Here is a 72089-nt window from a genome sequence, read left to right as displayed (position 1 = left end):
GTCGATGGCATACAAAGTCAAATAGTGTTTCCAATATTTCATATTTGCCGTCAGTGTCAATCTGTAAACAAATTAATTGGACCTTATCCACATGTCATCTGACTGTTTGAACAGAACTGACAAACAAATATATATTTTCACTGATTTCCTTACGAATTTTTATTATCGTCATAAAAAAAAACTCTTCAATACAAGCTTGCCAATATTTTATGCCATTTCCCATACTTTTAAAGGCTGCAATACACCCATGACGCGTTTTCAAAGTGGATTTTCGGAAACTTAAAAAAGTCACAGGGAGTCAAACATGACACACACGGTGGCTGGGCGCTGGCTCTTGATTCGTGTTTGTTGAGAAAGTCAGCCTTAATCGTGCCACAGTATGGCGCTTTCAAGTCTTTTAGTATGAGACTAGCATTAACACGCAGCATACCCAAAACAATAACCAAAATGAGCCGGGGCGATCTATTAGAGATGTTGAGATGCTTTGCTATCTCTCTGATGCCTACACGACAAGTTTCAGGCTCATTTAGCGATTCATTTTGCGCGCGCCGTTGGACCAGTCCGCGTAAAATTTGCTTAGAAACTACTATGAAACTCTGACTACCCACACGCTAGCTTAAATTATTACCTAGTTTTGATTGTTGTTGTTTTGAGAGCTATTAAATTATCAGAATGAGAAGTATTTCCTGAATAGGTCCAATCTATTTTAAAGGCTTGGACATCCATTTATCATTATGTATGTACATTCTCTTGGTAAATTTACGTGAAACTCCGTTTTCAAGTCTAAACCACATTAAATATATACTAATCTGGATTTCTCCTTACCAAAAATATACCGCCCTTTAGAATTTCAATTTTCGATGACTCGTTCGAGAATTTCGATGGGTCTGATGTTTTGCTCCAAGGCCTGAATCGAAGCGGTATTGTTCACATAGACTTCAGACTTTACATATGCCCACTTTACATATGCACAGGAAAAAGTCAACGGGTTGATGTAACAAGATTTTGGTGACCAATTGACTGGCCAAACAAGTGAAATTATATGCTCAAGGAAGTGTTCTCTTAATAAATCCATCGATTGATGCGAAATGTGAGAAGTGTCGCTGTTTTGTTGAAACAAAATGTCGCCGAGATCACGAACTTCAATTTCAGGCATCAAATAGTCCATTATCATAGCGCGATAACGGTCGCCATTGAAGGTTATGTTCTCACTGACACCATTTTTGAAAAAATATGGACCGATGATTCCACCGGCCCACAAACTACACCAAACCGTTGCTTTTTTTGAATGAAATGGCAGCTCTTGAATTTCTTCAGGATGCTTTTTGTACCAAATACCCCAATTTTGCTTATTTATATACCAAATGAGCCATAAATCGGTCTCTTCGTTGAGCAAAATTTGGTTCGAAAACTTCGGATCTTCTTGGAACATTTCAAGAGCCCATGGAGCGAATCGTTGTCGCTTGGGAAGGTCGAGCGGCTTCAGTTCTTGCACCGGCTGTATTTATGCTTTCAAGTTGAGATCTCGACGTAAAATGCGCTAAGTCGTTAGATCTGTCAGACCGAATTGCTTCGAACGGCGCCGAATCGGCTCTCCACGGACTTCGTGTACGCTCCCAGTTACGGCTGTTATATTTTTTTTCGTGGAGGAGGTGGTCCATTCTGTCGAATATTACACAATAATACACAGATACCTTCTCAGTAGATTGCGATATTGTTTACAACTAAAACAGGTTTAGCGGTTTCACGGTTGATTAGCAGAACGCTTCATATACAAAGGAGCGAGCCTTCCACACAAAGAGAATATTCAAGGAATATGCCAAATTGCCACTATTAATCAAGTATTGACTAACAACTTTTGCAATTTCGCATTAAGTACAAAAGCATTACCGTCAAAGTCACTAACGGTATGTTAGTGTATCTGCGCAATGCATCGCTAATTTAGAATTCCACTTTTAATTAATTGAAAACGATTGAAAGGGATAACATAACATTGTAACGGGTGCTCATGATTAGCGTTATTTACATATTTCCATCTAACAACAAACATTACACACACATACACACGCACACATCTAACGCTCATTTGAGCAGCTCGTGTCTTCTTACGCCATTAAGCAAGTATTCGCGAGCGATAAGACACACACATATGCGCGAATGCGCGGACTTGCAAGTGAATCACTGTGCCGCCGCGTCGTCATCAACATTCCAAAGCCACACTGAATAAATACGAGTACCGGCCGACGCTTACAAGTGTGTTTATGCGCAAGCGCAGACAAACAAACAAACAAACATATGCTCAACGTCAATTGGCCAATTGACAGGCTGGCATCCCGCCTCATGCTTGGCTCTAACGCTAACAAGAAGACACACACACACCTACATATATACGTGCAAAGACGGCGACTGATGCCACTGATTGTAGGCTTTCAATTCGGATGCCAACGCAAAATGTCAATTTGAATTTTACATGTTGGATCTTTAGTTATGAACTTCCGGGATGATAAATGCAACACAAATAATACTTACAATAATGTGCATATATTTGTATGTATGTGTTTGTGTGCATGCAAGTGTAGTTAATGGTTGGCGGGGAGTTTTTTTATATTCTTCATAATTTTGATTTAATATTGCAGACAAGCAATGTTCGAAAAAGAAAAATATGTTCGAAGCCAAAGGATCTTCTAGAAAGTTCTAATTTTAGTTCAAGAATATTTTGGAAGGCTTAAAATCTTTTTTTTTTTTGATACATATTCGATCTAAAATTGGATCCTTATTTTAAAAAGTCTCTTTGGAAATCCATTTTACGCCTACTGGCCTAAAGCTTAAGAGCAGGTACGAACAAGTCAAACAAGTGAAAAGAGTTTAGGCCTATAAGCTTAACTTCCTTCCTGCTGATATGCTAGGAAAACTATTGGACACGCAATTTAGTGCCGCAGCGGCTCTTAGAAGCTTGTTCAAGGCAGATCAGTAGAAACTGCACGCCATACACTGATATTTAATATCGAAAGGGGTTTTGAATATAACGAATACACTCTTGGAAAATCCCTGACATTTCAGCAGCTTTCAATAACGTCTCTCTCTCAATACAGTCCGAAACTGGGTATCGCAAGCGGGTCAGGAGTTCAACCTGGAGAAAACGGAACTGCTTGTGCTCACAAGAAAGCACAAATTTCCTGTTTGGAGGCTCCCTTCTATAAATGAGACACAACTCTTTCTCAAGCACCGCACCAAGTACCTTGGGGTAGACTTGGACAGCAAACTGGAAGAAAGAGTGAGGAAAGTCAGCTGCTCGGCACATGTGGACAGGCACACAGAAATCCACCCACCGGAAGCCGATGGAAAGAGTTCAGAGGGCGATATAAGAAAAACTCCAATAGCGGCTCTTGAACTGGTACTAAACTTGCCAGCTAAAGAGCTCTTCGCTAAACACTGTGAAGCATAATCGGCGGGACGACTACTGGCTGCAGGAGGATTTGCATATAGAAGAGTGCATAGCTCGGTCGGTAATGGTGGTTGGGCAAACACCGACTACCGTAAAGGTATGTTAGCTACGCGCAACACTCTTAACATCTGTACGGATGGATCGAAAATAGACGATGGAGTTGGTGTGCATACTGTCCAAAATTCCGCATAAGGCAAGCTGTTCAGTTGCCTGACCACTGCAATATATTTCCAGCTGAGGTCTTTGCTAATGCTAAAGCCGCGGAGTTGGCCTGTAATGCACCTGCAGGCAATTCCAGAGTCACGATCTATGTAGACAGCCAAGTAGCAAACAAGGCAGTAACCTCGTGTCGCATATCGGCCAGAAGTATCTTGGGAAGCAGGGCAGCAGTGGACAGTGTTGCCAGAAGTAAGCAACTTCACTTCTACTGGGCATCGAGTGCTTTTCAATTACAACCTTCTAAAGTTTAGCAGCCCAGTTCTATAAGCTTCATAATTTTATCATTAGAAGATCGCGCGTAGATCGAAAAATATTTAGATTATTCAAATGCATTCTTAAAATTGTATAAATGTCGCTAAGATATTGTACTTTTTTCAAGTTCTCGAAAATAATCTTTCTTAGGCTATAACACTTAGTACGCCACTTAAGCTGAAAGACCCTTTGCAAAAAAAAAAAAAAAAAAAAAAAAATATGAAAGATTTACTAGATAAAAAAAATTAACGAAACTCCAATGAAGACTGACAATTCTCCCAAAATTTCCACATTTAGAGCAGCGCTCCTAAGAAAAAATTAATTCTACAATCCCCAGCTCTTGAAACACATCAAGTAATACAACAACTGCTAGAACACTCAGCAAGTGCGAGTGTGTTGTGAAATATTTAAAGTTGTGAATAATGCTACTAAAAAATTATTTTTGATAAAAATATAGACAAAACACATTCAACTGAACTTAAATTATTAATTGTAAGCAAATTCACAAAAAATGTGTGGAAAAGAAGCTTTAAAAAAATTATTCTCTGCTGAAGGAACCCTTAACGAAAAACAATCATGTTATTGCGGTCTTAAAATCATAATAGATAGTTTTTTGCTGCCATGCTTCGTGCTTAAAATAATTCTTTAAAAAAAAAATTAAAACTTCAAAAGTTGACACACTACAGCCCAAACACACAAGTAATATTGGCATGCAACGCATAATTTACACATCTATTTTCATATTTGTTCTCCTTATTTTTTTACACCTAATTCACAACATAGCTCACATATATGTTAAGCTTTTTTAACTAATCAAATAAAATAATATACTCAGACTGTCTATCAGAAGCTGAAGTATTATTTTTTTAATATGCCTAACCTAGTATTTTTAATAGTAGTTTAAGTAACCTCAAAAGCCTTTAGAACACACCTCTTCTTACTTTTCACAAACTATGACCTCTAAGCATGTATTCGCTTGATCGTTATTACTAAACGGTTACTTATCCGTATACCAGTTAGTTCACCCACGCCGCAGAACCGCAGAATGCTCATATGACAAAGTACATCTAAAACTATATACGTAGATATCTCTATAAATCATAAGCCAATGCGGTAACAAATATATATCCTCACATATGAATGTATATATATATGCATAAATGACACTAGTTTACAGTATATTTGCGGTTGTGATGTTAGAGACTGTTTCTTGCTAACTTTGGGTTGTTGAAATGATAGTATTTTTTTGTTATAGTCAAGTTGTGTGGTGGTCAATCCATCTCCATTTAATAAATTGAAAAAGTAGCTGTACGTGATGGAAAATTTTTGAACTCAAATTCGTAATCAGGACACCTCAAACACCCTACGGACCTCTTAACACCTCAGTCGCAAGTTTTTCCTTCAGATTTGTTGAGTGGTGTATGTAATTGTTACAACGACCACAGTTGGGCATAGTTTGTTGTCAACAAGAAATTACAATGATTAACCTTTCAACTATAAAAACACTCGTGGTTGGGTTTGTTAGATTCTATGGTAGGCGAAAAGTAAGCCATTTAAAATAAAGCATATATGATGGTATACTAGGGTTGTACTGGTTTCATAAAGTATTAACTCTAAAGTAAAATTTTCAACAACAAAATAAAACTAAAAGTCATAAAAAAGAGTATATAAACAAAATATAAAATGTAAAAAAGTATATAAATTTTTTTTATATTTTTGTAATAAAATCCCAAATTAATTTACTTTGAGCATATTTTTTCCTTGGCGCCAAAATGAAGGCAACAATCTTTGTATATTTGCTGTTTAAGTAAACGCATTGGTTTAGGTAAAAAATACTTTACGCTAGCTTTCATTGAAGCTTGGAATAAGTAATAATGCTATGCTGTATGTATATATTGATGAGTAAATATGCTGACCTAAATATAATTGTAAGTATAGCTACGGAGTTTGCCAACGACTGCTAAACCTTGCAAGTTAATATTAAACACCCGCTGTTTTTTAGATCTTCAATAGCTCAGCATAATTTTCATATTACTTTTTATTTATATAATATATTATAAAAATGCAGAGTTTAGATTTGCTTATAGCTTTTGTATATGGTGGTAGTGTCTGCGCTGTTGTCATTCCTTTACGCTCCAAAATGTATGCTACGATTGTAGGGAAAATGACGAGCAAAATTTGTTCGAGCTTATTAAGTGCAAGAAAGTAAGCATACATATTTCAAAAGTTAAAAAAAAGAATTCTTCATTATTTAAGTATAACAAAAACATCATAAAAAGAATCACCCTAATCTGCTTATATATATTTATTTATTAATAAGTATATTGTCTAAGCATAGCAGTGAGTAAACGGCATTTTATGCTTGGCTGCACAAAGCGCTTCACCCTTCATTAGAGCGATCAAATAAATTTAAATTACTAGCATTAAATGGCAAATTAGTATGAATTAAAAATTTGAAATTGAATGAAGGGCGTGTTTAATATTCTAAAGAGAAAGGTTATGTTTGTATAAAGTTAAATGCAAGCATATGAAAGAAACTGGAAATAGTAAGACTTTATCGGCACCTAAAATGCAAAATAACGTAACATCACTTTTCATGAGTTTATAGGCGAATGAAAAACGTTGTAGTAGAAACCAGTCATAGTGAAAAAAAATTTGAGTTTTGGTTATAAAATGGTTATATATTGGTGATATGTTGGTTATAATTGGTTATATGTTGGTTATATTTTGGTTATATCTGACATGAATATAGAATGTAAGTAAATCGTAAGCTATAAGAAACATTTGCAGCTAATTTAATAAATACTTATATCATGGAAATATGATTTATCAACAAGGAACCTAAAAATAGTTATGTAACCCTTGCGTATTTCTAGCCATATAGCATTTCATTGATTAATGACAGAGTACTACAAAAGATAGACTCGAGTTGTACTTTACATATGCACATTAAAATCCATCGATATACATACATATTAACATACATAGCGTCTTCAACTTACCGCTTTTTCTGTGTGTCAATATCAATTAGCTTCGCTGTATGTGTGTCTATTTTTCAATAAAATCTTTCATTTTCCGGCAGTCATTCCGATAAAGCTAAGCACATCTGTCTCGGCAATCGCTGTTATTAATCAATGAATGCATTAGTCTTTGGTCACCGCTTAGCGTCTATGTTTGCGCATTCTTTTACTTGCACTATGCTGCTGGGTCAATGATATTTACAGTTAGAGTTACGTAAGAGAGCGATACAATGTAGAGAGTCAAACGCATAACTGCCGCTGGAAGGTTGTAAGTCAATAAAAAGAAATTAATTTGATCTTATGAGCAATCGTTAGCAGGCTAATATCCAATTCGTTAGGAAAAATGTTTTTCATAACCTGAACAGTTAAAGTTTTTTGGATTTTGTATGTTACAAAGAAGAAGACGTCGGAAACCATGTAGGCTTTTTATATACAAATAAATGATCAGCGTGATTAGCTGGGTCGAACAAGCCTTGTACGTATACCCGCCAACTATGCCCTCAGTGCTTTAGATATCGTTTTGAAATTTTGTTCACGTCCTATTTGGGGAGCAGAATCTCGGGGCTGCCCATTTGTCGGTATCCTTGAGGTCGATTGGCATATATCTACCATTCAAACTGAATGGTCAAAATCAAGTTCTTGTGTAGACATTTTTTTTATTGGTACGTAGGTTGGCTTTTAAATTTCGAGATTTGGCGACCCTAGTGTTGCAATCTGACAATGCGACATTATCGTACAGTACGACATTTGTGATGTTATACATACTCAGAATGCTTGGACATACGAGCGCATATATGTTGTTTAAAGTAACTTAAAATATAATTTCGAATTTTTCCCGGAACTATTTTTACAACTTTCCACATAGATTAACTCAGCAATAGTGCAACGAGAACTCAACCGAAATCATTTGTTGCTCTGAAAACTATTGATGCTGTGTGAAAACTGATATTGCAAGATCGTCATGTGATCTATTGTGAGATTGACAATATTATATTCATTAGTGTGACCAGCAAATGTGAAACAAATTCTTCTAGAGAAAAGCTAAAAAATACGATAGAGTTGCATCGAAACACGTCTTGGACATCGCGATAGGTGACGAAACGTGATTTAGGCCTATGAGTTCCAAAGTAAACAGCAGTCGAATGAATGGATGTCTCCAGGTGAGCCAATCCAGCAAACGTTGTTCACGTTCGAAAAACTTCTAAACAAATGTAGAACTGCAATACTGAAACTTTATTGAAAGGTAATAATACTAAAAGAGCCCTTGGTTGCAATTTAGGAAATGGATTTGATGCTATAGAACTTCAACTGCTGCGTGCTTCTCTAAGTATACTCTCTGGCTATTGCAATGATAAATCACTGAAAATCGCTTTGGAAGATCATTTTAGCCTAAGAAAAGTGAAAACAAGATTGATTGGAAAATCTTACTAGTTTTTGCTCATAGTAATCTATAATATAAAAATGAATGGCAAAATGTGTTGGTAAGCGCATAACTCAACAGCACCTGCACCAATTTGACCAATTCTTTTTTTTTAAATGTTTGTTGAAGTTCGAAGATGGCTTTTGCGGCAAGAAAACCGCATATACCGCTATACATAGTTCAAATTCAATGATATCTATCAAAACAGTGTGCGTTAGAGCACAGAATTTATCGTTGGAGGATTTAATGTCTGAAATATGCTGCAGTGGTTGGGCAACTCGAAAGTCTGTCGTAGGCTTAACTTAGGAAGGTGCAACAATACTCAATCTGTCATATTTCATTTTTCCTAATAAATATTTAATGCCCTTGCGCCAACCATCTTTTTCTGTGTTTATTCTGAATCTTCTTTCCTAATTGAATAGTAGGAATATGTAGTCTGTGCCTGCCAAACCACCATTACAGTAGTTATCCCGTCGATTTTGCCGCTCAGTTTTCCGCGAAGAGGTCTATTGGGGCAGGTGTGGTACTAGTTCAAGAGCAGACATTGGATATATCCTTAGAGCTGTCATTATGCACAGCGCAGCATTATGAATAACCCTTTCCATTGGCTTCTAGTAGGTAGAATTCTGAATAGATTTGGACTAATTAGACTAGAACTTTATTTAGAAGTTTCTTGAATAAACTTTTCGTTCACAAATAATACAATTTTATTGGAGCGTTTCATAGGTCAAAACGAGGTCAAATTCTAATGAAAAAATGTTTATACCCAAAAAAGCGTATATTAGCTTTACCACGAAGCTTGTAACACCCAGAAGGAAGCGTCGGAAACCACAAAAATATATATACGCATGACGAGCTGAGTCGATATAGCCATGTACGTGAGTATACGTGAATTAGTCACTCAGTTTTTGAGATATCAGTCTAAAGTTTAGCATAAGTCCCTTAATCCCCAAGAAACAGCTTCTTTGTTGGAGACGCCGATATCAAACGATTATAGCATATAGCAGTCATACAGGTTACGTTAGATGGCTGATCGACGTCAGCACGTGGACTGCTATATTTAGTCCTTTGTGAAGTCATAGAAAAAAAGAACTCCTATGTTCGGATTTATAAATTAGACAAACGCTTGGTAGCCACTACAAATTTAGATAAAATAGGCAACCAGGCAATATCCGAAGAAATCGTACAGATCGAGTAAATATAGCATAAAGCAGTCGTATTATAATTTGAGTGCAGTATTTTCTTGTTTTTGGTAGAGATCGCTACTCTGTGGGCAATTTCAAGTTGCTGCTATGGAAGACCTGCTATTACTCTACTTTCCTATATTCCAGATATTTGTATTTAAATATATGTGGACCTTTTTGCAAGTTAGTTCATCTCAAAACTCAAAACCCTTATCCGTTTCATTCCGATACAAAATCACTTAGCTTTATACACAATTAATTTAAATTAGTATTTTTTATTAAAAGAAATGCCTCCTAACTACTTAGTATACATATGTATGTACAAAAAGTAAGCTTCAGTGTCGCCTATCACATTTACTTTCCGGTTTGATGCATTGAAGCGTTGCCACTGATTACTTTTAATTTCACATTGTAAAACACTTAACATTCCAACACTGTGTCATAACTGATTAATGACACTTCGCGTCAACATGTTTGCGTATGTGTGTGTGCGCTTGCGTGCATGTGGGCTGGGCAAATCTGTCAATTCACTGACAAATGCAGTTGATGGAAATATAATACCAGCGCTGACTGAATGCTGCTCGCTTTTCTAAGTTTTCCATACTCTCACTGTCCATGCCAGCGGCACAAGTGTTCTGCCTTTCCCACTGCACTGCACTTCCTACTTTCCTTCTTACGCCTATTGAGCTTGGCGAACCGTTAGCTGCGCGTTGAGGCGAATGGACTTGTTTGCCCAGCAGATTTCGCTTTTTCTATGCAATTGTTGTTGTTGTTTTTTTTTTGTTGTTTCTACTCACTAACTACGGCGTTTTTACAGCTTCTTGCCGGAGAATGCCACACAATTATTATGTTGCATGAGTCGGCAACAGCTGCCACATTGCACTTGGCGCAATGAGTTGGTGTTTTGGGCGACAGCCAAGGCCAATTGCAGAACGGTGACCAAGGTGTTGCAGTGGCACTTGCAGCGGTTGTTGTTGCTATTCGTGCTGTTGTATTGAATTTGTTGTTGTTGTTGTAGTTAAAGCTTGTATAGTTTTAGTTTTAGTTGTTGTTGTTGTGTTCATAGTCTTAGTTGTTGTTGTTGTTGCTTTTGTAGTTTTTGTTGTTGTTTTTTGGGTATTTTTTGTTGTTATTGTAGTTGCTGCTTTTGTAGTTTTTGTATTGTTATTATTGTTGGTGGTGTTTGTTGTTGTTGTTGTATTTAGCACCGTACAGTGCTTCAGATGGCTGACAATGCTCAAGTGACGCTCACTTGCAACATTGCGCTACTGGCTGCACACACACATACATACTCACATATATTTATAGCATTGAAATGACAGTGGAAGTGTCATGCTTGCGGTCAGTTTCCTGCAACAGCATCGCATATTGCATTGTCATCGCCACCATCAGCGTCACCAGCAACACCATCACCGTCATCAGCAATATTATCAGCAGCAGCAGCAGCAATGGCTGGAGCGTCAAGTGCTGCGCGGTGGACAGTGGCATCAAAGTATGTGCAACAATTCCACACGTGTTGCATGCTTTACATGGGCGACATCTTGCACCTTGCCACAACGACGGCGGCAGTGCAACGACAATTGCTGCAACTCAATTAAATTCTTTTACGGTAAATTCTCTAAGCATGCAATTGCTATGGCGGCGCGCTGGCAGTACCACTACACGCACGCACACACACACGCGCGCAGGCAAGAAAGCGCACTAACTACTGCAGTAATTTGCATAAATACCCACACACACACACACGAACGCGAACGTGTTGCTAATGATTCAACGCGCGTTGTAAGGCAAAATATTTGCGACGGAATTTAATTGCCGTGATGTTGGTGTTGCATGCAACAATGCAATTTCCATTCAATTCAGTCGCTTTTCTGTTTGTTTTTTTTTTTTGTTTTTGTTTGTTGCAAGTGCGACTTGCACTCGTATCCGCAATAAATCGATTTGGCTTCACCTTTTATTGCCAGCGAAATCCAGTTCATATTTACTGTTGCGGTTTTATGTTTTTTGCGATCGCACACACACACACACACGCATATATGTGTGTATGTGCATGCATCCTCTTAACCTCATATAACTATTTGCCTCATCATCGTCCAGTTTTCGCCAATTTGCACCAATTTCACTGCGCTTGCCACTGTGCGGCCGCTGCTCCGTTAACGAGCGCGCTCATATTTAGAACGCAATAAAAATACAGTTATTTTCGGCATTTGTTGACACAGAAATATTTCGATTAATTCGCCTCTTAATCTCATTTATGGCAGGGGCCTCGTAAAATATTTGTTTCTTTTGACTGCCATTTAATAACGCTCCGTTGAGGCGGCGTCTCTGTGTCTCCAAATTTGATTTAACGCACAAAAATTAATTTGGTTTAAAATAAACGAGTATGGTTTGAAGAGCATTGACAACTCTTTTTAAAGAAAAAATTTAGTTAAACGTATAAAAGGAAAATTGCAACGGATATCATCAGAAGTGCTATTGATTCAAAATTGTAAGCTGGACGTTAATTTAAACATTAAACAACATTTAAACAACACAGAGGAAAACTATAAGAGTCTAAAATAGATCTTTTTTAGGGGGTTTCCTCGGATAAAAAACAACCTTTTTTCAGCAATTTTTTTCTCGTATAAAAAATGGAATATCATTATAGTTAGAATTTTTTATTGTTGCAAGCATACAAGCATGCAAAGAAATTCTGCAATTTCAGTAACCTCTCGGAAAAACGATGCGCCTCCCGCCCTGGCAGGATAACTCCTTAGAGCATTATCTAAAGTGAAATATACTGATTTTAGTTGAAACCGTAACTTTAAACTTGAACAAAGGAAAAAACAACTGAAAACAGGATTTTTCGCAGATATGTTTACAAGAAAATGAAAATAACAGTGAAAATGTCGCGACATTTTTTTTTTAATATTTTAAATCGAAAAAAAATCTATCGTTCAAGTCTTTAAGAATTGTGTCTCAAAGACCTGTGTAAAATTTCATGAAGATCGGTTGAACAGTTCGCGAGGAATCTTGCCAACTTTCCTTTTAACAGTTACAAACATCGTGGCAAACTAAATATAGCCTGTTTACAGTATAATGAACTTGGTAGGGTTAAAATTTTGGTGATACAAAATTTCCGGAAAGTTTTTAGAACATTATATTTGAACGTAATAAATATCAATATAATTTGAGGGATCATCAAAAGATTGACGCAGTTTTTTCGGCATCGGCTCACCTTTGCCACGATATTCGGCCGATCGATCGTCTGTTTCCGGGTCGTAAGCATAGATGCAAGACTCATCGCCAGTAATAATATGTTGCATGACATCCTCGTAGTCGGAAAGCATTGTTTCACGGACGTTAACGCGACGCTGTTTTTCGAAAAAATTTAGTGTTTTTGGTTTCAATCATGCTTTCACTTCTCTTAGGTCAAAATGATCTTTAAAAATTATTTTCACTGATTCTTCGATATTCCAACGATACCAATAACATTTCTGTCTGTTAATCGTCGATTCGCAAGTACAAATTCCTTTATCCAATTGTCGTGTGGATTATCAGTTGATGTTGATGCCCGTCCTGAACGTGGTTCGTCGTCAACGCGTTCTCGACCCTTTTTCAATAATTTGAACCAATCAAAAACATTTACTCACGACAAAAAATTATCACTGAAGACCTTTTCCACCAAACTTCTTTGTTGAATAATTTCACTCGTCGTAAAAAACGCCGTATGCACTTTATGTACTTCAGGGAGACAAACGTAAACGAAACATTAATGATAATTTTGATGAGACAGATGTCGCTGACAGTCATACCAACCTAGAAGAAAATATTTCAAGGAATGTGTTTTCGCGCGAAGTTTAAATTAGACTATGTTTGGCACACAGCAGTAGTACAAGTTATAGATTCCAAGTAATATCGATGTCCTATTTGCAAAGTGGAAACCGGCCCTCTTAAGCAATATTATCGTGATGAGACAATTAAAGTCTCAGTTGTCTCAATTAATTGAACTATTTTTACTGAGTATGACTAATCATTATAAGTTTATTATACATATATTGGAGTAACCTAAGGTTAGGAGGAGGAGCAGTTTATATTTGAAAGAATTTTGTTTAGATTAAAATATTTACAGTAAATAATAATATTAAGACCCGAATTTATCCATAGTATTTTGACGAATCGATAAGTTTTTTTTTTTTTTAATTGTTACAACACTTTTTATGTTCGGGTGAAGCTTGATATTTGGCGGTTTTTACCATGAAAAAATCAGAGCTTAAACAATGAGTTTGCTTTTCAGCTTCCAATGGAGTTACGCATACGGAGTCTTTCAGAATGTTGCATAAGTGCTTTGGGGAGTCTACATTAGCGCGAAAGCAAGTATTTGAGTGGCACAAAGCATTCACTGATTGTTAATGGCGATAACATTGAAAAGGTTAAAGTAGGAGAGGTTGAAAATCATCGTGTTGTTAAGAGAGAGACAACATATGATCTCAACATATAGATCGATTCAATACATTTCGGTTAATGTTTTGGGTATAAAGCGTGTCAAGGCAAACTTAAACCAAAAGAAATTAAACTTCTGCTAAACGACGTCGAGTAGAGGTCGCAAAAGAGACGCCTGACAAAGTTGCTGAGAAATCTACATTCATTAAACGTGTCATTATTGGTGGCGAGACATTGGTTTATGAATATGACGCCCAAAGTAAATTCTCCAAATATCGAAAGATGAGCCGAAAGCTAATTACCAAAATTCGCTGAATGCCCTAAGGATGATCTGAGCCGAGACTTATAATAAGTTTATGTAAAACAAGGTTAGTCATTGTGTAAGGCATGATTGCATTGACTCAGGAGGCTATTTTGAAGGCAATGATAAATGTTTGTATGAATATTTTACTTTTTTTGTCGGTTTGGGTCAAATTCAGATCCGATGATAGCTGGTTAATCTGCGATACTAAAAAATGTTTATGATTGCAGTTGTTTCAAAAAAGCCTTGAAAATTGAGAGATAAATAGATACTTACTTGGTCGTTAATTGAGACTAGTTTCTTTCCAAAATATAGATAAATAAAATTGCTGTCTTTTATAAGTATATTAATCGATTTTTATTTATCGAATTCATTTACATTTTTCACTTAATCGACTAAATTAAAATATATGTATGTATATGTAGGCTTAATAAATAATTCCCTCTAAGTAGTTAAAAATATGATCAAGTTTTCTACTAAATGGACATAAATTGATTCAAATAAAATAAATGCAATAAAATGTTGCTTAATTGTCCTCATTTGAGACAATCATACTAATAGGCATTTCAGACAAGCCACTAATTTCAACAATTAGCGCGTCATTAACGCTAACAGCATTTACGGAAAACTGCTAATTGACTTGTTTAAGCGGCTGTCCGAAATGCTTATTAATATGTCGATTTGTGGTCATTAATTAAGTCAATTAAGAAGTCATGGCATTTATAATAAAGAGTAAAATTAAAATGAATGTGAGTTTCGATTAAATATTAAATACAATTTTAAACTATTGTTTTCCTTCTAACTGCTGCTTAACGCTCGCTCTAAATTCGCTGTATGATTTTTTTTGCTTTTCATCATGACTTTCTTCAGAAGTAATTATTCACCACTTAGTCCATTCTGCAAAATTTTTGTTTTTTCATTGAAGAAATATCTCAAATGCAATTAAAATTGCCTGCCGTGTCGTCCGTCGAAAGATCGGTCGTAAACTTTGCATAGCGACTCTGTCCGCGTGCTTGTAGAGCTTTTGCTCATTGCTGTTGAGCTTTTTGTAGAGTTGCCACCACGTGTGGCATATGCTTTCGAACTGCTAGGTCTTTCTCTAACGGCAGGCTTTCGTCGTCGCTGACGCAAGTAGGTCCAGACAGCGATTATAGCCAATTGAGCCAGCAGAAAAACGGTGAGAGCCAATATGAGACCTGAGGAAGAGAGTTAGTGGTTTTGAAGAAAAATTATTATAATACTTTGAATAGCGATTTCTAAAAAAAAATAATACATAATTTATTTCTGGTTAGAAACTTTTAGAATCTCTAATTATGAAATCTACTTTCAATAAAATAGATGTAGGACATGCTTCGTGTTGTAACTCAAGAGCTCATGCTGATTAGTAAGCTTTTTTCCAGCTTTATACTCAGCTGAAGCTCTCTCGAGTATACCACTATGAGCTTAAAGCTCATTGAGTGACGCTAAAGGCTCATTAATTGGTTTTACGCAGCTTCCTTCGTAATCGCCTCTAATGCCTCTCTATGTTAAGTAAAACTAAGCTGATTTACACACTCGTAAAATAGAATTGCCTTACCGATCGCATTAACGCAATATCCTAACTCAGCATTGCCGCCGATGAGCGTCTTCTCATTGTCATCACTCGACAAGGTTTTGGTATGCTTCTGTTGGCGCTGCTTATCGAAGCCGAATTTGTCTGTGATCTGTATTGATTGCACCAACAACATATCCTCTTGACTAGGTTGGCTGGTCGAGGTGGAGGCAACTGCGGCACGTTTACTACGCAGGCGTAAAAGTCGTTGACGGCTTATGAGTTGTTGATGTTGTTGTTCCAGTAATTGTTGTTGTAGTTCGTGGCTTGTATATACAGCGCCCTCAAATGCTGATCGAATGAATCGAAAGGACAAAATAATGCGAAAAATAAGTAATTAAGGAAAATAAACAAAATGAAATTAGCTCTCTTTCGAGAAGAAGAAGGAATGAAGAAATCGCGAACTCGTTTTTCAACCCATATACAACAATTAACTCTCCAAATTCATTCAATTAGCGCTTACCTGTCCCATTTAGCGCACGTCGTCTGCGTCCGTACGAACTCATTGACTTCAATTCGCCGCCGATATCCGCTTGATTGCATTGCACCGGCTCACAAGTCGGCATGCAGGGTGTGACCAAGGCGCGGAATTGTACCAACTCAGACGTTGGAAATTTGAAGGCATCAAAATGTGCGAGCAAGACTTTCCCCGAAGCCGCACTCTTGTAAATCGGACCCATTATAAATTGATCGGTGGGACAACCGTTGGAATCGATCAGCGTAATCTCGGCATTATCGCTACCATCCATGGCAACGAGCTCACGCACGAATATCTCGTAAGGACTTTGCGCATCCAATATTTCGAACTTCAGTGCCAACGGATCACCGACTTCCGCTGTGCGCAGCACATCACTGCCATCACGTGACGTGATCTTCATTAACACATTCGGCGAATCGACGATCACCTCTTCGCTCAAGGCAGGCTCGAAATCGTCCTTAATATCCAGCAGCACATTATTCGTCACCGATTTATTTGTCAAATCATAGTGACACGTCACGGCCAAACCCAAATCGGAGGAGGTCACAATGGTGTCGTGATGTTGTATCACCACATCATTCATATAGCGACCGGTGTTGCTTTGACGCACGTTGCATTCGAGATTTTGATAGCCCATGCGTAGCTCAAATTCCAGCGAGCTCTTCACATCCACAGCGCAAGATTTTGGTGAACCCTTAGCGTATACTTTACCATCGAAGAGTTTGGAGGTGCGTATGCGCGCAATCATATCGCCGGCGCCGCATTCGATGGTCACATTGTAGCAAGATGAGAGTTCGTACGTCGTTGCTTCGGGTACCGACAGATAAGGATCTTGCACGTCGTTAAGTGTGATGCGGCTGTGGTGGGAGAGACGACAAACCATATCACCGGTGTCACCGTAGTCGTACGAGTGGCATCTGCGGGGAAAATACAGAGGTTAACAGAAGTGAGGTGGGGTCAGTCTAAAGCTTGCTTGGGCGAAATCTTTTAAGAGAATTTCTCTTATTTCTTGGGAGGAGATTTCGACGATTTCATCTATTCTTTTAAATAGTTTTATAAAACAATTCCGAATCAAGATATTTATCCAATAAATTGTAATAATTTCCGTATAGCCATATGCTACTTTGGGTTAAGTTCCATAATTGCACCTCAAGAGCGCGTTCGCACTTGTTTTACTGCCCACAATCCTTTATAGAGTCCAAAAATATAACATATTTCGGGATCTTATATTTCAAAAGCACGTCCTTAGATTTTAATCTTTGCATCGAGGTATCTGAAAGTATGAACTGTCAGCTCTTTAAGCCTTGATCACGCAAAGGCAAGAAAAGAGAAAAGTAAGAAGTGGGATATTTCCACATCGTAATTTTTCATGCAACTAGAATCTGGTAACGTTATCAGTTTTAGTAGATATCTGTTATATAGAGAAAATACCAGTTGGAATCTTTAAAACTAGGAAAACCTGAGAGAGGGGAAGAGCTCACTAGACCTCTTGCGATTCCTTTTGAACTATAATGATCCTGCGCTGGTGATAACTCAGTGCTGGGCAATCACAAAGATAGCGTTCGCCGCTACGGAGCTTTGATATGCTTATCCCTGACCTAAGATGACATAATAACTTTGAATATGGCATGCCATAATCTACGGTAGAAAATTCTTCTAAATCACAGTCTCTCATCGATCGAAAAGGGCTTTGTCGTTACGTATCTTCAAGTTGAATGAAACCAGCAGGTTGGAAGGGCTTGTTCGAGAAGTAATTGGATGGTAAGGCCATCCACTTCTTTTTTAATGTCGACAACAGCGATAATGTTAAACAAATAGTGCTTGAAGATCGTCTCTTCGGAATCAGAACGAGTAGAGGATCTTAAACTCTATTATGGATCGACAATATTGTTCCTGGTGACGAGACGTCGAAACTGTTCAACCTTCTAACGAATGGTGCTACAAAAATGAGTCGAAATCGAGAAGAAATCAAAATTCACTGAAAGGTCTGAAGACCATTTTAGCCGAGACTAATGTCAAGTGTGTGAAAAATTTAATTAATCATTGGATGAGGCATGCTATTAAAATGTTTGAAAGCTTAGATTTTTGTGAGTCCAGATTAAACTTCATCAGATGGTAAAACCAGTTGAGGGCGTTTCCGGCATTTGCTCGTCACAAACTCAAACCAATCAACTTGGGTGGCTATTAGAGATGGTGACCCTCGTAAAATACACGTGCTAAAAAATTCTCAGAAGATTATTAAAATATTGCTTCACAAGACATAACTTGCACAAGCCTACAACGTCAAAGCTATTAGATAAGTTGAATGGGGGAAAAAAGCTTTGTAGAAGAAGTACAAAAAGCCATAAATAATAACAAGCGTTGGCGGCATACCGAATGTCATGTTGCATGCCACCACACATGATATATTGACATGTTAATATACGAGTATTGGCTATTATCGAACGTCACTGCAACCTACAATTATGGTGCGAGTACTTATAAGTGCAACTGCGCATGTGCCTAACTGTGTCGGACAGCAAAGGCTGCGTCCGCAGAGACTAAACTGTTAAGGCAACAGCGCGCCAGAGTAGCGCTCGGGCAACAGCTATGCATCGGACGGGTTTATTATAATTTTTTTTCGCTCTTTTCTTATGCCGTCTACCGGTTTATGTATGATGTAGTCATATATTTTTTAATTTTGTTGTTGCCAGTGGCACCTGCTGCACTTACCTGTATGGCGCATTCAAACATAAATCACGACACTCATCAAAACTGCCAATATCCTGATACACCGAATCCACCGTTTTCAATATGCGTCCGGGTAAGCGCTTGAATTCACACAATTTATTTGGCTCATCGGCGCAGTTATTCTCCAGATAATCGACAGTATCTTGCTGCTGGAATGCGCTCGAGCCGCTCAGCGTCATACGATCCATTTCGGAGAGTTCACAAGTTTTCGTAATGCGATCAAAATTGGCCGATCTGCAGCGAAGGAAGAAAGCAACCACACAAAGTGGCGGATTAGTGGGGAGCAAAAAAAAAACATTAGAGCTTGCGTTGTTGTTAGTTTTTGTGTGCTGATTTTCTTCCTAATGCTAAGCTATAAAAAACGCTATGAAATGTTGTTAACTAAAGCGTTCTGTCGAAGTTTAAGTTTGGCGCTGCGCGGCGTGGTGCGTGTGTGTGCGCGCCGCATTCACCGCTTACTCTTTGCTAGATTTGCTGCAAAATTGATCGCACATAAATCTGTGGTGTCCCGCTTGTTTGGCGGACCGACCGCTCGCTATTGAGCGCACCAGCCATTATTCGCAACTGATTAAGCTATTAAAGGCATCAACACGATCGTTCGGTGAATGGCGCGGCATTATGAATGACTGCTGGTGAATGAGCGCTGTGTGTGGAGCGTTGAGCGTTGAGTGATGAGTGATGAGCTTTTGTGCGCATTTCAAAGCACCCATTATGGCGAAGATTGCGCATTAAAAGCAAATTTATTCTCTATTTGGCTGAGACGTGTGCTTGTCCGTTGGAAAAAATAATTACGCCCCAATAAATCCAACATATTGAATAAATAATTATGGCTAATAAGCGGCGATTACTACGCTGTTAAGTAGAGGAGTGCTGATGAATAATTTATTTTCGGTTTTTTATTAGTAAAATGATATATATCTAAGTGAAATCTAGTTAAGTTCTTGTGTTTCAATTAATGACGATAAATTTATTAATATATTTTATAAGAAGATAAATAGTTTGAGCGGTCCTTAGGCAATTATGCGGGTCAGTGTCACTAAATGTTTGGAAAGAATGAAATAAAATCATTATAATATATTATTTTACTATTAACTAACGTACAGTATAGGCAATATTACATTTGTTCCTTAGAAATTATGTTACGATAGCGCTTTAATATGTAACCATTAATAAATTAATTTTAGTTACAGAGAGCCCTTGAATTATAATGAATTAACGTTCTTATTGCTAACTTATAACTGAAATTATATTTAACAGTCGTTTATTTTATTTAACATGAGAGTACATGGAGAGTGCCCAACGATCGGTAAATCCCCTATTTAGTCGGACCAGCCAGCTGCGGCTAATTCAATATTAGCTCTGTCATATAACTCTAAGGTGGAAAAAGTACATCTCAAATATTTACTTAATTATATTTATTTGAAGTTTCTGTATGTGGAAGTTGGCGATATCGATCTAAACTTGCGTCTTGCAAAAAGCTTGGAAAATCGTACTGAGTCGATACAAACCAAGTTCTGATTTCATGACTTTTAATGGGGACAAGGTCCGTACCAGCATAATCGATTTTTTATTAATAAGATATAGTCTTTAAAGGTCAACCTATGAACTAGTAGAAGTCGTTAGTATCTCTGATAGTAAATGTAAATGTCAGAAGACTTAAGTGAAATACAGCTTGTAGGGAGAAAAAGACGTTTATGTTTTCTTTTGCAGAAAATTGCTTGAGTTTCTCACTAGTAGCAAGGAATTTGTTAAATAAAGAGCTAAGTCTCATAGAAGTGAATCTGTGATATCAAATGTAATGAAGCCCGAGCATACCATTGCCAAAATGAGGACTATGCGGCGGCTGTCTTAGTCCTGGGAAATAGGAAGTTAAATTGTTGTAAGCATGAAGTTAGGCACCACATCTGCTGGCAACTCCCATGGAAGTAAATTATGCAATTATGCTTTCCGAAGTGATTGATTAGTTAGAATGATATGATATGGGATGATATGATTTCTAAGTGTCGTTTTGACTATTTTTAATACATCATGATCTGTAATTTTTTTCATTGGAATAATGTCTATAATTTCATCATGGAAAGTTTCCTGTATACGCAAGAACAACGTTTACCAATTACTCAATTCTGTTATCAGAAAAATCACTTTTCAACTGCAACTTTTCGTGCCATTTTATGGTCATAATAATCGTTCACCTGTGCTTGCTGTTCATCGAATTGTTGAAAGCTTTCAGTATAGATTTGTTTTACATAATATTCAAGTGCCAATAAGACAAAGGACAGCTCGAAGTAATGATAATATTGCTGCTGTTCAGGCAAGTTTTGCTGACGACCGCAATTTGTCGATTCCAAGACGTTATCAAAAATTGGGAGCGGCTCAAACCACAACCTGACGGATTTTGAGAAAAGGAAGGCATCCGTATTAAACTCTTCTCACTCAAGAACCGAAGCCATTGTATCACCGTAAACATCGTCATTTTCTTGATTTTGCTTTGAAACAACTAGCAATAAATTTTGGCGATTTTTTAAGAAAATCATCTTTACCAATGAGGCTCACTTTCATCTGAGTGGTCCGGTAAATAAACTTCTTTTGGTGTGAAGAAAATCCACAAATTATTCATGAATAACCATCAGATTGACCTAAATTGATAGTTTTCTGTGATTCTTGGTCTGGTAGAATCAACGATCCGTACTCCTTTCGAACGTTACTGTCATTAAAGTGCGGTATAGATCGAAGATAACCAATTTTAAATGACTGCAATTAGAAGAAGTTAATCTTGACAACATCTGGTTCCAATCAGATGGAGCTACGTGCCACAAAGCGCAAGCAAAGCGAGACAAGTTTGAGAATTTAATTATTTCAAAAAATTTTAACATTGAATGGGCTGCAAAAAGTTGTAATTTAACACCATTAGACTACTTCTTGTGAGGTTATTTTAAGCTATTGGTCTTTAGCAATAAACCAGACTCTCCTCAAGCTCTAGAAATCAATATTGAACGTTTTATTTTATGACGCTCACTACGAAAGCCCGACTCTATTGGTGGCCTAATAATCTTCCACGAAATTTAACTATTTTTCTTTTACAAATTTGTTCAAGAATTTAACTTAGTCAGTATCTCACCAGCTTACTGATCAATAGCACTTTAGACAATTAGCGGCTTGTTATGCTTTAATAACAATATAATCTTAAAAAACTTTCACAAAGTCGGATAATATCATAGACGAAGATTTTCATTTATAATTCTTGTGAGATACTTTAATCCACTACGAGACAGAGCAATAAAATCTCTTAGAAACTGATTAACTGTCTCTTTGGAAATTGTTGTTATAGAGCGTAATTCTCACACAAAATTGGCGACTTCTGATTACTAAAATTATTAGAGTAACAGGGATTAATTTCAATTTTATCTGTTCGCAGTTTACACTTCGCTTTCTACACCTTGCGCATAATAACTTGACGGAGACATCTAACAAGAAGGAGATCATCCATATTTTTGTCTCTTATGTATTGCATTCTATCAGTCGGTCTATAAAAAATAAATTCTATTTCGATAACTTTGTTTATGTTTGAGTTATTTAACGGAAAATCATATAAGCTGGTTGCATTAAAAATTATATAGCTTGAGTAGTTTCTAAAGTATGGACATTTAACTTGTTAGAACGCAGGATGACTCTTAAAATCGTAATCTGTTTGGTATTTCACAATATTCACATATTTAGCTTATTAAGTGACTGAATTATAGTTTCGGTTTTCGAAAAACAATTTTATTTATGATCTTGGAAAAATCCAATCCCGCTAGCGAGTATTGTTAATCAGATTATAGGGTTTGGGAACAGTTGGAAATATGTTTCGACATTTTGATGTTTTTACAGTGCCTTATATCTATATAGTTATACATATATTAGTTTAAGACCTTATAAAGATTCACTAAGTAGAAAAAAGTATATATTCATTAAGAAAATATAATTTGGGTTTCATTTTCCGATCTCTCACATATTATGCAAATATGAATGAATCAATGTACAACCCTAAATTTATTACGTTTCCAATAAAAAATAAAAAAAAAATGATTTCCTTTATCATTTTTTTCACTTTATCTCTAAATAGGCACTTTAATATTTGACTCACCTGCATGTGAATTCCGTTTGACCCAAACATAACTGTATGCAATCGCGACGAGTTTCCGCTGGAAACTTGCGCTTCGTGTAGCCGTTCATTTTGTAGCCCTGAACGCGATCAATATACCAGGCGCGAGAGCAAGGGCGTTGGTTGAGACATAATTTTTGTGCATAAAGCGTAAACACGGGGAACTGGGACTTGGCAAGGGCACCTTTTTGGTGATTAAAATAAAGAAATGATTTATTAATATAAGATAAAATGCAATAAATCTACTTTATAAGAAACATCAAAACAAAGTAGTGAATACATATAAAAAATTACTTAAAAATGTATAAATGACTTTTTGTATTTAAAAATATCACGCAACAGACAGTTTACTACAAATACTGTTGATCTGCGTGTATATAATTGTCATATCATAATCTCATTGAATATTGAATATTCATACCCTAAACAAGGTATATTAAGTTTGTCACGATGTTTGTAACACCCATAAAGAAGCGTCGGAGACCCTATAAAGTATATATATAAATGATCAGTATGTTGAGCTGAGTCGATTTAACCATGTCCGTCTGTCTGTCTGTCCGTCCGTCCGTCCGTCTGTCTATATATATACGAACTAATCCCTCAGTTTCTAAGATATCGTTTAGAAATTTTGCAAACGTCATTTTCTCTTCAAGAAGCTGCTCATTTGTCGGAACGGCCGATATCGGACCACTATAACATATAGCTGTCATACAAACTGAACGATCGGAATCAAGTTCTTGTATGGAAAACTTTCAAATTTGACAATGTATCTTCACCAAATTTGGTATAGATTATTTTCTAAGGCAACAATGTAATCTCCGAAGAAATTGGTCAGATCGGTTAACTATAGCATATAGCTACCATACAAACTGAACGATTGGAATTAAGTTCTTGTATGAAAAACTTTCACATTTGAAAATGTATCTTCACCAAATTTGGTATAGATTATTTTCTAAGGCAACAATGTAATCTCCGAAAAAATTCTTCAGATCGAATGACTATAGCATATAGTTTCCATACAAACTGAACACATAGTTACTAAAAGAAATGCACCTGAGAAGGGTATATTAGCTTCGGTGCAGCCGAAGTTAACGTTTTTTTTTGTTTTCATATAAGTTCTTCGAAACCCACCTGGCAGCTTATCCGCATTTGCTGAGAAGAGCACACATAAGCCAGTTTCATAATTTGCCGCATGACAAGCTGCATCCTTCCGACAGGCGTCCAAGCAATCCGTTAACATCAGTGTGCCTGGCATCGAAGTTAACAACTTTCCGGGTGCCGAGAAGACATAACTGAGGCGACAAAAAATATAAATGAAAGTTTTAAGATAATTAAAATAATCGGAAAAAAATAAAATATCTGTGAATAATCTCTAATATTAGCTTATCGGATTATGGATAGAGAAGACATTTTTATTTGATGTTTGTTTATTTTTTCCTGTCCTTAAAAGTTGAATCATAAATTACAATACTCAAAAAATTTCTAAGAAAATTTTCAACTATTTGCTCCACTTACCCCGTAGTAATTTCGAAACCAATCAACTCTTTATCGCACTTTTGAAAGCTGCTCTCCTTATCATTGGCAATATCATTTTCTTCGCCGGCTTTGTCTATGAATTCTATGTCTTCATCACCAATATCTAATTGTAATTCCTTGCTTTCCTGCTCAACGGTTTTTGTTTTTTCATCGCTTTGTGCAGAGCTGGCTTTTGCATTGTTCTCCAGCGCCAGCAATGAGTCTTCTTTGGTAGTTTTATTGACTTCACCTGTGACAATTGCTGCTGAATAGCCAACGTCTTGATTTTCCTCGGCGCTAAGCGCTTGGTAGCCGACAGCTTTAGCAGTTGCCGCTGCAGCTGCGACTCTTGGCTTATCATTGCCAACTGAATCCAACCGCGATTGTCTGGCGGCGCTTGTGGCTATGGGTGCAGCTACTAGCAGCGATAACAGCAAAACAACAGTTGTGACATTGTATGTGTGTATCGAGCGTTGTCGGTGTCGCATCGTTGATGATTTTGTTGTTAGTATTTAGCTGTAAGGAGACTGAAATTAAAAAAGGAAGTTTGGTTTGTTAGTCTTTGATTTGAAATAATTATTTAGCGTTATATAATCTCTCTAACTATCATAACAGCCAACTTAAATGTTAAGTAAAGTTAAATGTTAAGTTAAATGTTATACAAAAGACTTAAGCGACAAACTTAGTCAATTTCTGTGTTAATTTTTTTTTATAAAACTCAAGAAATATAGTAGGTAGTCCGTCTAGTTGCATTGTTCTTCATTTTAAACTCTCTCATATAATTGGCAAAGTGTTAAAATAATCCATTGTTAACCTATTTGTAAGATTTTTCAAAACAACTTATCAAATTTTTTTATTAATTTGAGCTTTTCTAGCAAGTTTGTCGCTTAAGTCTTCAGTATCCCACTCTCAAGCAGACTTTTGGAATATTTTCTCACTTTTTAGTTTCAAATGCACTAGATTGCATTGTGTTTCTATAATTCCAAATAAATTTTACAGTTATTAGCCTGTTATTTATTGCGCATTTCCATTTCCTTAAATAAGAAAGACTTCGAAAATGAAGTGCAGCACAAAAGCGAACATTATCTAACAAAGCACAATAGTAATAAAGGCCGAAAATATGCATGAGAACTAAAAATAAAACTAAAGTAATGCGTTGGAAGTGTTTAAAAAATTCTGGGAATTTAGTTTTTCCTGTGTTGTTATTGTTCTTGCTTTTGGTATATTTTAGTATGCTCCTAACTTTTTGGATGCTGCCTAAAACCGATACACAGACTCACTTTAACTGTATAACTTTGTTAACCGCTTTCATTTTATGGACGCTTCTTCCAAAGCTGCACTTTAAACTGAAGCATACATTCAGCATCCAGCTATTGTATTTGTAGTTGAGCGTTTGTGTGTTAACAGTAACGCATCATCAGCACAGTTATTATAGTTTTGTTCCGTTGGTGAGCAATAAAAAGATTTTCAACCAAATAGTTTTTTGCTTTTTATATAATCCATTTGTGTTTGTATATTTTTATATTTTTTATAGGTTTAAAAAAGCTTCCGATGCACAAATTAACTGACTTTTTTGTGCCTTATACACGCTCATGCATAAAAAGCAGTTTATCTGCAAACTTTTGAGTTTAAAAACATAGTACTCATCTCTAAGAACATATTTATGCATATATCGGTCTCTACCATATGTAAATAGATATATATATGATCTGATAGTAAATGGAAAAGAAAATTGTGCATTAGCTCCCTTAGTATCATTGTTTAAGTCAGCATGATAAATTGTTCTAAATTTGCGGAAATTATATTAAAAAATTTAAAAAAAGCCTTACAACAATTCAGTTTTATAAAAGCACAAGCCTACGTGTGGTATAAGGCCTCAAAGATGTTCTAGATATCGTTGAAGAGATGCTCGTGCTGGAAGGTGGTCCAACCTCTTCAACTGATAAAAATATTAAAAAGGTATAAGAGAGCTCAACAACTCTCGCAGGTCCATTCGAATTATTTTGGTGGACTTTTTGGGTATAAAACGCGTTCATGCTTGAATCGTTCCGATAAAGTTGAGTTTTTTTTTCAAAAATAATACTGTAAAAGGTCATTTTGCACATTCATGGTGAGCATTATAATTGCCGATGTGACATGGGTTTATAAGTTTGATAAGCAAACAGGTCAACAATCGTCAGAATGGGCCACGTTTTCAGTCCATCCTAGAGATAAAACAAAATTCGTTGAATGAGCTGAACTATCCCTAAAAGTGCTTATAAAAACAAAATAAATATAGAATATTGTAAGAAGAAGCTTTAGATATTTATACGGCTTATTGGATCACTAAATAGTTTTAAAATGCTGTCACTGAGGTAAAAATAAATATACAGTTTTGAAGTGCAACCTCTTTCAGGAAGAGAGTATACACTCCAATGGCAGAACAGCAAAACTAGTGTTGAACTCGCTCTCTATAAGCTCAAAGTTAGACAACAAGTGTCGATCCTCATTAACGTCCGCATCAAGCTACTTCATTTTATGATTCACTTGGTTGTCTGGCTGTGAGATAATGGCTGGAAGCTGATGAAGCAGGATAAGGCCCCTTCGTCCCAATTACATCGGAATTTACATCGGTCTTCGTTGCGCTCTTTCGTTCCACTGAAACTGCGGACATTATGGACATCGCGAGATTTTATCAAGTGTTGATCAACAACTAGATCCTATGTGAGTGCGAGATTGTTCTGAACCTAGAGTAAAATACAAGTGATCTACTAAACTACTTGTATTTAGCAAAGTTCATCTTGCCGCAATCGTAGTAGTTCCAACTGAACATTGTCCAAAAAACTTAGATGCGCTAAGGCTAAAATCTTGCTGAAGATGAACTGTTAAAGTTGTATGGAGGAAGCTGCGGTGGACTTATCCAGGCAGTTATTCTTCCATGGTCAAGATTTTTTAAAACCGAAAACGAAAAATGTCTGCAATCTTATCTTCGGCGAACCTGATGGGAAAGCTGAAATAGAAAACAGAAATGAAAGCATCCTCAACTAATTTGTGACTATCTCAAAGCGCTTTTCCGATTTATGAAAGTCTTTACGATTAAAATTTAGGAGCTTAGGCATCACAACGGACCACCGTCCTCATTGACTTTTGTTTTAGGATCATCTTTTTAACTTAACTTATACTTATGAATTTAAATTGATGTAGCCTTCAAAAGGACCTACCGCCCTTTGGACACCTTCTTGATAAATAGCGACAGTAAGTAGTAGTCGTAATCAAAAATCACTCGAAGCTTGTCAACTCTTATTAGTATAATAAGACTCGTGTGTGACCAACTAAATATCAACTGACCTACTAATGACTCAAAGATATTTTTTTTTGCCAGTCAAAGTCCATTGCTTTGAAAAATTATTGCAAATGACTCGAGAGAAAGTAAAGCGCTTGCGTGCCACTCAATATAACAGTTGACTTTAATATTTTGGCATTTGCTTGTCTGTGACTCTACCGGAAATACAAAGTCTCGGCTTTGAAGATGCTGTAAAATTATGAAGCTGCTCTAAACATAGCGAAGTTGTGGTTGTAGTTGTTTTCTTTAAAATACATTTTTTTTACATTGTCAATAACTCTGAATAGCAGAAATTTTTAGTATTTTTTTTTCAACATTGTCATTCTACTCTAAAGCATGTATATTTTCCTTATAATAATTTTAAAAATGTTTATTTTTTTATTGTAAACTACACACGCACAAACATACCAATGTAGTACTAAAAACCTTAATGGAGACTACAAAAGGCTTTACACTCACAGTTTCATAAACTTCATATACATATTTACATACATATGTACATATACTCGCGAAACATAAAGCATGTAACTGTACCGCCGACAGCTTTTCACTTTTTTTCGAAAGTGGAAGTGTAAAATTTACAGTTCGTTGCGTGCCACTGTGCATTTGGGCGGCGTTACATCTGCTACTTCTATTTTTTCTTCTTTCCTTTTGCCTTTGGTGGCTTAGAATTTCTAAGTTGCCACATTGTTGTGTCACTTTACATGTGTAGTCTTCATTATGAAAGCTTTTTTGGTTTTACTTTTTCCGTTTTACATTTCCGCTTACTTGACTGCGCTCGTGGCGTGTTAGATTTTTTTAGTCTTTAATTTACGCAGGTGTCTGATTTGATCGTTTCGCCGCTGATGTTCAATGTTAAGTGAGTATATGAGTTTTTAATGAAATGTGGCTTTTAATGAAGTGTACATATGTATGAAAGCAACCTGTGAAAACAAATTTTACTCTGTTTTGGATTGACATAAATTTCATTAATTTTTCTTCTGTGGCAAGTTTAGAGAACAGAGTAACTAAAACAATGCTGATTTTAGTATGGAAAGTTTTTTTTGAAATGTTTTTTAGTATATTATTATTGAACTGGATATTAAAATATATATTTATTATCATTAATCTTGAAAAAAATCGATTTCATTCTTCTGACATTGATTTTTAACGGCGTATTAAATCAAAATCCTCATTTGTATGTAATTAGCAACACTTGTGTATATCACTTTGCCCCACATCTCACTTCTTTAATAAAAATAACACCTTCAAGCACCGTTTCAGCAGCATGCTGCCACATTTTGTTGCATCTGTTGCACCAACATGCTTATGAGTATTTTATATAGCATCAGATACTGCTCACTACAACTTCTAAATAGAAATACAATTTTCTTTGCTTCAATTTATTTCTTATCTGCTTACACTTTTACTAGCACCATTAAGTGCTGCTTGATTTTGGTGGTTTTTGTTGTTTCTGATCACCTGATAATGTCTATTGAGTTTTATGCGTTGAACAGCTAAATGTGGTGATGGGTTTACCGGCTTTTGAGGGGGTTTTTAGTATTGCGTTGATGTGACTACAAATTGGTTTTACTATAACTAGTTTTTCAATGAATTGTTGCCCTTGTCTTTTAGAATTGATTTTATTTTAATTTTTTTTTTTTTGTGTTTTTTTTTGGTTTTGTGCTTTGTTTTTATTAACACGTGTTTTCCTGTATTTAACATTCTTTCACTTTCCGTTAATATACTCATGGCGATAAAATATAATCTAAGCTAACGGGAAATGAAAGTTACGATTTCCTTTCTGCTTTTCAATTAAAATACGGCAAATAAGGAAAACGATCAAAGAATGCCATCATTTGGTTTTCGTCTGTTGTAACATTTTTAGCTGCAACTTTCTAAACGAGGTCGTGTTTTTTTAGCTGAAAGCTTCAAATAATTCAATTGGTAGCACTATTAACTTATCTAAAAATTTAATTCACCTATTAAAAACATCTAACGTTTCCTTTTGGAGTATTTTATTTTTGCAAATATAATTTTTAAATTTTCTTTTTATAGTATAAAAAAATTCGATCAAAATCGAATCTGAAAAATAATATTATACTTTCATTTGGATCTTAGTATTTTAAGTAATCTGGATCTCTGAGGAAATTAAAAGAAAATAATTGATTTAGTAATAAGTTTTATCTATACATTGTACAGGGTCCACTCGAAGTGTAACCAATTAAAAAAGCCATAAATTCGGTTTGGAAAATAATTTTTATTTATTTTAAAATAAAAAATGTGCGAAAATAATCATAAATTCATGACCAATTCACTTTTGCTCGATGTGACCACCTTTTGCCGTAACTATGGGCTTGACGCGGTCAAAAAACGAATCGCAAGCTGCCCGAATGTGACTTGCCGGTATTTTGGCCCACTCACGGACAATGGCTTTCTTCAGCATCTCGAGACTAGTGTATTTTTTACTTCAGACCTTGCTCTCCAAAATGGCCTAGGGAGAATAATCCATTGGATTCGCATCTTGTGAATTCGAGAGCCATTGTGCGGTCGTAATGAAGTTCGGAACGTTGCTTTTCAGCCATTCTTGGTTCACTCGCGCTTTGTGAGACGGTGCTTAGTCTTGTTGAAACGTGCATGGTTTGCGACCGAAATGTTTGTTTGCCCACCGTTTCAAAGCAGCCTCAAGAACACTTTCCCGATAATATGTCGCATTTACTTTGACGCCAGGCCCGAGAGGAGAGCGTCCATCTGCGGTGACAGCGGCCCAAACCATTATTTGTGGCGGGTGCTGCCTCCTAGTGGCCAACCGATGACTTAGATTCTCGTATGAACGGTCGGTCAAGTAAACCCTATCGTTGAGTTTACGAATTGCTCAATTGGAAAAATTTTTTCGTCAGAAAACACAATGTTCGGATTTTGACCGCTTTCGGCCAAGCGAAGCAACTGCTTCGCTCTCTTAAGTCTTACTTGTTGCTGCTCCGGTGTGAGATCGTGGCCCTTTAGGAACTTGTAAGGCTTGACCTTGAGCTCATTTTTCAATATGCGTCGGATGCTGCGGTCGGATATTTTCAGTTCTTTAGCCATTTGATTGGCACTTCGTCGTGGATTTCGCTCAAGTCGCTTCTTCACTTTCCGAATCGTCTCACGTGACGTTGCAGTCTTTTGATGACCACACATTCACATTAAGGTATTTGAGCTCACGAACAATTGCTGGCTGTGATTTTCCAGCTAAATATAAAGCAATCACACTATTACGTTGTCGCTGATCACTTTTGTTTGCTATTTGCTTTAGTTAACATTTCTGAAATTTTTTTCGGAGATGACAACGTTGGCTTGGACAAAAATCAGTGATGAATTTCATGAAGATATCTTGTCAAATAAAAAAACATTTGCTTACAAAGTCTGGATTTTATTCGTTTAGTTTTGTGTGCAGCTATATACTAAAGAGGCCCGATATCGACGGTTCCGACAAGTGAGTAGCTTCTTTAGGCGAAAACGCCGTATGCAAAGTTTCGGAATGGTATCTCGAATAAAGAGAGACTGGTTTTCGCATACACAAAAATAACTTTTTCGATTTCAACTATACACCTACTAAACTTCGTGTTTCAATTAAAAAAAAAATTAAATAAAGTATTAACTTCAAATATAGTGTAAATGAAATTAAATTAAAAAAATATATAATTTTTTCGTCGCAAGTCAGTCTCTTTGTCTATATATATTTTGTCTATAGTTGAATGTGTTTTGTTTTTAATTTTTAATATTTTTGATAAATAACATGTCATTAACTTATTTCTAAAAAAATAATTTCTAAACCGCTATAAAGTGTTGTTTAATATGTAAAATACTTCAAAATCTTTAGTGGTAAAGTTTGCGTGGTCACGAGTGTAAGTTTACACCAAACTTCGTGAAAGACACAAAATTTGAGTTAATCAACTTAATTATTTAATTTTTTCAAGTAAATTTTGAGGTTATATGAAAAAATCTGTATACAAAACTTATATATCTTTTCATTACCTATAACATTTCCTAATAACTTTTTTCTATAGGACTCCTAATTTTGCCGGTAAACTTGTCAACAAATTTGTAATTTTTTTTTTTGTCACATGAAAATTCAAATCAAATCTTGAATATACTAGCCACCAAATAATAATATATCAATGAAAAAAAAAAAATGTACATAATCATGTTTTCTTGTGACATCAAAACATATATTTTCGTAAAAAAGTACAAAAATTAGCCACACTTACAGAATTATTTCCCAATATCTAATAGATACTTATGATTTTCTTTGGCTTCCAGTAGGTCCCTTTTAAGTCTCCAACAATAGTTTGCTAGCATTCCTGGACTCCATTTCCCTTGATAAAATAAGAAATCTTTGTGCCACGAGAAAGTAAATTCCAGTTGTTTAGTTTAGACCCCAAAAAGCTCAGCCTGTTTTTTAGACAGATTTAAATCACGTATTAAATTGCTTAAATCACGTTGTGCAGTAAGTGCGGTTCTTTTGAAGTTGACGGTTCATAACTTTGAGTCACTATCTTCAGATACCTTATTCTGCTGACTGAGGTTCAAATTCCGGACTAGAATTCTGACTTTTTTATCGATTTGGAGGCATCGGCAAAGGCATTTCGGCATTGTGTAGGATGGGTCTCTTGGCCGAAGACAAGTTTGGATACTGGATAGTGTGTTTGGATTTGGCAGTAATACCTTTTGTTTGAGCCAAACAAAAATAACAATCACTTACATGATCCTTTGGTTCCGTCCAAATCATTGGTATAGCAAATGACAAATGTCTAGGTTCTTGTTTAGCCCAACCTAAAAGGAGCCTCACGCACGTTACACAACATTTATATGAGGAACCTAGGATTTATCTTGATTCCTCACAGGAAAACCAAAATAGTCTAAATAGCACTGTTCAATTAGTGATGTGAGATTTCGACGCTGTGATATAAAAAGTTAATTCTCCACACATAACAAAAATTGTCCATGTTGTTCAAACACTTTCGTGGCATATTTACTATCTAACTAATGTTAATAAAATGTAATTTAGCAAACACAGTAGTTACACAGTCGACTAAATGCAGTTATGTAAAATAAAGAAATTATATGAGGTCACAAGAAAACTGCATGTGATAGAAACAAAACTGTTATATATTTTTAATGAGGGTACACCAACATTTTAAATGTAAAATCATAACAAAGTATTACATGTGACAAAATTAAATAATTAATTATTCAAAAGTGTATATTGTCATAAAAGTAATGACAGTCATAAGCTTTTAGGTCCTGCAGATGTTGCAATTTCTTCTTAATTATCGTTAAACTTTGCGGGTGCAAAAGATTAGGCGCTGAATTCTTAAAAAACACGGATCGAAATTCTCGCAAATCCTCACTCAGATTGACTTCACACCGAGTCACTTGGATCATGGAGTCGCTAAACCGAACTCTGGCGACAGTGACGTGAGGCCCTAGTCGCGAATGCACCGACTGTTTGTTTGATGACAGGAAGTATTCGTCTTGCCCTCACATTAAGCTGCCAGACCCATCTGCTTCACTTCCTTATCAGTTAGGAAAGCAGAACTACAACCGCAGTCGTAATATCAATATCATCGGCATACGCCAGCAACTGTACACTCTTATAATGTAGCGTCAGTTTACATAGCCTTATTAGTTTTGCGGAATAGCTCATTTTCGTGCTGTCAAATGCGCTTTGAAATCGACGAAAAGGTGGTGTGTGTCGGTACTCTTTTCATGGGTCTTTTCCAAGATTAGGCGCATGCTGAATATCTGGTCAGTTATTGATTTTCCCGACCTAAAGCCACACCGATAAGGTCCAATCAGTTTCTTGACGGTGGCCTTTAATCTTTCACTTCGATTGGTATTAAGCTTTCCCTGCCATTCAGTAGGCTGGAGAATTGTTCGCTCCATAATTTTAGTATGCTCTGAGCATCTGTTACCAGATCCCTTCTGGGGGTTCTGAACATATACTTATATAATAATATATTTTTAAATTGTTAATTAACCTAAATATAAAAATTCCGACGGCAAAACGCATTTTATGCTTGTTTAATTCAAATTATTTTCCATCTACTATTTCTTTAATCCATAATGAATTAATAAATAAAATTATAAATGCATAAGGTAGATATCACGCTGACATGACACGCTCGGTCGGTAATCATCGGCCTCTCACTTTGTTGTTCTTCAGACGGGTAATTTCCTTCGAACTTATCATAGTCGGGTAATGAAACATCTATTCACCGTCACTCTTTTGCTGCCCACTCAGGAGGCTGAAGAAGTGTTCCCTCAATAGGTGCAGTATGCTTTGAACACTACATTTCCGCTTTGGGTCCAACAAGAATACGCTAGTCTTGAAGCTTTCCGTTAGTTGCCGCATCTTATCGTAAAATTTTTGAGCATTGCCGCTATGATCGGCTGCGCAAGCTTTTCATTTCGTCTCTTCCCACCCCGCTCGTGTTGCGGTCGATCGCAACATTGAGAGGTAGGTTGCCGAATTCTCTCCGCTGAGACACGACAGTCATCATTGTAACAGCTGTTCTTTCGACCTTTCCAAGAACTCTTGCCTTAGTGGGTTTAGATAGCACAAGTGCAAATCGAGTGGAAACCAATTATGCTGGCGGTGGTGATTGTAATTCTCGACATCGAACCTTTGTCGTTTGTTGACGGTAGTGTTTTGCTGTAGAGATGCGTGCTCATATGTTCTCTGGAACAAGGTAGTGGTCCGAATCGATGTTACTTTCTCAAAGCATACGCACGTCAAGGACAATGGAGACATGTCGTTCATCTATCACAACATGATCAATCTGGTTTTGAACTTATCGATCCGGAAACAGCCAAATAGAGAAGTTTCACTTCAAATATAGTGTAAATGAAATTAAATTAAAAAATATATAAATTTTTCAAAAAATCATAAGTCAGTCTCTTTTGTCTATATATATTTTGTCTATAGTTGAATGTGTTTTGTTTTTAATTTTTAATATTTTTGATAAATAACATGGCATTAACTTATATCTAAATTAAAAATTCTATACCGCAAAAAGTACCGCTATAAAGTGTTGTCCAATATGCACAATAGTTGAAAATTTTTAGTGCTTAAGTTTGCGTGGCCACGAGTGTAAGTTTACACCAAACTTCGTGAAAGACACAACATTTGAGTTAATCAACTTGATTATTTAATTTTTTCAACTAAATCAACTAAATTTAGAGGTTGTGTAAAAAAATCTGTATACGAAACTTACATATATATATTTTCATTACCTATAACATTTCCTAATAACTTTTTTCTATAGGACTCCTAATTTTGCCGGTAAACTTGTCAACAAATTTGTAATTTTTTTTTGTCACATGAAAATTCAAATCAAATCTTGAATATACTAGGGCCACCAAATAATAATATATCAATGAAAAAAAAATGTACACATCATGTTTTCTTGTGACATCAAAACATATATTTTCGTAAAAAGTACAAAATTCAGCCACACTTACAGAATTATTTCCCAATATCTAATAGATACTTATGATTTTCTTTGGCTTCCAGTAGGTCCCTTTTAAGTCTCCAACAATAGTTTGCTAGCATTCCTGGACTCCATTTCCCTTGATAAAATAAGAAATCTTTGTGCCACGAGAAAGTAAATTCCAGTTGTTTAGTTTAGACCCCAAAAGCTCAGCCTGTTTTTTAGACAGATTTAAATCACGTATTAAATTGCTTAAATCACGTTGTGTCAGTAAGTGCGGTTCTTTTGAAGTTGACGGTTCATAACTTGAGTCACTATCTTCAGATACCTTATTCTGCTGACTGAGAATAAATTCCGGACTAGAATTCTGACTTTTTTATCGATTTGGAGGCATCGGCAAAGGCATTTCGGCATTGTGTAGGATGGGTCTCTTGGCCGAAGACAAGTTTGGATACTGGATAGTGTGTTTGGATTTGGCAGTAATACCTTTTGTTTGAGCCAAACAAAAATAACAATCACTTACATGATCCTTTGGTTCCGTCCAAATCATTGGTATAGCAAATGACAAATGTCTAGGTTCTTGTTTAGCCCAACCTAAAAGGAGCCTCACGCACGTTACACAACATTTATGAGGAACCTAGGATTTGTCTTGATTCCTCACAGGAAAACCAAAATAGTCTAAATAGCACTGTTCAATTAGTGATGTGAGATTTCGACGCTGTGATATAAAAGTTAATTCTCCACACACATAACAAAAATTGTCCGTGTTGTTCAAACACTTTCGTGGCATATTTACTATCTAACTAATGTTAATAAAATGTAATTTAGCAAACACAGTAGTTACACAGTCGACTAAATGCAGTTATGTAAATAAAGAAATTATATGAGGTCACAAGAAAACTGCATGTGATAGAAACAAAACTGTTATATATTTTTAATGAGGGTACACCAACATAAATAAAAATCATAACAAAGTTCATGTGACAAAAACAGTGTTTACCAGCGTGATCAGACAAACCATCTTTCTTCTTCTTAATTGGCGTAGAAACCGCTTAAGCGATTATAGCCGAGTTAACAAGAGCGCGCCAGTCGTTTCTCCTTTTCGCTACGTGGCGCCAATTGGATATTCCAAGCGAAGCCAGGTCCTTCTCCACTTGGTCCTTCCAACGGAGTGGAGGTCTTCCTCTTCCTCTGCTTCCCCCGGCGGGTACTGCGTCGAATATTTTCAGAGCTGGAGTGTTTTCGTCCATCCGGACAACATGACCTAGCCAGCGTAGCCGCTGTCTTTTAATTCGCTGAACTATGTCGATGTCGTCGTATATCTCGTACAGCTCATCGTTCCATCGGATGCGATATTCGCCGTGGCCAATGCGCAAAGGACCATAAATCTTTCGCAGAATTTTTCTCTCGAAAACTCGTAACGTCGACTCATCGGTTGCTGTCATCGCCCAAGCCTCTGCACCATATAGCAGGACGGGAATTATGAGCGACTTATAAGAGTTTAGCTTTTGTTCGTCGAGAGAGGACTTTACTTTTCAATTGCCTACTCAGTCCGAAGTAGCACCTGTTGGCAAGAGCAATCCTGCGTTGGATTTCCAGGCTGACATTATTAGTGGTGTTAATGCTGGTTCCTAAATAGACGAAATTATCTACAACTTCAAAGATATGACTGTCAACAGTGACGTGAGAGCCAAGTCGCGAGTGCGACGACTGTTTGTTTGATGACAGGAGATATTTCGTTTTGCCCTCGTTCACTGCCAGACCCATTTTCTGTGCTTCCTTGTCCAGCCTGGAGAAAGCAGAACTAACGGCGCGGGTGTTGAGGCCGATGATATCAATATCATCGGCATACGCCAGCAGCTATACACTCTTATAGAAGATGGTACCTTCTCTATTTAGCTCTGCGGCTCGAACTATTTTCTCCAAAAAGCAGGTTGAAAAAGTCGCACGATAGGGAGTCGCCTTGTCTGAAACCTCGTTTGGTATCGAACGGCTCGGAGAGGTCCTTTCCGATCCTGACAGAGCTTTTCGTGTTGCTCAACGTCAGTTTACACAGCCGCATTAGTTTTGCGGCGATACCAAATTCAGACATCGCGGCATAAAGGCAGCTCCTTTTCGTGCAGTCGAAAGCAGCTTTGAAATCGACGAAGAGGTGGTGTGTCGATTCTCCTTTCACGGGTCTTTTCCAAGATTTGGCGCATGGTGAATATCTGGTCGGTTGTTGATTTTCCAGGTCTAAAGCCACACTGATAAGGTCCAATCAGTTTGTTGGCGGTGGGCTTTTAATCTTTCACACAATACGCTCGATAGAACCTTATATGCGATGTTGAGGAGGCTAATCCCACGGTAGTTGGCGCAGATTGTGGGTCTCCTTTTTTATGGATTGGGCATAGCACACTTAAATTCCAATCGTTGGGCATGCTCTCGTCCGACCATATTTTACAAAGCTGATGCATGCTCCCTATTAGTTCTTCGCCGCCGTGTTTGAATAGCTCGGCCGGTAGTCCGTCGGCCCCTGCCGCTTTGTTGTTCTTGAGGCGGGCAATTGCTATTCGAACTTCTTCATGTTCGGGTAATGGAACGTCTGCTCCATCGTCATCGATTGGGGAATCGGGTTCTCCTTCTCCTGGTGTTGTACGTTCACTGCCATTCAGCAGGCTGGAGAAGTGTTCCCTCCATAATTTAAGTATGCTCTGGGCATCAGTGACAAACCATTTTTAGCACTTGAAAATTGAACTACGACCGCCACCTCCTTTTTCAGGATGACAGATCGGTCGTAAATTATTTTTTTCTTATTCTTTGTTATTTTATCGTTTGTTTTCGTAGGTTTAAACCAGTTATGAGTTTCTTTCTTTTTTAGTAATTTTCAAAGGCTTTTACACTTGCCTAAACTTGAATAATGAGCGCCATCTGGCAGTATTTTTGTAAGCAGCTATGAACCAAATCGGCACTAAATATGGCTTGCGGTAATAATGCGACTGCAGCGAAATTTATCAACATTTTTACGGTTAGAAATTGTGTAACTGTTAAATATAGATAGAAGAAACGAACACATACACATTAATTTTTATGCTCAAAATACACAAATCAAGAATATCCCAAACGGTTTGAAGCCTAGTTTCATCTAAAGTCAAATATAACAAATAATCTAATTGAATTACTTCCTCTTTTTGGAAAGTTGCTAAAGTACCTTTGGGCACTACTTCGTCGTAAACATTTTTGTGTGTAATATTTTGCGATTCCTTCCACTCTACTTAGTAGCAAGTGTAACAATTTAATAACGATGTGACGAATAAGCTTAACTAAATTTTTTATTGCTAATTCGCTGCACTTTATTATTATTGACTCAATTTCGCTTTTTTGCTTTCACAAATTGAAAATAAAAAGAAAAGGGCGAAAAGCAAAGCAAAAAGCTGACAAATGGCAATGGCAACGGTAAAACTGATGGTAAAAAAGCACAACAAAAATATTCTGCGAGTGAAAACAAGTGACAAGTGCAAATGCTTTCAATTATATTTCAGTTATATATGAATATAAGTATATATGTATATAAGTAAGTGTATGAGTATGTGTATACATATACACCACTCATTCTTTTGAGCAAATATATAGGCTAATTACTTGTTTTTGTTATTTTATACATAGTGTATATTTGTAATGTTTTTGTAGCGCCAAAACTATTATTCAAGTCTCAATTCAAAAGTTCGCAAATATTTTGGAGCTTAAACTTCCAACTATACAACAATAGAGTTTGCTTTCGTTTTGTTTACTTTGTCGCATGGAGTTCAAATACCTCTGTATACTTCTAAGCATGTTGTTTGTCTGCTGAAAGCTCACTTGGCTCGTAAGTAATTGCTTGAAAATTAGTTTTTGCTCATTAAATTACAATTTTTGTCATTTTATTTTACCGTTTCTTAGAATGAGAAGAAAAAAATAGCAAATTGAGATTTTAGAAATTTTTATTTTGAAAGGAGTTTAATTTTTCAAGTGCTAGATGCTGTGAAAACGTATTAGAGAGGAAAATTAGCCTGGTAAATTATATAAAATATGCGAAGAGAACATCAAATCGCTATTTTTTGAAAAGTATTTGACAGTAGTTACCAAGTACTGGATTCGTTTAAATAAATTTTCTGATTATGACCGTTCTTTTAGAGGTTTCAAGACCCTGTGGTATATTAAATTTGCCAAGAAGTTTGTAATACGTAGGTTGCTGTATATATTTCTGGCCTAATAATGTAAATAGGCATATTTATTTGTTAATTTTCAACGAAAATGTTTTTTTTTTTGTTTTTTGTCGATTGCTGTTTTGTTTCGGGCTCATACGCATAGATCCATGATTCGTCTCCTGTGACGATCTTATAAACGTCTTTTGAAGCACCGCGATCGTATTTTTTCAGCATTTCTTTACACCAATCCACACGAGCCCTTTTTTGAGCGATTGTCAAATTGTGCGGGATCCAACGAGAACAAACCTTTTTTACGGCCAGGTGTTCATGCAATATCGAATGTATGCTGGTGGGAGAAATGCATAGCCATGCCTCTATCTGAAGGTATGTTACATGACGTTCTTGCATTATCAGTTCACGTACGGCATCGATGTTTTCTGGCACAACGGCTGTTTTTGGACGACCTTCACGGAATTCGTCTTTGAGCGAGCGTCGGCCACGATTGAATTCGTTGTACCAGTTTTTCACAGTGCTATAGGATGGTGCTTCATAGCCATACAAAGATTTTAGTTCATCGATGCACTCTTGTCGTGATAATCCACGTCAAAAGTTGTGAAAAATGATTGCACGAAAATGTTCACGAGTTAATTCCATTTTTTGGCCGAGATGAATTTTTTAATTCCCTGTAAATCAATTCACGATTAAATGACAAAACGTTCTGTGTGATGTTATGCTAAAAAATTGCATACTTTCCAATGGAAATGTCAGATTGCACCTGGCAACACTTAATGTTGCCCTAGGCCAGAATATACATTACGAGGGCTGCTATGTAGAGAAGAAAACTTCGGACAGACTATAAAATACATATATACATAACTGATAAACTATCGTGGCTCACACTGTCACTGTCCGCCTGTTTGTATATTCGCAACTAAACTCCTTAGTTTTTAGGTATCGATCTGAAATTTTCTACACAACCTATTTAATCCAAGCAGCTTGTCATATGTCGAAAACTTTAATACTGAACCACTCCAGCACATAGCTGTCATACAATTTGGTTGTTCAAAATTAAATTTTTGTATGAAAAACTTTTTTATTTACCTCGATTTATACACGAAATTTGGCGCAGACTAATGCCTAAAGCAACCTTATAATCTTCAACGAAATTATTCATAACGGACCACTATAGCATATAGTCGTCATACAAATTGCTCAAGCATAATAAAGTTCTTATATGGAAAACGTTTTTATTTGATGAGATATATTCACGAAATCCGGCATGGATTATTATCTAAGACAGCACTATGATCTCGCAATCAATTTTTAAGACCAGAGCAAAGCTGTAGTAGCTTATAGCTGCCTTAGAAACGGACCGTTCAAAAATAAGATAAAGTTTTTTTTAATTTATAATGCTATAAGAAATGCTCATGTGAAGGGTATATAAAGCTTCAATGTAGCCGAAATTAACATTTTTTTTATACTCTTGCAACATTTGGTTAGAGGAAATCGGGACTTTGTATAAATATTTTTAATAAAAGGCTTTTTGAGGTAACTAGTAGGCCATATTAATCTAATATAATCTGTATTTTTTATACCAAATATTAAAATAAAAAGTCAAAGAAAAGCATTTAAAGATCTACTCTGTGTATACCAAATAATTCATTTCGAAGTATTTCCCACTGAAAATTACAAATTAATCCCTTATAATCCTATTGATGATGATAGCTGTTGGCATTTATGTTTCAGTTGTCGTTGTTGTTTAATATTTTTTCCATATTTTCCTACCTACTCCGTTATATGAAAGACTCATAACGTACTTTTATGACAGCAGAAAAGCCGGTAACGTGCTCGACACAAAAGACTTAAGCAACGAACTTTTCTCTTTTTTTTTCGTTTTTCATGTTTTTTTTTTTTTGATAAATTTTTCGCTTTCATTATGTTTGAAAAAGCTGACAATTTATGTCAATAATAAGCCGCATTACTGTTCACGTCATTAGTGCCTTTGAAGTATTGACTTTTATTGTGCCGCAGCTGGCGCACGCGCGGGAAAAGACGATTTTCCAATTAAAATAACGTTCAATGCGTGATTAATTGTTGCGCTGTAAATTGGATTAAGCAGTGAAATTAGTCAGTTGCGCGTGGGCATTTAGTAACTTAAGGTTTTTAAGTCTTTTCGTCATAATAAGTACTTAGCTTTTATGACCTATCAGCAGGGCTTGGTCATTTATCTAAGGATTTTAGATTTTGAAAATCGAAATTGGTATTTAGAATGGCTTACAAGTGTATTAGCGTTGATATAAAGAAATAGCTTAGGGTTTAAATATTTGTAGTTTTGTTATAAAAGTAAGTAAGGTTCATAAGAGATGATCAAACTGTTCTATTAGCGTGCAAACTGAATCGAAATTTTTTTGAAGTCATTGAAAGTTGCCGCAGCAAGTCATTCATGACGATAACAACAAAAAAGTTAAAGAAACAGTGCAAATTGTCTTAGTGGCATGAGAAAAATAGCTGAGGTTCAACTCTCTTTTAGATCGACTCAACCCCTTTTAGTTAACATTCAGTTAAAGTTTCCGTTATGAAGCCTTTCAATGCTGCGCTTGAGCTAAATGACCTGAACGGGAATTAGATGTGGAAAAAGTGGATCTGAGTACCCTACGTTCATCATCAACAATCCATCGACTAGCAACCCAAAAATGGAATCAAAAATAAACAAAATTCGTTGAAAGAACTGCAACCCAGCCGAGACTTATAAAAAGTCTATGTAAAATTGTATTAAGCGTTGACATGTCTGCATTGATGCAAAAGGAAATTATTTTGAGGCTGATAACAAAAATTTGTATTGAAATATGTATTTTATATATAATAAAGTGTAGTTTTTATCTAGACCTGGTCAAATTTGATATTTGTATTTATTATATTTTTTTCTTTCTTTTTTGGGTTTTTATATTCCCTTTTTCAGTTTCAGTTTCAAATAAATATCAAAAGTCATTAAGATAAGCTTATATCAATCCCTCTTTCGAATGAAACTTCTTACAATTTTATCTTAACATCCTATTACATTTTTGCAGCAACAACAACAACAGCATTCACCACCTATCAGCCGCTTCGGCAACATCAATGCTGCATTCATGCAGCCTGCCTGTCTCTCTGTTTATGCAACAGCGCACGCTGCCGCACAAAGGCGCTATTTAGCTGGCATGATTCTGCATTATGTTAACAGCAGGCTCAACAAAAAGTGATTAGCGCTTGGCTAAGCACACACCACAAGACACCACAAGCAAGCGCAGAAGCTACAGAATTTATGTTTTATAAATTTCTCATTTTCCATTTATTATTTTTTCCCTGAATATGCGGCTTTGCAGCATGTAAAGCATGCTTCCTTTGTACATATTTTTATTTCATACAAATATGTATTTGCACATATTTATTTTTTACTTTAACTGCTGCGCTCCTGTACTCATAGTTAGTTGGTTAGTTAGCTCTAATGCCCTGAAACAAATTACGTTAATTTAATTCCCTACGTACTAATTCCCTTCGAGCTACCCTGGCTGTGGCGGAAAGTGAAGCTGCGGCTTTTATCAGCTCACTACTCGCGTTCCTGTTGCAACTGCCGCTGAGCGCTTCCTGCCTCCATCCTGCCCCCATATGAAGTTGGAAGTTATTGTTTTGTTGCCTTCTCAGTGTTAATTGAAACCTGCTGCGCCATCAGTGTCAGTCCGTCTAAAAACCTCATAAAGTTGCAAGCAGCTCTGCGATGCGAAATCATTTGAATTGCTGCCGTTTGTGGCATGAGTTAGCTGTGTGCTGGTGCATTGTGAGGGGCAGCAGCGGCAAAACAGAAATATTTAGCTAAGCTTTAATGCCAGTCCAACACTCCATTTCAAATGAAACTAGAAAACAAAATGAGTGAGCCACTGACGGCTGGTCGTTTGCTGTGCGCCTCAGCGCCTTCTATGCTTCCTCCGGCTGGTTGTGGTTTTTATTTTGCAACAGCAGTGCATGCGAGTATTTAACGCTTTGTTTGTAGGGTGTTTGTTGAAGTCTGTGTTTTTTGTAGTATGTGTTGCAAGTATATAGCAAATTCTTGCAGCAGTCCTTGACTTTTATTGCTTTAACTTTGGGTCGTGTCTTAAACATTTTACGATCGCCCGTGTTGCTTACTTTGCCCTTAATTCGCTGCAGTTAAAGTAAAAACGACATAAAACTCTGACAGTTGTGGAAACGGCAAATAGTTCAGCTGTGAAAATTTCAGAAAAAGTTTCAGAAAAAAGGGCGTTTTCATTGGCAATGGGGCGCTTTTAGTCAGATTTCTAACCATTTTAAGAACATTCCGAGTGTTTGTATGTATCGCTTTCAGTAGTCATTTATAGCCGTTTATGGCCTTTAACTAACTAAAGTATTTTAAGTAAGCTGCATTTAATAATATTAATTAAAATTATATAATTATTATATATTATTTATACGCGATATCTGCCATTCAAACGCTAGGCTATATCAAAAGCGTTATTCAGAGAAAAATATTACCTACAAATAATACTCAGATCATAACATATCAGATATATCAGAGAGCTTCAAATTAGTCTGTATTTAAAGCACATTTAAGATTAAGTTTTTCAAATAACTAGAAGCCTCTATTTTAAGCCTAAAATTGGAAAAATTCTATAATAATGAAAACATATGCCAAACAGGGTATGTGTCCATGCTAAGTTCGGCTACTCAAGATCCAAACCAATTGACAATCGTGCTTTATATCAACCATGCTTTTCGTTTACTCTTAGTAATCAATTATTCGACTAAATTGCAGAAAAATGTATAATGATCCATAATTTTAAATAGCTTTTCGTTTTCGCATGGTGGAAGAAAACGAGTATTTAAACAATGGATGAATAGATGTCTCCTTCGAAAATATTAAGTTAATAAAACGATTTATAAAACTATGAAGAACTACTTCATAATCGTTTTATGTTTATATAGTTAGGAGTAACAAGTAAGGAGGTATAAGTAGAGGTATAACCAAACATTTCGTACTTTGGCAATATCAAAGTATTAAAACCGGTTTAATACTTTCAATTACATAAGGCTTGTTGGTAATAGGGGGTATTGAGCGATCACCCGGTTTTATTCATTTTAAGCACAGAAATGCACTGTTATTAGAAAACACATTCTCTCAATTTTATTAAGATAACTCACATATTGGCCGATATATGAGGTATAAAGTCAGCTGGAAGTTCGAAAATCTTTATATTAGGTTTATGAGGGGTAAGGCAAGTATTAACCCTACTCTCCCATTTCTCATACACTGAAGTACTATTATCAGGAAAATATTCTTTCGGAATTTCAATTGTATATCCCATACATTGACCGATATTTTCGATCAAAATTCAACTAGTGCTACTGGGGTCCACATGTTCCGCACCTAGGGACTTGAAGAGTTATGATTGGATTTGAAGAATTTTTGTTCATAAGGTGATATACGCTAAAGGTATTATTGTATCTCGTTATATTAACTGCTCATGATTTGTACGCAGGAAAGTTAAAGAATCAAATGGAATTAAAAATTGTGGTATATGCGAAAAAGGCGTGGTTGTGGTCCGATTTCGCCCATTTTACTACTTTTCGCACTGCAACATAATAATGTTAGTAGAATGTAGTGTACCGAATTTGGTTGAAATGGGTCGGTCGGATCCCGAGACGCCGAGACGCCATGCTCACTTTTGGGTGAAAACACAGGATCCATTAAAGGCTGTCATACCATTTTAAGGTGTATTTTGTAATTTATTTATCGCGATTTGAGTAGTCTTAAATAGTACCGTTATATGGGGAGTGAGCGGTGTTATAATCCGATTTCATCCATTCTCACATTGTTAGTAGGAGTTCGTATATTTTCCTCTGTACCAAATTACAGTTGCATATCTTAATTTATTGGTTAGTTATGGCACTTTATAGTTTTTCGTTTAATGGCGTTTTGTGGGCGTGGCACTGTTCTGATTAGATCCATCTACGAACACGTAACAAACGGTAATAGTAGAAAAACTCATTATGAACCTTAACTGATTGATTGATACATCAGTGATTTTTTTCTAATTTTGATTGATTTATCTGTGAACTCTTTAATTAGTGGACTACCTATCTACGCTTCGAAGTAGAAATCACGAAATGACTGATTTTCGAATAAGAATAATTAAATTTTGAGTGCTCTGACCTAAGCTTGCTTGCGTTGCTTGGTTTTATTATTATTTTTTTTTTTTGTCGGTAAGACACTCTACTAACTTTTATGACATATTTTGTACATTTTGCTTGATATATTTTACAATAAGTATCAAAAGCCGTATCAAAATATTTTTTCCCATATTTTTTCTCATTATATTCATTTGAGTTTGATTTGGTTTGGCATGTTTGTTCTTCATAAAGTCATTATGGTAGATTTAATAGTCTTTAACCCAATTTCCTGCTTTATACATTAAACAATTCATCGTAAGTAAAAGATAAGTCCTATATTATGAGTACCAAGAAGACAACTTCATACTCCAACTTGCTGGTGATGCAACTTGGGCCAAACAAGATACAAAAATCGAAGCTCAGGATACTCATTCAACAAAATAAAATTCTTTATATCTGCTAAACTCTTGAAAGATACGCTTTTCGGAATATTTAAGAAAAGATTTGAACGACGAAGTAGAAAGCAATGTTATATTACAGATTGCATATCTTCAGCGTAACTCAGGAGGAGACTTGCTGAAATACGTATAACCGAAGGAAGTTTTTGCGCTAACAAATATACTCCTACCACAATAGTGATCCTATAAAACAATTTTAAAGTACTCTTTAATAGCATTCTTAGTTAATTTTTTCAACCTATAGTATATAACTTAATTCTATAATTGAAATTTTCTTATTAAGAAGAAATAAATATTACTTACCGTGCTCTCTAATCGTATGTTTAAGGCTATATTATGGTTTTACTTTGTTAAAGTTGTTATTATTCTATTTTTCCAGTTTATTACATTTAAATTGCGTCACAATATTTCGCTCTTCCTTTTAAAGGCAGACAAAATACTCTTAAATGCTTTCAAAAATATTGTAAGTTTGCTATCGAGGAATAACTATCTCACAAAATACATTGCATAGTTTTGTTCAATGTCACACAGTCAGCTATTTAACTGCGCAAAGATCACACTCACAAAAAGGCACACGCACTTATTTACTTTACTCGCACACTGCAGCTCACCGAGGTGATGGCAACGAACTAACACGTTGTAAGGTCGACGTAGAACTAAAGGCTTCAAGCAGGGAAAAGTGTTGTTATAAAAATTAGAAAACTTCTTTCACCAGACCAGCCGCCCAAGTTGCTACCTATGCCTATGTATGTGTGTGTGTGTGTAGTTGCAGAAGAAATCTGAGAAAAGCCATCAGCAACTTCTTTCAGTACTTCCTCTGTGCCAAGCAAGTACGAATACCTATACAAACACATGTGTTGCTGCCAAGATGTTGCACTTTAAAGAGCATAAAAATCTCTCAACCTTCAATGGTCGCTTACTTTGTTACCGTGTTGCTTTTGCTGTCTGCTGGCGTGGTGTGGAGCAAGATGATGCCTTCACTGTGTTGTAGTTAGCAGACAATGAGCAGCTAAAATGTCATCATCATCATGATGATGAGGCAAAATGCGAAAACAACATTATTATAAGTAGTTATGTATATGAGTATTATCGTCAATGAACTTTGAATGAGTTCTAAATGAACGTGATTTGGAAGATTTCGATATTTTCTTTTCAATGAAATAATAGAAATTTGAATTGATTTTCCATCACATTTCTTATATAATTTTTGTCGACCTTGCATAGAACCTGTTCTGGACTTGTTTTTGTTGATTGATTAAGTGGCAGTAGCACTTTCATTTGAATATTTTCTTATGCATGCGTATTTTTTTTATAAATGAATAGAAACCTTCTTTCTGACAAAATTTTTTCATTCGTTTACATAAAAGTAGTAAGATTCTCATACTTAAATCTTTTATATTTTAATATTTGTAAATAAGTACGAAAAAAAAAAAATATTGTAATCAACAAAATTTGTATGCCTTTGACAATTGCCAATGCACGCAACTGTTGAATGATGCATATAAAGTCACATCACCTAACAGTCAGCTGCATTGAAATATGTTAAAGATATGCTATAAATATTTTCGCTTTAGCACTGAAATGGTCTGCACTTAAGAACTGTTACCTCTAACATAGATTAAAAACTGGAAGTAATACACATTTCTCTTGACATTGATGAAGCTGTACAACAAATACACAACCAAACATATATAATTACATGTACATATGGTAGAGTACCACCTTCAACTTCATTTGATCTACTCTGCTCTGTTAAAGCGGCTGTATACTTTACAGCGCACGCTATATAAACAACTATTTAAGCTCTTCAGCAATGCGCATCGCTCTTGGAAAGTCTTTCATAAGCTCACAACAATATCACTAAAGCAATTGCGCTTGACTTGCTGCACATTTCGTTAGCACACCTGTGCGTGAGCACTACTTAGTAGCGAGCACCTACTACTGTTAAGATCGTACATTGACCGTGGCCGCCTCGGGAACTGGAGCGTATGCTCTCTTCTTATAACATTTCATTAAAATCTCAGGTATGTAGACTCAACATGTTCATTACTCTTGGGTCTTGATAAAAAATGCGTTTTGTTGTTGCTATTATGCGTTTCAATTTACATCACAACATAATACATACATACATCTTAATGCCGCAAAATATCATTTCACTCCTATTACTACATATCACATCACATCTTATAAAATTATGAGCGTTCAAGCAACATGATCACATCACATTTCCATCATATGGTTCAAGATAATAACATGACTTGAGTTCATATCACATTCAAATCATATATTCTAATCTCGTGACAAGCAGAAGCACATTCGGTATGATAAAGTCATAACTTTTACAAGCATACATCACGTGACCAAATTATTCATATAATAATCATATGATACTGCACCACCTATATCACATCACAAGAGATCATAACCAGAGTCATATCAGTTACTATCGCTAACGTTGCCTATCACACAAGTTCGTATCAATCAAAAATCACATGATCACATCACAAGAGGTCTTATCAGTCATCATATCAGTTAATTTCGCTACCGTTGATTATATCAGCCAAAAAAATTATCACATCATATCGAACAAAAAATAATTATCACATGATATTGTATTATCGTTGAGACTAACGAATCATAACAAAACATCACAAGTCACATCATAAGATAATAACACTCGAATGTGGAAAAATCCACAGGAAAAATAATCACATCAATCCATATCAACTAGAAAACCATCACACGAATTAAAATCACTTCCAAATGAAATCAAATAAAAATACATGATAAAATTTCAACTATCACCCCAGAAGCAGACAGAACTTCAAGAACAATCACATCATATCAAAGGTATGACCAACTACATCACAAGAGGTCATATCATTCAGAGTCACATATGTTACGGCACTACATTTTAAATCATTACATGACATAATATAAACCAAATATAATCACATATAATCACATGGTATCATATAAACTCGTCAGATAAGTTAATATCAACTTCAAGCATAATCATATCAGATCATATCAAAAGTAGCACATTAAATATGTCAACTCATACAATTCCAACCATACAGTCCCAAATCTTATCAAACAGAGAAAGATGAAATCACATCATCTACATTAGACTCACTTCATATAAATTAATATCACATCACACCAAATCATCTGAACTATGAGCCAACCACTTAAGTTTATATATTCAATCAAATCATCTCTTATGATCATATCAACTATAGTATAACATTACAAAGACCAGATATCGGATATAATGAGACTATAACATGGACTTTATTCGTATACCACAAAATAATATCACGTTCACTGAAAACGCATCACATCGATTGAAATCACTACAAGTCACAGAATACATCATATCTTATCAAATCGTCAATACATGTGATATCACACCACAAATAGAATGAGCTCATATGTCATTATCAAGCAACTCTTCTTTTTTGTTGTGACTTTGCCGCAATTAACATCATAATGAAGCAGATCATGTGACAGAAGGGCTCATCACAACACAATATTAATTTATTACACCATGAGCAAAAATGCTTGACTTCAACTTATGACAACTTTTTTGTTCCCTTATATACTGAAATAAATACGCAAAAAATTATCTCACTTTACGAAGCATAATATTAGTTGATCCATCAAAAATATATATTTTTAATATTTCTCTTTATTCGAGAGTGATTTTATTTTTTATAAAAAGTTGGGACAAGTATTCAGTTGATTAAATATTTCATCAGAATTTGTTGCACTCTTATCTTAAAACTATTTAAATGCCTATGAAATTTCATTAACATTGGTTGCATTACTGTCAACAGAGAATGTTAACTTAACAGTTTGGCTGTAATCTATGCATTGTTGAATATTTTATAGCATATGTTAAGGCGCAGTCATAAATATTTGCGTTGAAGTAGATCTTAACTTTGATTATTTTGAATATTGAAAGGTTCAAATTTTCTTTGCTTTTGTGATAAAATAATAGTATTAGTAATAAAATAGTCATTGTTTTCTAATAGATGCTCTTAGTAATCTGCCTCTCGCGTTGTGAAAATGCGAGCGGGTTACGCCATATGTCTTTTGAAAGATAAGATTTTGTACTTGAAAAACTTCAAATAACGTTTTGTGACTACTTGAATCGGTATTGTTTAACCGCACTAAAGGTGGATACCAGTAAAGAGAAAAACGCCAAATTTAACAGTTCCTCTACGCCAGAGGCGAAAACGCAAGCCAGGTGTCTGAAAATGCAAATATATATTTAAGTAAAGCTGACATTTTACAGCGTGTTTATATTTTATTCAACGGCATAGTTTTCGGTGGAGCTTTTGACCCCACGAACAAAAGGTTACATATAATACATTGTACTTTATGTAACTTATACGACAATTTTCTTTTTTAAAGCTTGCCAGTTGAAAAAAATCGTAATAAAATCAACTTTTGAACCTTTTGCTTTTACTGCAGTAACAGATCCATTGTTAAACCACTTCAAATTATATTCCACTTCTAATTTTTAATATCCTTGCGCATCCGTTTTTTCAGTAAGAGAAATATAAATGTTTGAACAGATAGCTTGAGAAAATATATACTCAGCACCAAATAAAAGTAAAACGAAAGCATAAAAGCCTTAACAACAACACTCACAACAGTAACAACAAAATTGCAAAATAAAGACACATACTCCGCCAACTAAGACGGCCTTTTCTGGCCCCACTCTCTGCGAGGCTGCAATAAGCAATAAAATTTACACCTCACATAAATCCTCTGGGGAAAGAAAATTGATCCTAAATAACAGCACACAACAAAAGACTACAAGCGCACAAGAACAACAATACAATAGCCATTGAAATTAAGTGTTGTTGCACTTAAAGCGAGATATTGTGGCGATACTCGTGCATTTACATGTGTCTTATGATACTTTTAACTTGTACTTGCAACGAAATGTTTACACATGTAAGCCGTCAAGTATGGTTATGCATGTGTGTATGTGTGTGTGTGCAAATGTTGCGATATAAATATTTATGCTTAGGCAAGCAGCTTGAGCGCCCAAAATGACCCAATTTCCATGGGCAACAACGCTTAACTGTACTTAGTTGTCCATTCGCAATTTAATGCCGCCACTAACGCCCTCAAGTGCATGGATATTCATTAACTTCAATGTCACCGTTACACAGTCTAAAATCACCGAACGCATTCGCATGAAGGCAGAATTTATTTAATGGCGCTTAGAAAGGAGTCAATGGGTTCAACAAAAGCACTCACAGTTGAATTTATTGGAGCGATTTTGAATAAAAGCCTAATCTCTTCGCCGAATTTCTAAGCCAACTGGAGTATTTGTTTGCTGTGTTGGTAGTTAATTGATATAGGGAAATTGGAAATCTGCTGGAATATTTTGATAATGTAAATAAGAGTCTGTAAAGAAACGCGAATCTAAATGTTTAAGCCTTGTCATATCAAAAGTTTTTTTTTAATTTTTTTTTTTTAAATTTAAGTAACTTTTTCATTGGAATAATATAAAGCATATTAATATTATTAAAGCTTTGAATTGTATTTAACATTATGGTAAAGTTTTTAGTCTTCGCATCGAAATGTAGGCAACATTTTATAGTGTGTTCTTTATTGGCTTATGCGGCTATAGCCGGGTTTACAACACCGCGTCAGTCACGCATGCTTTCGTTCGATCATGTTCTACAATGAAGCTGATACATTCTCCTTATCAGTTCATCGCCGCCGTATTTGAAAAGCTCGGCAGGCAATCCATCGGCCCCCGCCGTTTTGTTGTTCTTCTGACGGATAATCGCTATTTGCACTTTCATGGTCGGGCAATGGAACGTCCGCACCATCCTCAGCGATTGGGGAATCGGGTTCAGCATCTTCTGGTGTTATGCTTTCATTACTCTTCAGCAAGCTGGAGAAGTGTTCCCTCTAGATCACCTCTGGGGGTTCTATAAGCGTATGCTCTGGTCTTGAAATCTTCTGTTAGTCGCCGGATATTTTGGTAGAATTTTCGAGCATTACTCCTGTCGGCCAGATTGTCAAGTTCTTTGTCCTCACACATTTCGAGCTCTCTGTTCTTTTGTCTGCAAATGCGTCTCGCGTCTTGCTTCTCTCTTTAACTCTCGGTACCTAGCCCAACCCGCATGTATCGTTTGTAACGTTGCGAGGTAGGCAGTATATTTTCTCTTCACTCCAACACGGCTGTCCACATCCAGCTGTTCTTTTCCATTTTCCGAAAGCCAATGGCCTCATTTGAAATGCCGTCCCACAGTTCCCTTATACCGCATTGCTTATGAGTGCTCTCAGAGAGCAGGAATGCAATGCAAGTAGAAAATCGTTCGGCTGTCTGTTGTGATTGCTGCTTCTCGACGTCGAACCTTCCTTGTATTGGTTGACGTGTATTTTTTGCTCGAAGTCAGGTACGTATCTTAACTGTAACAAGATAGTAATCCGAGTTAATGTTAGGACTTCGGAACGTGCACACGTCTAAAACGCTGGAGACGTATCTTTCGTCTGTCACAATATGATCGATCTGGTTATCGGCATTTTGATCCGGCGACAGCCAGGTAGCTTGATGAATTTTCCTATTTCGGTATCTAGTTCTACAGATAGCTATATTTCGGACTCCGGCGAAGTCGATCAGCCTCAAACCATTTGGGAATGTTTCATCATGGATGCTAAATTTACCGACCGCTGTGCCAAAGTTACTTTCTTTGCCCACCCTGGCGTTAAAGTTGCTAAGCACAGTTTTGACATCGTGGCAACTCTCATAGAAAGGCAAGATTCGACAACGGATTCTCTCTCTCACCACGAATCCCACACCGAATTTGCGCTTTTTTATATGGCCGCTGTAGTAAATGCCACAAGAACCTACTTGTCTTTGTCCTTGTCCCGTCCATCGCATTTCTTGGACGGCGGTGATTTCAGACTTTACTTTAACGAGGACATCAGCCAGCTGAGCAGCGGCACCTTCCCAATTAAGGAACCGGACATTCCAGGTGCATGCTCTCAAATCGTAATCAATAATACGTTTTCCGCGGTCGTCATAAAAAGTGGGGTCTCTCATCCGGGGGTGTTTTCTATCTTTCATTGGGGTTTTTATTTTACGTTGTGGGTGCCAAACTCAACGCACAACCCTGGGGAGGATGATTTGCTTTCTCACTTTAGCTCGCCTTTACATGGTTTTTTTGGCGACCTAGAGGATACTTGGTCTAAGACCGCAAGTCGTGAGCTGCTTGAGCCATATGTAAAAGAGTAATTGTTGGCCACTCCCAAGTGAATGTTAATCAGATAACTTTCCTCACTTGCATAAACTTCTACACATGACTCCATCCTTCCAATAGTTACCTTAGTATATTTTATACAAAAAAAAAGCATTTTGACTTAATTTTTATATATATATTTTTTTTACTTCCTTGACATAATATATTATGAACAATTTACTTTTCAAGGCTTACTTGGAGTTGCCATAAGTAAAAAGTTTTAATACTAATATAATAAGAAATACTTAAAACGAACTCCGAAAATGAGAGTAATATTTCAAATTAAAATATTTTTCACCATTTTCTTTGTAGTATACAGGCTTCTATAACAACAACACCAAAAACTTTACCTTCTGCTTTACTCACACAAGATATCTAAACATATGTACATATATATGTATATAATTGTAGCCAAGCCAACTGCTTCATGAATTTGCATGCTTAAAGCTGCTCTTATGTACGTACATGCATGCCTATGCTCCAACAAAACCACCATAACGCACATACATATGTATGCTTCTCGTATTTCGTAGCAATTTTGCAGTGACATTTCTCGCGCTCCGCACAACAACCGTTGCATTACATTAATTTATTTAAATTCGCCATTGACTAGAGCGGCATTTGTTATGGCTGTAAATGCCGTTACACTTACGAGAGTGGGTGGCTGAGGTGGACGCAGAGGTTGAGCGCACATGAACTTGTTGCACACATAACATATGTATATGCGGCACGTTCGTACAAATGTATGTGTGGGTGTGTGTCGCCGCTTCATTCATGGCTGCTGAACTGGCAACCTACGCGTGGCAACCCTATTCTGAGTATACGCCATATGTGACTTTGAGTATAAATGTATGTGTGTGTGTGTGTGTACATGTGTGTAATGGAATAAGCGCAATTTCACAGCGCGATTTCCATTAACAATCGTGTTTAGATCTTCGCAAATATTCCATGGACCAGCACTCGGTCATGGCTGAGGGACAAATAAAGGTGACCAATAAATGTGCTGAAGGTTGCTTGAGGGCGTTAATGCCTTATTTTTATTGCTTTTGTGTAGCGCACTTATGTAGGTTTCCTTAGAAGGGCGTTGTAACAGTTGTTGTATTTTTGTTGCTGCGTTGACCGAATCCATTTCCATTTGCTTTTGCACTTTTTTCATCTAATTTCTATTAAACTGTAATTTTTTTCGCGCATAAAAATTAACATTTGACAACTTATTGCTGACATAGTCACCTTCTTCACCTGCAACGGTACATTTCACGGTTTTATTTTTGTTTCATTAATGCTTATGTGTGTGTTGTAATATATATTTGCACCCTACAAAGAAAATTTGTTGGTGTTTTTTGATTTCGAGGAGGTTTTATGGCACTATAGATTTAGAATTTACTTTTTGTGTATTTGTGATCGTTGATTAGTGTGGGTGATAACTTTTGAGTGTCTTTGATTCGCCAGCTCTATGCTCACTGGGTTTGAGCTCCGCTGCTCTTCAAAGTTTGGTGAACCGCGATACTATTTAATGAATTGAAAAATAATGGCGAATGTATGCTAAAAACCTTAAACCTTTTACATAGGGAACATATGCTATTTTCATCTCTGATACGAGTATCATTATGGGGGTTAATATAGGTATGGGATATATATCGGATACATACGGGATATATACCGAACACATATGGAATATATACCAGATACATACGGGATATAGACCGGATACATATGGAATATATACCAGATACATATGGGATATATACCGGATACATATGGGATATATAACGGATGCATACTTATGCTGAGCTTCTACCGGTAAATGATATCACAGAGGAAAATTGGTTTGAGGGACCTTTCGCATAAATTAGTAATACTAACACAACCAATTATATTTTCAAACTTTATGTTGACTTAATAGGCTTACATAACGTTTATTTAAAAATGAGGCTTATTTGATTTTCCAAATTTTCTACCTAATAAATCACTTAGTGAAACTGTGCTAAATGATAAATGTCGATAGATAGATTGAATGTTGAGGAATGCACAACAACTTGTAAGCCATAGCGTCCTCTCCTGATATCAGAACACATCATTTAACACGGTTGAATCAAAGAGGCTTACTTAAAGTTCTTGGAATAAAGTTTGTAATGTGTGGTCTCACTTCACTCTCTCTCTATCTTTATTTGCTCGTTAGCCTGATTCCTTCTATTTTTTTTTGCGATTGTGGAGCAAACAAGGTTATAATCGCGTAAGCGGTGCCTATGGCAATAATAAGAAGAAAAGTTGCAAACAAGGCGTCTGCGCTCTCGCCTATCTATCTATATACATACATTGTGGTTACAGAAACGATCCACGCAGCAGTAATCCAATCTATGCAGATGAGACCTGCGTTCACTGTGACCACTGCCGATTTCCTCAATTCCTGTTTAAAAAGAGGTTATTTGCATGGCAACCCAGTTAAGCATTTCCATCCAATCCAACAGCATTGTTCATTTGATTTTCATTGATCTCATCTAGGCTTATATCGTTTTTTCTGCTAATATTTCCACTAGGTTTTGTAGCGCAGTGATGTCCAGAATCATTCAGTGACGTGCATATGACACCGGTGATACATACGCATGCGAGCTCTGCATTTTCGTTAGCTGTAGGGAGATTCTCATAGTGCTTGGAGCCAGAAACTTTCGTACCGAAAATTACTCGTTTATTTACATTTAGTCAAGTTCACAACCTTTGTTTACATTCGGGGTTATTGACACTTTTGTTTACATCTTATAAAGTCACTGTACGTTTGTTTATATTTTTCGAGGTCAATGAATCCTTCATTTACATATTGAAGTTAATGATCCTTTTGTTTACATTTTTCCAAGTCCGTAACTGTTGTTTTCCTTTAGCAAAGTCCATAACCTTTGTTTGCACTTTGGGGTCTATGACTACTTTGTTTACATTTCATGAGGAGCAAATTCAAAAGTTGATTCTTTGAAAAGCATTAGAGAAGCTTTCTCTGCTTTCGTATTCCGTAACCTAGTGTAAATATTTTAATTGGAATTTTTTTGAAAAAATCAGTTTTATCAACAAAAAAATTGTGCGGACGGAAAAAACAGGGAATTTTTTATTGGCGTTTTTATAGTCGATTTTATTATTCTCTTTTCGTGGCTCGGAAATAAAAAACAAAAACAAAAAAGCTTGCCTAGAGCAAGCACTCCTTAATTAGCTGAACTGGAGCATAGGTGGCTTCAACTACCACAACTGGTCAGCTTCAGTGGCAACATGCCTACGTACTTATCCGTTAGGTGACGGATAAATTACATAACTGCATATTTATACTTAGGTTCCAAGTTCTTTATATACTTCACTTCCCTCAAAATATTTTTCGTTTGAATTTGATATATTTAATATTCAATATTTGTCAATACTGAAAAAAGAAAGAAAATATTTTTTCATATTCAATTCACACTTTCCTATCAATAGGCAAATTTTACATAATTTTCCTAAGATTTTTAACACAACAACAGTAACTAACTAAAATCTATTCAAGTATTAGCGAAAGCACACCACCACACAAAACCCAGAAATGTTTACACAAAAGGAGTTAGCTACGTTTTTCTTTATGAAGCGCACAGATCGCAAAAGTATATACACGCAGATTAGTGAGCTTGTGAAGACGGCGCAGGAAGTGGCCGAGCGAGAGTTGAATCAAAGGCGCGAGCGGCTGCGCACTATGCTCGAGCATGAGGACAAAATCTACGAGGAAGAGTTCGCTAACAAAGTCAAGTCGCGCATAGACGAGGACATACAGCACCGCAAAGACGCTTTGTTCAATATAAAGGAAGAACGCAAGCGGTTAGAGAAAGAATTCTTAGAGCGCAAGACTATACAACAACAGTTCGAGAGTTGCTATGAAATACGCGAGGCGTTGCGGCGCAAAGAAACCCTGCAAACCAAAGAGGTGCAGTTAGAGCAAATCGTCGAAAAAGAACGCGCACAACTGCGCGAACGACAACTGGACGATTATTGGTGTAAAGTACGTGATGCGCGCACGCAGCGCTATGATGAACGGCAGGCAGACGAAACTAAGAAAAAGTGTGACATCAAGCGGAGCATGCGTTGCGTTCTGGAGCAGCAAATGGAAATGCACAAACAAGATGAGGAGCGTGAGCGCGAGCTCAAACGCGCGGAAGCTATGGAGCTCAATAAAATAATGGAGGAAATACGCTTGGAAAATTTCGATCGCCTGCGTTTGGGTCTGCCCAAAACGACGCTTGCTTATCGCGAAGAGCTGTTGGGCATGATTGCTGAAAATAAAGCGAAACGCGATGCTGAAGAGTGTGAGCGCATAGAAGAGCATCGCCAATTGATGAGGGATGTGGCGCGCGAGCAGCAGGAGTACAGCGCCGCTGTGCTGGAACGTAAACGCGCTGTCTACAACGCGACAATGGAGTATCTCGATTACGCGCGACGAATGCGCAAATTGGAGGAGGACACACAGAATATGCGCGACGCGCGTATCGACGATTTGCGACATGTGGATATTTGTACGAAGAGTAATATTCAGAGAGAACTACAACGCAAGGCGGAAATAGCAGCGCTCTGTTATGCTGAGTTACGGCGGCAAATATGCGAGGAATATGAACGACGCCTACGTGACATACAAGAACTGCGCGAGCCTAAAATAATCGAAAATCGGTTTGCGCGTCCCGAGAAAACACGCGCTGATATAATGGCCGAACGGCGCAAGATGCGCGCTGGCTTAGATGAGCAGCTGATTGAAAATGCGCGCGTACATGCCGAGGAGGAGGCCAAGTACAATGCGGATCTTAAGTTAGCTATTAATGATCCCGAATTCTGTACCGAACTTGCGGAGAAATATTTGAGCGCTGGCATTGACTACTTGCCGCCACATGCTAATTGGCTGATTTATGCTTGTCCACAGAAGCAAATCGTCGCAAAGCGAAACGCGCCAGCTGCCGCTGGTGAACGCGAAGAAGACATGGATGATGCTTGCTTAAAGCCATGCGGTTGTGGGGCGCGCACGGGATTGGAGTGCACACACCACAATTGGTCGGCGCATAAGCGTGGCGCAAACGCTGATGCGAAGCGAAGATTGGAGCTTGAGTCTTGTTGAGCGCGAAACATTTTAAGGTTTTTTGTAATATCTTTTTTTTAGAAAATTATGAAAAACTAAAAAATTGTGCATAGAATTTGTATAAAAACATACGAAATGCATAAAATATATTTTATAATTTTATAAAAACAAAAAAAAAATTATTTGATTTGCAAAGAAGGAAGCCTGAAACCGACTAATTGTTTTCGAACACCTTAGGAATATTTATGAGGGAAATATTAATAAACAAGCTTTGGAAAAATACTCTCCATTTATTAACGCTCAATACATTTTGTTACAATTAAATAATTTTTTTTTAATGCATGAAATTTTATAATTTTTTTTGGCAATGAAATTTATAATTTTTAATTTTTGTATTTGAAATTTTTGGTAAAATTTTTACGCTTAATTTTTTGTTGTTTTTTGATTTTGTACTTTTCTGAAATATAAATAAAAACTTTAAGCAAACACTCTACGCTTAACAAGTTGCAAGCTAAAACCGCTTACGCTCGGCGTCTGGCGCACGCTTACTCGCCATCCAATTATTGTGCGGGCAATCCAAGTCAGCGCGCGCTTGACAACCGCATGGCTTGCGACAACTGTCTTTGGCGTCATCCTTGCTATCGCCAGCGGCGCCTAGCAGTGGTTGTTTGTGAGCGAATTGCCGCTGTGGACACACATAAATCAACCAGTTGGCATGCGGTGGCAAATAGTCAAGACCCGCGGCCAAATATTTGTCCGCCAATTCTTTGCAAAAATCAAGGTTAACAGCGGCCTGCTTCAGTTCTGCATTGTACTTGACCTCTTCTTCTGCGCGTACGCGCGCATTTTCAAGCAGTTGCTCATCCAATCCTTTGCGCAACTTAAGCTTTTCGGCCATGAGTTCGGCGCGTGTCTTTTCTGGGTGCGCAAAGTGATTCTCAATGATTTTCGGTGCGCGCTGTTCTTTCTTATCAAGCAAACGCCGTTCGTATTCCTCGCATATTTGTCGCCGTAGCTCGGCATAACAAAGCGCCGCTATCTCTGCCTTGCGTTGTAACTCTCTCTTTATATTACTTTTGGTGCAGATATCCACATGTCGCAAAGCGTCAATATTTGCATTGCGCATATTTTGTGTGTCCTCCTCCAGCTGGCGCATACGACGCACGTATTGGAGGTACTCCATTGTTGCATTATATACAGCGCGCTTACGTTGTAGCATAGCGGTGCTATGCTCCTGTTGTTCCTGCTTGATCTCACGCATCAGCTGACGATGCTCTTCTATGCGCTCGCACTCTTCAGCATCACGTCTCGCCTTATTTTCAGCAATAGTGGCAAGCAGGTCTGCGCGATAGGCCAGCATCTTCTCGGATATGCTCGCGTGTTGACGATCATATTCTTCCAAGCGCACCTCTTCCGCAATTTTAGCCAGCGCTTTAGCCTGCTCGCGCTCAGTGGCACGTTGCTTTTCCGCCTCGATCTTTTGCATTTCAATTTGTTGCTCCAAGTTGCAACGTACTTTGCACCTCATATCCTGTTTCATTTGATCCTCTTTTGCCTGTCGTTGATCATAACGCTGTGCGTTAATCTCGTCCACTTTGCGCCAATAATCATCTTGTTGGCGCTCCCGCAGCTGAGCGCGTTCTTTCTCCACCATTTGCTCCAACTGTATCTCCTTCGTCAGCAAAGTTTCTTTGAAACGCAGCGCGTCACGCACTTCAAAACAGCTCTCCAATTGTCGTTGTATGTTTTTTTGCTGCAAAAACGCTTTCTCTTGATGCTTACGCTCTTCTTTGATTTGCAATAAAGTTTCCTTGCGCACGCGGATGTCTTCATCAACGCGCGATTTTACTTTGTCTGCGAACTCTTTTTCGTAGATTTTGTTTTCTTCCTCTAGCAGCCGACGTAGGCGCTTGCGTCTTTGGTTCAATTCATTCTGCGCCACATCTTGTGCGGTTGCCACCAGGTCCCTAATCTGCGTGCACAGACTCCTCTTGTCTGAGCGTTCAAAGAAATCGCACACTGCCAAATGGTTTTCGACCCTCGGATCTAGGAACAGATTTCTTGCGCGAGTGTACATTATTTTGTTAGATTTTTAGAGGATTGATTATAAAATTGTTTTTTCCAAAAAAAAAAATATTAAAAAAATGTAAAAAAAATTGTACAAAATTACAAAATTTGTATTATCGTGAGTGAAGTGAGAACTGAAAATGGAATTTTTTGTTTTTTCAAATAGACATTTAGAATTTGTGTAGCTCAGCTTGCCTTATTCAACAAATTTTTAGAGTTGTATATGTTAATAATACAATGAATATGCAATGAAAGAATGGTCACCGGGTAGAGTTTATCTGATCTTTTTTTCGCAATCATTTGGGAGACAAATAAAGTTTTAAGAAGTATTTACCTTGAGGATGATCTAACTTTAATATCAGGATTTTAGTTTTTCTAGTTTCGTAAGACTGTCAGTGACATCTGTGCCAAGCGACACGTCAAAATAATCCTTGGTGTTTCTGAAATAAATAAAGGGCATTCGGCGTTTTTTACAATTAGTGTCTTATAGAATTATTCAAGAAAGAAGTTCCATTAAACTTTGTATGCGGCAGCAGATTTCTGGTGCCCAAACTTTCAGAATGTTGGTAAAAAACTTCATTGATTCATTGATTGCTTGTCGCGAACAGGTGTTTTGCATTCCAACAAATTATTCAAAGAGGATCAAGCGCGTGTTGACGATGAACCACGTTCAGGACGGTCATCAACATCAACTGATGTTCAACACCAACAATTTCAAATAAGAGATGTGAAAGTATGCTTGGTTCCAAAAATCACCCTTTTTTTTGAAAAACAGCGTGGCGTTAAGGTCTATGAAAGAATGCTTTTCGACTACTCGGAAGTCGTGAAACGTTTTACTACTAGCAATGACCCTTGGATCTATGCTTACGACCCGGAAACACCCGATCAATCAAACGAATATCGTGACAGAGGTGAGCCGACAGGCCGACAGCCGAGCAGGTTTCTTCGATTATCGAAGTACGATGCATTCCGAATTTCTTCCGACCGGCCAATCTGCCAGCAAGGAATACTATTTGTGTATGTTATGATTTTAAAGTTATGGACAAAGTCTTACTATTATTTGTTCATGGTAGTATATCAACTAGTATGTTGGACTAGCCCTACTGGTCTGTATTTTTCAAAACAAGCAAGCTGAGTTCTTTAATATGTCTCACCTGTTGGAAATTATCAGCTACTACGCAGTGTATTTCCTCAAGCTTGTTCCAAATGGAAAAATATGCTATTAGTGTGCTGGTTAAAGGTTATACGCATGGCTTGATTGGACACAATGTTTTTTTTTTCATCAAAGCTGGAAGAAAGCTGTATATATACCCTTCATAAATACACAAGATTCCAGGGAAAAAAGTTTACCATACAAAGATTGGATTTTTATCGGTTGTTGTTGTTGTTGTTGTAGCGGCAAAATTCTGCCAGATTGATTCTTAATTTTAATGCTAATATGGGTGCGTGTAATCTATTAACAAGATGTGTATTAAAACCAAAAGCAATAACTCAAGATTAATACGATTTTGGCCTTTACATATACACCTTCAATAGAATGAAGCCTAAAAAATAAAGCTATATAAAAGTTATTGGCGTTGATACGAAATTTTCTGAAACTATCGAATAAGAATGCTATAACTCATAAATACTTAATTTTAAAGTTGGTTGAATTTTTCTCTTTTTCGGACTAGTTATTTTGGCTTCAAAATACTAGTTAAAAACCAGTATTCTGAAATTGGCAATACTAGTTAAAAAATAGTATTTTTCGGATTAGTTCCATTATAATCAGTTTGAAAGTTAACTCCGAATTTATTTCAAAGCTGATCTGAATAAATGTGTGTATATCTTTCGAGTTTCAATTAAATTATGTAAGTGATTGAGTGACTTTTAAGATCCTGTCGAATTCGTAGCTGAACAGTTTCACTTTATGCTCTCTTTTACATGATGGTATGTAACAAAGAATATATGAGCATATGGATGTATTGTAAGCTTCATTGCGCAATAACGAAAAATACTTACCAATTTGTATGACATCAAAGCAACTGACAAAATGTCAAAGTCGAAGTCAAAGTCAAAGTGAAATTCAATGTCAAAGTCAGCGAAATGATTTCACTAACGAGACACATGCACTTTGGTCAATACGCGGGAATAAGATATATACAAACATACCATACATGTAATCTTACTAATAACAACAATTCAAACGAAATATAGATATAAAGGAGAGCCGATATCGCATCAGAAGGTCGCGTTCACAAAAATTTACTTTCTCAATACTTTAATGCAGTAAAATTCTGTAATCATCAATTTTTGGCTTATTTTTTGGACATATAGTAAAATGGAGTGATAAATTCGAGCATAATAGAAAAAACCAAGTGGAGTAGTGGCATTACTGTCTGTCTTATATATGGTCTTTATGGCAGCTTGATTACCTTTCAATGCATATATCTTAATGCTACTCATCCAATATATTAGTCCCGATAATAACGTTAAAAAATGCAAAGCTTGTAATATAATAATAAAAAACTCATTAAAATGTAATTTAATAAATTAAATACAAACAATTACCTCACCTAAAACCACTCGTAGGTGGCTCTGCCATTCTTTATAGCCACAACCACACTCTCACTTCATGCGGACTCTAATCAGATAGGAGAATGCGGCGACAGCATTCGGCATTTTCATACATCGCGGAAGTGTCAGAGCCATAAAATGGAAAATTTTGTATCTGAAATTGGCAAGTCTAAGCTAACGCCAACTAACCGCAAGACGCAACCATATGTCAGCATTTCGAGCATCAATTTATTTACTCAACTAGGGAAGGACGAGCTGTCAGCCAGACAATGTCACTCCCTTGGCCAGTACGTCAGTCATCGCAGCAACGAGCACGCCAATCAAGCGCAGTGCCCATTGAAATTATCATACGAGTACCTTTGTGCTGTCGACTGCAGTTGCAGGTCTCTGCTGCTGCAACAACATTTTTATTGCGCTTATTTCCATCATTGTGGGTGTTGATTAAGGTGGAACTATGGTGGGTAGTAGGTGGCTCGTGGTTAACTGTCCGCGCGAATTATGCAAATGCTATTGTATTGGTTGGCAGCTTATATTTAATGGTTATAACGGTATTTAGTTGTTAAAGATAACGGTAATTGTGGCGTTGCAACACACCTCTTTTACATACTTAAAAGGGCTTACATGCAGAGGCTGCATATTTTAGTTGAATGTCCGGCAGCATAAATGGTGAAGACTTGGTTGGTTGTATTTCTAAGACTTGCTGCACACAACGTTTTCTCCTGAATTAATTTTAGGGGGAAAATTTACCATATATGGACTATTATTAATAAAAAATATATTTCTGAGGTTGAAGCTTGAGAGTTATCGCGTCTTGAGTTCAATATAACAGTAAATATTATCTAATACAAAGTTTTCATTTACATATTTTAATAAAGAATTGCCTTCTTTATTATCTTCCTTATGCTTTGGTCTAACAAAGTTTTTAAATCTTTAATTTTCGACAATAAACATTAAAAATGGAACAATTTTACCACAGCGACACCTATGAGTAAAGTATAAGCATTGAACATGAATTACTACCCCTAACAATACACTATAAAATTGGGATTTATTCCATTATCTGATCAATTTCAAATTAATTTGGCATACATATTGCATCAGCAACTTAAAATATTCAAGAAAATCCCTCATTAAAAGTTTAAAAATTCGTTTGGATTTCGGATTTGGATTTCGGTTTCAAAATATTTCGATTTCTCGAAAATATGAAGATTTTAGGTTACGAGGTGGATCTTAACAGAGATTCCACTTAGACAGCTTAGAACTTCGGCCCGTTGTGGTACATAAAACTGCTATATGAAGATCATAAAACCGTTCCAAAGCACTTTAGGCATATCACCAATTTGTTGAGGCGTTAATGTCAGTTTCGACTAGGACTCTTGGTTCACCGATGATAAGACTGCCGAGATGTTTCATCTTCAAATTTGCAAATGCGGGACAATGGAGAAGAAAGTGTCTGAATGTTTCCAGCTCACCCTACTCCATACAACATTGACAACTTGCGTCCCTCAAGATTTTGAAGCACACCGCATGAATGCCTATTAGAAAATGTCCAGTAAGAACTCTTACTATCGCGGCAAGTTAAACTTTGCTAAGGAGTAGTTCAAAAAATCTCCTGCGATCTACTCAACAAATGTCTTATAGTCTCACAAAAACGGGTCGTCGATCAGCGCCTGCTAAGCACACATGAGATCTATTAGTGCAGTGTTAGAACGAAAGACGGCAATTACGATCCAACTGGGGAGGAATTTCCTATTATATTCTTATGCATATATATTAGGGCTTCCACTTTGTAATCAATAGTGGAGACGCAAACCACTTATGGAAGAAATTGCCTTTTCAAAAATATAATATAAAAAAATTCTGCTGGCATCCAAAAGAACACTAACTTATGTATATCTACTTGTAGTATATTTCTTATATTTATTTGAATAGACGAAGCTTATATCCGATGCTACTGAACACCTCTCATTAACGAGCTTTATTAAATTTATTCTAATCTTAATGTATTCAGTACTTAAAAACATAATTTCTCTCGTAACTCTGGGTACAAACATAGTTTTGTAATCGTTTCTAATTTCGAATCGCCCATCGATGAGCCACGATCAGCACGTTCGCATACAAATTGATTTGAATTAGTTGCGCCTAATTGGAGTGCCCGCGGTCACAAGCACCAGCAGCAACTAGACATAAAGCGGTGAATGCTTAGATGGCAACATTTTGATCGCTTGCTCACTCACACTGCATAAGCTTACACACGCTAACGCCGTAGACAATACACCATACACTCGGACGCGTTGCTGATCGCGCGCTCGATCGATCGGTGAAGCTGCCGGTCGGTTTTAGTCGGGTTGTTGGCTGAAAAAATGACAAATTCCGCATCGTTTTCTAATGCCCTTTTTAAAATACAATTTGCTGGCAGCCAGCAGTTATGACTTCCTCCACAATGCCTTGCCGTCGGCGACTGCAGTGACGCGATCATGGCGGTGGCGTGTGTTACCACACATACATACATATATACAGAGTATGTACACTACATAGTGACCATTAGTGGAGCAGGCTGTGCTCGCGGCAGCTGCGTCTAACAGCGTCTCGTTGCAAGTGCGAACGGAAGGTTTGCTGCAACGGCACTTGTGCAACGCCTTTTCCTTGTTGTCCGGCGTTCCTGATTAATGAGCGTAATTTCTCTTTGCACATAATGCCACTACAGGTACTTATATATATATAATGTATACCATATATATACTTAAATATGTATGGGTGTTGCTGTGCGGCCACACTGGAGTAGCTTACGTCCCTCTCGCAGCGCATGCGCAGAAGGGCAACTTACTGTGCAACGCAGCCGCCGTTCCGATTTGCAAACTGTGGCAGCAAGTGGCAGCGGTGTCAGAATTTATTGGTAAATCCGGCGTACGGATTGTGCAAATGCTTGTGAGCAAGGCGCGCAAGGCGCGCAAGGCACTGCCTCTCCCACTGCCTCGTCATAACTGTTTAAGCCGCTTTACAAACGAGCTTGAATGATTTGCTTTGTTAACTCATTGATCGGCCACTCGCGCTACAGCTTCGTGGTGCTTTGTTGTTGCAACGACTAGCTGTGTCTCTAGTAGTGGCGTGGTCGAAGCGTAAGCTTCTTTGCTTACGGTATTACCGTTGGGCGTTGCGTTCGCTACGAAGGTGTAACAGCAATATCAGGTGATTGCATAATTTATGAGAAAATAACAAACAGTTAAACAGGATGCTCGGGCCAATCGCAGGAAGCGTCTATTGCGCGTCAATATTTAGTAACGGTTCCTATTTATATTTCCATTTATTGTCGGCTTTATTGGCATAGCTCTCTTGAAAAATGAAAGTTTGTTGTTGCAGGTTCATACCTGTGGATGATTCTTTGCAATTAGGATTATTTATATACATTTGAGAGATAGGAGAGTGAAGTTGGTCTACAAGTGCATTCTCTTGTAGTTTAGAAATTATAGCCGAGACGCAAATCTATAGCAGAGACATCCACCAAATGCAAATAGTTTTAGGATAATTAGTAATAGTCATTTAATATTTGAAGAAATATTTTATTTTGTTTGAAGTTGCTACACTTGTATTTAGCTGACATAAATATCATCGGTGTACGCCAGCGGCTGTACATTCGCTTAGAAGATTGTACCTTCTCTATTTACATCTGCCGGATCGGATTACTCTTTTCAGCAATATATTGATGTGGTCATTTGGTATTGAACGACTGGGAGAGGTCTTTCCCAATTCTTAGTTTTACGATGATGCCAAATTCAGAATTAACGGCACAGAAACAGATGCTTTCGAACGCGGCTATAAAATTGACGAATAGGTGGTGCGTGTCGATCTTCTTTCCACGGATCTTTACAGAGATTTGGCACGTATATGCGGCATTAAGAAGGCTTATCCACGGTAATTGGCGCAAATTGTGGGGTAACCGTGTTTTGCATGCTTTAATCCAACCATATATTGCAAAGGAGCTGATGCATGTACCTTGTCAGTTTATTTGAATAGCTCATCCGGCAATCAACCGATCCCTTCCGCTTTATTGTTCGACCGGCGGGTAATTGCTATTCGAACCTCTTCATGCTCATGTAAGTATATATTATATAAGTATTATCGTCATATATTGAGTGCAGCCCTAACTTGTCAAGCTCCTCATACTCACGCATTTCCGTCTCTTTCTTTTTTGGCCTGCGTATCGCTTCCCTCTACAACTTTCGATATCTGTTCCACTCTGCTCGTGTTGGGGTTGATCGCAACATTGCGAGGTATGCAGTCCGCCTTTTCTGCAGTGCGATACGGCAATCCGTACTTGTTTTACCAGCCTCTTCGAAAATCAATAGTTACGCTGGCAGCTGAACGTTTGGAAGTCAATAAACGTGGGGTCTTTCGACTGAAGTCCCATGGGCGAGGTATCCATGTTGGGTAGGCGCTTTCTTCATGACCGACGGCCGCTCACAAGCGCACCTTTGGTGAGCAGACGCTGTAATTAGACTTCAATGATTCTTTACACCGAACATCGGCGTGGTTCCGCTGCAGTTTTCCCAGGTGCGTAGCGAGTGCACAAGATTAGAAATTAAGTATAGTACTTCGACTGTTACTGCTTACCCAGAAAAATCTCTACATCTCATTATACAGGCTCACTACTGCTAACAAATAAGCATACATATATGTAACTCTCTAAGTAAAACACTCTAGCTCTGAGAGTGTTCGACGCAGTACCCGCCTAGAAAAGCAGAGGGAGAACAAAGGAGTAAACTACCCGGGCGTAAGACTGAATCTCAGTTTAACTTTCTGGATACAAATCTGACAAGTCGCAGGAACGGTAGCGAAGTTTTAATGAAAGGTCAGGCCACTAAAGACAGATAACAGGCTTTAGTGACCTGCAAAAAAAATGCATGAACCCAAGGGAAAGGGTTTCAGAGGATGCTTTTCTATATTTTGTTGTAACTGATAAACATCCTAAATCGATAAATGCCTCTATTTAGTATTACGTACTATAAAGGATTAAGATTACTACCGCATCTCATTTCGAGGAATGAGCTTCTGTCCGAATTGTAGATAATAGCTTAAAAATCTTGTAAAAGATGCGGAATTGAACATACCAAGGCATGAGGAAAACTATGTCCTGAGGCATCTATTATGGCCGCAGATAAATCATCTTAGTGGTGGAATAGAGACTCAATATTGAGTATTTGGGTCTGACTTTTAGAGATAAATGGATTACAGTATTATTAGTATTATTTTCGTGGTCATATTTCATCGAATTTTCTTTGAATAAGTTTTGAAGGGTGTACGACAAATGGATCTTAATATCTGGTAGAGTTAATGTTTAAAATAAGGCGCCGTTAAATCGTGGAGTGAAAAATATGCGATTTCGATACGTCACGCCTGTCTATCCCTTCTTTCGTTGATGACATCATATATTATTTATTTCTGTCAAGCCCAAATATCAACAGACTCGTAATCTAATCTCTATTTCTGTCATTCTAGCTTAAGACTTTTATTGACAAATTTAGACTTCGTTGCATTGGTTCTTTCGTGGTATTTCCAATTTTTGCTTCAATGAGTTCATTGATAATATTTCAGCAAGCAAATTTAAGTCTGGCCAGATATTTGTAGGTCTTATCAGCCAGCATGGAAAATTACTATTATCGCGCCATTGAATTATAAAATTTGCTTACATATAGAGAACCGTTATCAAGAGAATGACGTTCCGGATATAAACATGTTTATAAAACGAGTACTTACCACAGTATAATTAGTCAAAATTTATCACATCCTTAGTACATAAAACACTGATTGCAGTTCAAATCAAATCATAATCATTCTCCCAAGTGGCTATAGAAACTCGAAACAGTAGCACGGAGGAAATGCATATAAAAGACCTGTCAGATAAGTATATGAACTACAATTTATAATTAGCTTTTATCGCCACACAAGCTTTGAATTTTATGAGCGTTGCTCGTGTTAAATACCGGCGAATGTTGTGCCCCTCATGGCGCTTGTCGCGATTAGTAGGCCCCCTGCCTTTGTGGTGAAGGCGATTAATGCTTTCTATGATTACGAATGGCAAATGGTGAAGACTAATGTGCCGCGGCTTATCACAATGACTGCCGGTAAATTCAAACTTTACGCAATAATGAAAATAAAAGCAAAGAAGCTGGCAGTGCGAAAACTGTAGATGAATAGTTGTCGGACACTAACCCTGTAGGAAAAGCGGCGAAGTGGTGAGTGTGGCTTCAGATGAAAGGTTTTTTTCAATAATGGTTGTCGAATTACATATTATCTTTACAAATAAATATTATATGTGTATATTTCTCACACTGTGAAAGCCTAGGTATTGATATAAAAAGAATTTATTATTATAAAAGTAAGAAATTGTCAAATTTTTTCATAGACCATTGCAGATCTCAGAAAATAATAAAAAAAGAAAGAAATTCATAGTGGATTAAAACCTATCGGAAAATAATGTTAAAATAGCAAAGATTACTGGAAAAATAAATTTGCGGGTGATCGGAGTTCGAGGAAATAATGGGAAGGTCCGTAGTTGAATTTTTCAGGATTAAGAATGGTTTATCTCGATTTCTGGCAAAACTGCGTGTCCTATAGAAAAATGTTATATGGCAATGTTGTAGGTAATAAATAGATCTATAACTTTTGTGAACAGACCTCTTTCGCATAACCTCAAAATTATGGTGAAAAATTAAAATACCCAGTTTTTCTGTTTTTATTTTTATTTTGAGCAAAACAGATTTTTTTTGCACGAAATTTGCCATAATTTTACCTTCTTATGTCCCAAAAATACCGTATTTTTTTAAATGCTTATTTTTCTCCATTTATTGTTCTAAAATCGGAAAAATGTCCTAATTTTTGTTCAAAAATTTCCAAATCAAAAGGGAACAAAACTTCTATTGCATAAAAATTTAATTTTTATACAAAAATTTTTATAGCGAACTTTTTTTTCATTACTAGCAAAATGCTTATCAATACACTAACCTATCAATTTTGGCTCTCAACATTATTTCAGCTACTTTTTCATGCGAACACGGATATAATATATATAATTTATTAACAAAATTGCGAAATTGTTTCACAGAAATTTATCAAAACGAAAAAAAATGCATTCATAACCTCAAATTCGCCTGATTTCCTACAGGGTAGTCGTCTCTCTATGCATCTATGCTATGTAAACGGCAGCATTCCATATCAGTGTCTACCAATAAATTGAAGCATAAATCTATGTATGAATGGCTGTGTATTTGAGATGTCATAAACGAAAGAAGATTAACGTAAGAACGATTAATCATTGACTGTACTGATTAATCGCCAATACACTTCCAATTGCATAACATGAAATAATTGTTTGTAGCATCTTATCAGAATTGTCCATTGTGACTTTACTATCGCATATTAGTTATAATTAGTAAAATAATAATAACAAAAAAAAATATTTGCGATTTTTTTCATAATGTCTTTTACGCTGTAATACAAAATATACGGAGTATGTAGAACTTTTATTGGCTGTCACAAATCAGGAGACTGCTAAAATTGTCGAGATTTCGTACAACAGCTCGGAATTCGACACGCAACAGCTTTACAAGCTTTGTGCTGAAACTTTTAACTTTCACTTATAAATAATGCAAGACAGACGAAACTTTTTTTAATGACTGGAAACTGAAGACGAAAGAAATTTCATCATTTGTTAAGTGAAAGCTAAAAGTTTCAACACAAAGCTCGTAAAGCTGTTAGTTGCTAAATACCGAGCTTTCGAGACTCGACAGCTCTAGCAGTCTCCTGACTTATGACAGGACAATCGTTGATAAAATGTTCTTATCAGTCATCTCAACGATGTAGGCACCAGGAAGTTTAAATTTAAAGCCGCAATATTTCGTTCGATTCACACATTGACGATGAAAGCACTGCAGGGAAAAAACTAGAAGGTTTTCTTCTTCTCTCCCGGTCTCTCTCTGGTAGTTTCTATTTCACGACTAATTATGCAGATTATGGAATTATAGTGAGTACTGCGAATAAGTGTTGAGTGTTTTGAAACGACATGCGAAATTGAATGTTATTTTAATCGATTTGGGTTCTCAAAACATCAACTGTATTCAAAATTCATTAGAACTGCATGCTGTTTTTTTAATTCCGTCATTCTTTCGGATCTGCGCAGTTACTGGCAACTTTTTGCTCAGATTCATATGAAGGTGCAAGTTCACACTTAAGAGCTCAATAATCACTGAATTGAAGCGAAATTTGAACTATCTCTGCTAAGGGGGTAAATAAGCGGACAAAGGTGGCTTAAAATGTATACCGATAAAATTTGTTATATATTATAAGCATATTATTTTTACATGTTGTTGCTAATTTGTTGCAGCTAAAATTAGCATAATTAAATTGGTGTTGACTTGAGCCAAATGACTTGGATATTGAATATCATTATTTATTTTTTGTATTTCTGAGTGATGAGTATTTTCCGCTCTTATTATATAGTGAGTAGTCATGGAACTGAAGATCAAACTCAAGTTATGTATTAGCATGTGCCACTCAACTGGGTTGTTACAGTAAGCGAGTAGCAAAAGAAACACCAACCAAATTGCGCTCAATATGTTATATTATTCTAGAAACAAAATGTAATCTCCAGTATATGCTCGATTTTGGTAAAATTTTTAAAATTTTAGAAAAAAAATTGTAAGTCCTATTGGAGGCAAACCGTTAAAACACTTTTAATTTTGCACATATCCACTCCTCCGCAATCTTTGCCTGCACCCGTCACTCAAACATTACGTCTTCTGAAAATGTTCATTTTGCAATACCGTTAGCTGCTGTGTGGCATTTGCA

The 72089-nt window shown here is 36.7% G+C and overlaps 3 protein-coding genes across 3 annotated transcripts; 1 reads left to right on the top strand and 2 right to left on the bottom strand.

Annotated features, from left to right (window-relative positions):
- Positions 1-14694: 14694 nt before the first annotated feature.
- On the bottom strand, positions 14695-25239 carry LOC120766915. The gene is made up of 7 exons (XM_040092661.1): positions 24722-25239; positions 24338-24498; positions 23189-23390; positions 19045-19296; positions 16318-17249; positions 15840-16145; positions 14695-15459 (listed from the first exon to the last, which is right to left on the bottom strand). The coding sequence occupies exons 1-7, from the start codon at positions 25207-25209 to the stop codon at positions 15206-15208; spliced, it is 2595 nt and encodes an 864-aa protein (XP_039948595.1). The 5' UTR covers positions 25210-25239; the 3' UTR covers positions 14695-15205.
- A 31737-nt stretch (positions 25240-56976) lies between these two features.
- On the top strand, positions 56977-58661 carry LOC120782632 (trichoplein keratin filament-binding protein). Its single transcript, XM_040115000.1, has one exon. The coding sequence runs from the start codon at positions 57111-57113 to the stop codon at positions 58659-58661; it is 1551 nt and encodes a 516-aa protein (XP_039970934.1). The 5' UTR covers positions 56977-57110.
- Positions 58662-59064: 403 nt separating this feature from the next.
- LOC120781253 (trichohyalin-like) lies at positions 59065-60769 on the bottom strand. The gene has a single exon (XM_040113407.1). It carries the CDS (start codon positions 60697-60699, stop codon positions 59134-59136), a length of 1566 nt encoding a protein of 521 aa, XP_039969341.1. The 5' UTR covers positions 60700-60769; the 3' UTR covers positions 59065-59133.
- Between the last annotated feature and the right edge of the window lie 11320 nt (positions 60770-72089).

Source organism: Bactrocera tryoni, chromosome 1 (assembly GCF_016617805.1).
Source record: "Bactrocera tryoni isolate S06 chromosome 1, CSIRO_BtryS06_freeze2, whole genome shotgun sequence".
Classification (NCBI taxonomy): Eukaryota; Metazoa; Arthropoda; class Insecta; order Diptera; family Tephritidae; genus Bactrocera; species Bactrocera tryoni.
This window is presented reverse-complemented; position numbering and strand designations above follow the sequence as displayed.

Coding starts and splice junctions, on each gene's coding strand:
- LOC120782632 (XM_040115000.1), top strand. CDS start 57,111: ATGTTTACACAAAAGGAGTTAGCTACGTTTTTCTTTATGAAGCGCACA.
- LOC120781253 (XM_040113407.1), bottom strand. CDS start 60,699: ATGTACACTCGCGCAAGAAATCTGTTCCTAGATCCGAGGGTCGAAAAC.
- LOC120766915 (XM_040092661.1), bottom strand. CDS start 25,209: ATGCGACACCGACAACGCTCGATACACACATACAATGTCACAACTGTT. Junction 23,391..24,337: donor AAATGCGGATAAGCTGCCAG/GTGGGTTTCGAA, acceptor ATCACCAAAAAG/GTGCCCTTGCCAAGTCCCAG. Junction 17,250..19,044: donor TGTTTGAATGCGCCATACAG/GTAAGTGCAGCA, acceptor TTTTCCCCGCAG/ATGCCACTCGTACGACTACG.